Consider the following 72089-nt stretch of genomic DNA (forward strand, 5'->3'; position numbering starts at 1 on the left):
GTCAAACAGGAATGGCATGGGGCTGGTATCTGGGCTGTGTCCAGTCTTGGCTGGGCCACACACACATTGTGTCATGGCCAGGGCCACACACACAATGCCTCAATGTGGACTCCACTGCAGATCCAAATCTGCAGCTGCTGGAAATTATCTGCCAGTGGCCCTCCTCCCAACAAGCTCTCTTAAAGGGTTATCTTAATTGGGAACCTGATGTTTGATGTATCTGCCCACAGAAGTGAGAAGCCAGACATCTGGATGTCAGACCAGTGGCCAAACTCCAATGGGACAGAAACTTGGAGAGCTGAATTAGTTCCCCATTGGCTCTGAGGAAGAGTTCAAGCCATGGGTGAGGCCTTCCTTGGGCCATTTTTTTTGGGAGTAAGTTCTATACCAGCGGTATCTCCTGATCTCCTTTGGCCCTGTCAGAATTCTTACCCCCATAGGTTGAGCTGTATGCAGAACAAGATTTTCCTGTCTGCCCTAAGCAGCTGTGGCTCAGGACCAAACCTGGTGGTTTTGGAAACTCAAGGAAGTATTTTTCTCTGGGCTCAAAGGGAAGTAAATTCAAGCCAATAATAGGGCTGGCTTATTGCGGTCAAATCTGACCATTCTAAACACTTGATCTTGGACTTCACTTTAATTTTTCTACTAATTGCGTTAAATATCCTCTCTGATAGGCTTGTCTTCAAACACTAGAGGTCTAATTTGTTCGATTGAGGAAGGAAACAAATGAAGGCTTAGAAGTTGAAAGCAAGTAAATCAACTAAATTCTCCCTAAGAAGAGGCTGATAAGAGGGACTGCCTGGGCAATGAGCTCTTAATATCGCTGTGTGGGACAATGGATTTTTCAAGAAGCCCATTTCAAGGAAGTTATAAATACAACCTTCCAGAGGCTAGAACAAAAGAAAAGCCAGAGTCTGTCATGAGGCAGCGAACAGGGAATGTAAAGCGGCCTAACCAGCCCGTGCATCAACAGGGTGTGCATGGGCTTCAGAGAGCAGGCACCCCTCTACTTAGAGGCAGCTGGAAGACTTTGGGCAAGGCAGTTGATGCCTGTGAGCCCCCATTTCCTTATTGATAAAACAAAATAAGAAAATACGTTTGTTTCTGGTGTATTTAGAGGAATTAAGAAGCAAAACAACATGGCATAGTTGGTAAGAGTGAATTCTGGAGTTAGAAGCCCCATCTCTCCCTGAGCAGTTCAACTTTGATGCAGCCACTGAACCTCTCTTAAGTGTCAGTTGCCGCTCTTCAAAATGGAGGTGTTGATCCCAGGGTTACAGAGTTGTTGTGATTATTAAGTCCAAAATGCACAGAGTATTGAGCACAGGGATGTATAGTGGTGCCACTTCCTGCCTTACACTTCAGTGAGCACCAGCTGTGGGCACGAGCATTTCTTCTCTGAGGGTTTTTTCTTGCCACCAGACCAGCTTTGCTGCCTGAGAGGTGGGCCAAACACTCCAAGGAATGAATGTCCCCCAAGGAACGGCCCTTAGCCAATGTCTGATGGTAACTGGTGTGGAAATATCCCTGTAACCTTCCCTCTGGAATAGGATAACTCAGGTGAGAGTCTCATGTTTCCCTAATGGCAACAAACCTCATAATGCACTTTTAATTGGCTGCCTTTTCCTCTCTGTCTCTCTTCCCTACTCCCCTACCATTTTTTCCTCCATCTCCCAAGTAAAGTACTTGCATTTGAATTCTTATCTCAGGGTCTGCTTCTGGGGGCATCTAAGATAGGCAGCCACACACACACACACACACACACACACACACACACAAACAACAAATCTAGCTGTGATTATTGTACAAAATGTGTTTTATAAAATACAAACCACTATATGTATAAATATTAGTACTAATAAAAATATTTGTCAAATTCTCAGTAGAAAAAGAAGGCATCCCACAACATCAACTCTAAGAGGTCCAGAAAGAACTTGAAAGTCCTCTTGTTCATTCATACCAGCAGGCTCCACTCTTGCCCATCTCAGTGCCCTGCAGCCCAGCACATTCATACTGTCTGCACCTTGGAACCTGCCCATAGTATATGAGTGAGTAGCTTTCTGAGGCAGACTAGGGCAGAGAAAGAGATGTCTCCACAACAACCTCTTCCCTTCTCAGATCTAATATCAAGTTTGGACCTAGCTATTCTAGAGAAAACAAGGGGGCCTGGCCACTCCACAAAAGGCTGACAGCTCCCAGGATGCCTGGAGCTGCCCGGGAGGCTGTTTGGATTTAAACTTCTGTCTCAGCAAGAGATATATTTCTTCCTCTACCCTCTTGAAATCTGCCAAATGTGCTTTGTAAAGCCCACCCTTAATAGGTCAGTGTGAAAACCAGCCTCTGCAGATTGACAAAATCCCAGGTTCTGAGGATGCCTTGCCGCTGCCTCCCCTGGAGCATCTGCCCAAACCAAGCCAGTCCCACTGAATCCCATTCCTGTCATGTCATGGAATGAATCCTGTTTTACATAGAAATGAAATATGGCCCAGAGGAGTTTTCTTTCAGGGTTCATTTTCAGTTCAGTTAGCATGTCTTGGCCTATGGGGAATCCCAAATGCCAAAACACCACTTCCAAACACGGTGGGCTGGCCTGTCTTCACATCCTGAGAGCACCTTCCACCAGGATGGCAAGATGGCTAATGGGGAGTGGGAAGGAGGTAGGACATCCTGAGCTACTTTTGACCATCGGGGGAACCTGTGATGGTAGAGATTCAATTTAGCATATTGGAATTTAATTTCTACATCTGATTTATAATCTAGAATTAACCTTCCCAAGGGCAGGGATATTTTTGTTTGTGTAAGGCTACATTCCCAGCGCCTGGAACAATGCCTGACATACAGCAAGCCCTCAATATTTTCTTGTTTTCTTTAAAAAAATTAAGCTATATTTTACATGTAATGAAATGGACAAAACTTCAGCGGGTGATGAGTTTTGGCAAATGTATATACCCATCTAATCCAAACCCAAATCAAGATATAGAACATTTCCATCACCTCAAAATATTTTCTAGTATCCCTTCCCAAGCAATCTTCTCGCTCCATCCTAGAGGCAACTGCCGTGTGGACTTTTATCACCTTAGGTTATCTTGGACTTCATATAGATGAAATCTTACAGTATGTACCTTTCACATATGACTTCTTTTGTTCAACTTAATATAGTTCAGATTCATCCATTTTGTTGCAGGTTTCAGTGATTCATTTCTTTTTAATGCTAAGCAGATTAAATTTATGAATACATGTATCCCAACTTGTTTATCTAGTCTCATGTTAATAGACAGTTGTTTCCAGATTTTGCTGATCATGATTAAAGCAGTTATGAATATTCTTGTACAAGTATAAGTGCTTTTGCATACGGATTCATATGTGTTTGTTTCTCTGGGTATCTAGGAATAGAATTGCTGGGTTGTAGGATAGGTGCCTATTTAACATGATGAAAAAGAGCCAAACAATTTTATAAAGGGATCGTACCAGCAATATATATTCTAACTAATATTTGGTGTTGTTAACCTTTTTAATTTCATTCTAGTGGATGTGAAGCAGAATCTCACTGTGGTTTTAATTGATATTTCTCTGATAACCAGTAATATCAAACATATCGTTATGGCATGCAGATAATTTGGATATCTTCTTCTGTGAAGTGTCTGTTCAACTCTGGCCAATTTTTGTGTTGGGTTGTTTGGTTGTTTATTATTTATATTAGAGACTTCTTTAAATATTCTCGTTGCAAATACTTCAACAGAAAATAAATAAGTAAGCCTCAGAATTGGAAGAAAGTCAGAGCACAAGTTTTTGATGTTGATGAAGTCCAGTTTATAAATTCTTTTTTTAAATGGTTAGTGCTTGTTGTGTCCTGTTTAAAAAATCTTCGCTTATCCCAAGCTCACGAAGATATTCTCCTATGTTTTTCTGAAGAGGCCATATAAGATTAGCCTTTACATTTAAATCTACAATCCAACTCAAAATTAATTTTTGTGCATGGTCTGAGGTAGCAGTTGAGGTACATTTTTGCTATACAGTTACCCAATTGTTCCAGCATCATTTGTAGAAAAGGCTTCTCTTTCCTTACGGAATCACCATGATGTCTTTAGAGAAGATCAACTGACCACATATGTATAGATGTATGTCTGGACTTTATTCTGTTCCATTGAACTATCTGCCTGCCCTTTTGTCAATACCGTCTTAATTACTATAGCTTTGTATTTACTCATGAAAGTAGTGTGTGTAAATGCTCCAACTTTGTAATTTTTTAATGATTGTTTTTACTATTCTATTTACTTTTTATTACGACCTAAATTTTAGTGTCAACTTGATAATTTCTACAAAAAAAAACCTACTGGGATTTTAATACTACATCAAATCTCTAGACTAAATTGGGGAGAAATGATAGTTGAACAATATTAAGTATTCTCATCCATGAATATGATGCATCTCTCCAATTCTTTATGTCTTCTTCATATGTTTCAGTGATGTTTTATAGCTGATAGTTTTCAGTACAGAGGTCTTGCACATCTTCTAATAAATTAATTCCTCAGCATTTTATGCTTTATAATGCTGTTATAAATATAAACTTTTATATTTAATGTTCTAGTTTTTATTCCTAATGTATAGAAATACAATCTATTTTTATATATTGGCTTTGTATCCTGTGACCTTGCTAAATTCACTTATTAGTTTGAATAGTTTTGGTAGATTCCTTTGAAATCAGATTATTTATGTCTGCAACCTCTGACAGTTCTACTTCTTCTTTCCAATTCTTTTGTCTCTTAGTTTTTTAATGGTTGCTTTTTTCCCTGGCTAAGATCTCCAATACAATGTTGAATGTAAGTGGTATATTTGAACAGATAATCTTGACTTGTTACTAATCTTAGAGGGGAAACATTCAATATTTTAGTTTTAATATATCATGTTAGCTGTTGTTATTTTGTAGATTGCCTTTATCAGATTGAGGAAGTTTCCTTTTATGCCTAATTTGTTAAGAGCTTTTATTTTCATCATGAATTAATGTTGGACTGTGGTCAAATGCTTTTTCTGCATCTATTGAGCCAATCGTATGTTTTCTCCTTGATTCTGTTAATATACGAACTTACTTTTATTGATTTTACTAATATTAAACCAACTTTGACTTCCTGGAACAATGCCCCACTTGGTCTTTATATATTATCCTCAATTGCTTGATTCTAATTGCAATATTGGTAAGAATTTTTGCATCTAGGTTTATGAGGAATATTAGTCTGTAATTTTCTTTCCTTTAGTGTCATTGCCAGCTTTTAGTATCATACTTATGCTGACCTTATACAATTAGTTGGGAAACATCTCCTTCTCCTCTCCATTCTGACAGTATATATAAGATTGATACTATTTCTTGCATAAATGTTGAATAGAGCTCACTAGTGAAGCCATGCAGTCTGGTTTGTGTGTGTGTGTGTGTGTTTGTGTGTGTGTGTATTTTTTAAATTATGAATTTAAATTCTGTAACAGATATGTATAGCTATTCAGATTTTATATTTTTTCTTGTGTTAGTTTTATCTTTCAATAAATTTGTCTATTTCATTTAAATTACCAAATTTGTTGGCATTAAAATTTGTTCATAAAATTTTCTTATTATTTTTTCAATGCCTATAGGAGCTGTAGTAATGTCCTCTCTCATTCTTAATATTGTTGAATTATTCTCTCTTTTTTTCTTGATCCATCTTGCTCTAAGCTCATCAATTTTGTTAATCTTTTTCAATGAAACAACTCTTGGCTTTGTGGATTTTGCCAATTGTTTGTATGCTTATTGTTTTATTGACTTGAACTGTTATATTTATATTTTTATATTCTATGTATTTTGGTATAATTTGCTCCTCTTTTCCTAGCTTTTTTGGTGAAAGTCTAGATCATTGATTTTATATCTCACTTGTTTTCTATTGTAAGCATTTAATGCTACAACTTTTTCCCTGAGGATTTCTATAGTTGCATCCCACTAATTTTGACATGTTGTTCTCTCATTTCCATGCAGTTCAAAATATTTTAAAATTTTTCTAATGATTTCCTCTTTGACCCTTAGGTTATTTACAAAGTGTGTTGCTAAATTTTCAAATAGTTGAGGATTTTCATAGATATATTTTTTGTTACTGATTTCTAATTTAATTATTGTGATGAGAGAGCATATATACAATCACTTGAAATGCATTGAGATTTGTTTTATGTTGCTAAACACATTGTTCCATGGACGCGTGAAAAGAATGCAAACTCTGTAATTGTAGGGGAAGTGATTTATAAATATGAATTAGATTACATTTGTTGGCTGAGTTATTGAAATCTATTATATGAGAAGTCAGCAAACTTTCTGTAAAGAGCTAGACAGTCAATATTTTCAGCTTTGCAGGCCACACACTCTCAATAGCAACTATTCATTTCTGTTCCTATAATATAAAACCAGCTATAAACAATACCTAAATAAATGAGGTAACCAGATTTGGCTATAGTTTTTAGATGGGTTTAGTTTTAAGACCCCAGTTCTATATTGCTGCTGATTTTCAATCTGCATATTCTTTCAATTAATGAGAGAGGACTGTTAAAATCTATGCTCATAATTGTGGACTTGTTTAGTTTTTAATTTAGTTGTATTGATTTTTAGTGTTATTCCTGTATTGCTTTTGGACTTGATGTTTATTTGGTCTGATATTAACAAAGTCAAATCAAAGTTCTTATAATTAGTGTTTGTATGGTATAGTTTTTCCATTCTTCTTTTTCAACTCTTTGTGGCTTTGTATTTAAAGTATATCTCTCATAAACAACATACAAGTGAATCTTTCTTTTTATTCAATCAAACAATCTCTGACTTTTAATTGAACCGTTTAATTCATTTATATTTTATTGATATGGTTAGGCTTAATTTGACCAATTTGTTGTTTCTTTCTACTTATCACTTCTTTCTTGACTCCTTTGTTTTCTAAAAAAATTTTTAAAAAATTTTAAAATGTATTTTAGTTTTAAAACATCATTTTATTTTACCTCACCTACAGGTTTTTAAGCTATATATCCTTATTTTATATTGTTATGGTTGCTGTGAGAAATACAATGTGTATCCTTAACCTAGTATATCTTGACTTAATATCATATCACTTCACATGTAATGGAAGACCATGTAACAATGCTAGTTTGGGTTCTCTGAAAAGCAGACACCAAGATGATATTAGATATGCAAAGATTTATTGCGGGAGAAATCTATGAAGGATACAAGGCGAAGGGGCAGGAGGAAGTGAAGACATCCTTCAGGCTGCAATGTAGGTTTGACACCTGTAACAGGAGGGAGGAAAGAAATAATTATGTAAGTTGAGTCTCAAATTGCTACAGAGTTCTAAGAAAGCCTAGATCAGGCTGAAGAGGTAGGTATTCCTGAACAAATGTTGCCTACTGGATATGTCTGGCATTGGGCCAAAATGGAGACCGCCTGTAGTACTCTCCATGATATCAGTCATTGGCTGGCAGCAGCCAGGGAAAGCATGGCATAGGCATGAAAACTATGGTAGATACAAAGGGGCAATAGCTAGAAATTGTCAGTCAGCTATGCTTCCCGCACCTGGCTCTCTTGAAGGAGTCTGAACAGCCTGCCTCCATGGCTGTCACATACTACCCTTTGTGCCACATAGATCTCCTTTCCGTATATGTTCAAGGAGCAACTCCTTCAGGGTTCCTATGGGCTTCTTTCCTTCAGAAAAATCTTAGAAGAGAGATATTAGTAGGATAATGACAGCCCCTGCTGCTGCAGTTGGTCATGAAGCTGCAGCTGATATATATCTTCTCCCTTCTTCACTATCCATTCTAAATTTTCATTATCTTCAGCTGTTTTGCAAATCTTGCTACTTTATTGGTTGGTGTGACCCAAAACTTCATCATCGAGGGGTTTGAGATGTCTCAAGCCAGGTTCACTGCATATATCCATTCACAGTGAAAACTGGACAAGAGAATACCAGGAGCTGCCTAAGTACATCAGCTGACTGTCACATGCATTTTTCTCAGCCCCCATTGTGTAAGAACAGCCCAACCTTTTACTGCTGATCAGGGTCAGCTGTCCCTTCCAAGATGGCAATTCCTCTTTTTTTCCTGCTGGACCTTGGACACCAAGTGATAAATGGACCCTAACAACAGGCATAGCTTGTAGTCAATGGGATATTTGCTCTGCATCCTGGCAAAAGTACACCCCCTGGGCCTCTGACTTTGCAGTGTTCAGAGTTGTGGGAATGAAAAATATGAAGTTCATCAATGGATCATCGAGTGTAATGTCAAGTAGAGCCACTCCTGCTTCCACCCCTTGATTCCCAGACACATGTATTCTTCCTGTTGGGAACAAGCACTACATAGAGGTCTCTGATTTAGTATATATACTGCATCTTAAGGAATGGCACCTTTCGTTACAGAGCGTTGGCTCTAAACTGATGCTTCAGTTCTGCTTTCAGCAGATCTCTCCCGTGTTCTATGAGACTGATTGTCAATGTATAGTGCAATATGTGATACAACGACACAACTCGTGGATTACATGATCAAGAACCCATTCCCACAAATCCTTTGCTATAAAGGGGGTCGCTTGGATAGCTGCATTGTATGGATTTTCATACCTGCATGTCAGGCATTCTGTAAGCCCTGAATCATGGGACTGGCTGAAGTTATGCAGACAGGTAAGGCAAATCCAAACCAGAATAGGTATCCCTGTGAGGAAAGCTACTAGCCCTTCTAAGATGGAGGGATCCTAAAGTGTTTAATTTGCCACTAGTGGCCAGTTGGTCTACTGTGCGAACGGCGCGATGTTGAAGGCTAAACATTGGTGGCTGCTGTCTGTTTGTACTTTCAGAAGGAGCAAGAGTTAAATTGGCCTTTGCAAGTGAGAGCTCATACTGTGTTTTCAGCTGTGCTGTCTGTAGGCCATTCCTGTGTTCTATGAGGCTGCCTGCACTGAATACTGTACACTGTATGGTGTAGTATATGATAGAACCAGTGGATTCTATGGTCAAGGGTCCATTCCCACAAATTTGTTGTGGTGAAATGGGTTCCCTGAACAGATGCCTCCATCTCTGCCACCACAGCAACTATATTTACAAGCCCATGATTCCAGTTCTGGGGTGGCTATGATGAGGGCTGGCTAATGTCAACTAACTGACTCATTTTGTTTACTTTATTATTCAATGATTCTTCTGTTGAATGCTTTCTGGTGGGTGTTAAAGTGTGATAGAAAAATCACACATTGTTCCCACTCCCATGTGTCCATCCACAAGCCTCTACCCCACACAGCCTTGTTTCTGATCTTCCAGTTTTTTCCTTCTGGATCTCTGACCGTCTAACCAGGTCATCAGACATTACCCAGGAATCTATAAATGAATTTTACATTGGGCTACTTCTCCTTACACTCAAAGTGAATGACCACAGGTTGCAGCTCCACGCCTGGGAATATATTCCTTTTCACTGAGTTTCAAGTCAGCCCTGAATATGGATGTAATGCAGCACCATCTGTTTCCAGCTTACTTCCTCTTACCAAGTCAACCTAGCTATACACCAGGTTCAGGCTTTTTCCTCCTGCCTCAGCTGATCATGTGACAGCCCCCTGCAGCCATAGGTGTGAGCTGGGAGATGGGTACTGGTGCGACCTTAGCGAGCGACATGGAAGTGTGGATAACCTACTCATGCAGTTAGTTTGTGCCCTCTAGTCCTACATAGGCTTAATCCTGTAACATTTCCATCTTACAACAGACCACTCCTGGTCTGGTCCAACTTGGTGATTTGACAGTTTTGATAGACCCCAGATCAGAATGGATAGTTCCAGGTGCAGGGCCATTGTGTTCCAAATAATCAAGCATTCTATCTCCGCCAGGGCCCAGTATCATGCCAAGAGCCATTTTTCCAGAGACATAATTCTCTGCTACACATGGCATGACCTTGCTCCAGAACTCCAAAGGCCCGTGCTGTGATCCACCCACACAGCCTTGCCAGAAATTTCACACTGCATCTCTTCCCACCACTGATACCGCCAACACCATAGCCTCTAACAGGTGTTATATGGCCTGAGGGGTACGTGTTATGGGTTGAATATTTGTGTCTCCTCACCTAGAATTCATATGTTGAAATCCTAAATCTCAATGTGATAATATTAGGAGATGGGGTCTTTGGAAGGTAATTAGGTCATGAGAGTAGTAGAGTCCTGATAAATGGGATGAGTGCCCTTATAAAAAAGAGAAACTGGAGCTTTCTCTCACTCTCTTCTCTCTGTTATGTAAGGATACAATGAGAAGAACAGTCATCTGCAAACTAAGAAGAGGCCCTTATCAGACACCAGATCTACTGGTGCTAAAGCTTGGATTTGCCAGCCTCTAGAACTTCGAGAATTAAATATGTGCCGCTTAAACCACCCAGTCTATGGTAATTTGTTATAGCAGCATGAACTGCCTAAGATAGCAGGGTTGCTTGCACCACAGCCTGGATCTGCTGCAGAGCTCTTTCCTACAGTGGGTGACATACAGAGGTGGCAGCCTCCTGTGTCACCAGGCACATAGGCCAGGACAATATTCCTGCGTGCAGAATGTGTTGTCTCTAGAACCTAAAAAAGTGGTCTGCCAGGCACTGTGCTTCCTTCTTAGTGGTAAGGGATGAAAGATGCAATCATTTTTCTTTTACTTTGGTGGAGATGTCTTAGCACATCTCAGACCACCACACCCCTAAAAACTTTACTAAAGTAGCGGGTTCTTGAATCATCATAGAGTTTTTCTCCCAATGTCTGGAGCCCATGAGTCTTAAATGGACTTCAATATAGTACCTCCTGTTGCTCATTTGTCTCAATCAGTATGATGTAATGGGATAATGTGATGTTTTACAAGATATTCAGACAGTCTAGATCTCTTTGGAATGTATTATGACAGAGGGCAGGAAAATTAACAGCCCTAGGGCAAAACTATAAATGAATATTCATTGTCTGTTCCAAATAAACATGAACTATTTCTAAACTTCTTTTCTGATCAGAAAAGAAAAGAACACATTCACAAAAACATTAGCCTTATACCATGTGTCTGAGGCCTTATTTATCAATCTGCTCTAGCAAGGGCACCCAAGTATAGTACAGCAACTACAATTAAGGTGCCTATTTATTTGAGCTTGCAGTAGTCTGCTTTCATTTTCCAAGATTAATCTGGTTTCTGCAGGGCCCAGACTAATTAATGGATATATAATAAAGATTGCCACCTCTGCATATTTTAAAGCTTCAATGGTAGCATTATTCTTTGCCATCTCCTTGTGAAATGTGATAGATATTTTTAAATTTACTATTTTGGCCAGGAGAGGCAATTTCAGAAGTTTCCATTTGGCCCCACAATGACAGCTCTTATCTCATAGGCTGAGGATCCAATGCCAGATATATTGATACCAATTATGCACACAGGAATTGGGGAAGATGACGACTGAGTGGGTCCACAAACTCAGTTGACCCATTGTAAGCAATATTTTTGTCAGGATTTCATATATTACCTGGCTCCTGCTAGCCCCTACTCTACTAGGTGGGCCATGATGAAATGGTGTCTTTAGGTATCAACAGCTACTCCAACCCTGTATCTAATTGTATTTGAAATGCCTGGGTAGTCCTCTTTCCCCAGTGTACATTCACCTAAGTAAGTGACTGCAGGTCCCTTTGACCAAGGAATAGAGAAATTATTAATTTTGTGCTTACTGGAGATTTCCTTCTGGGGACCTTGTTCTTGACTTTTATTGGGATAACTGCACTCAAGCTTCTGCTCCTCCATTCCTGCCTTCTTTTTTTTTTTTTTAGATGGAGTCTTGCTTTATCACCAGGCTGGAGTGCAGTGGCGCGATCTCGGCTCACTGCAACCTCCGCCTCCCAGGTTCAAGCGATTCCCCTGCCTCAGCCTCCTGAGTAGCTGGGACTACAGGCATGTGCCACCATGCCTGGCTAATTTTTTTGTATTTTAGTAGAGACAGGGTTTCACCATGTTGGCCAGGATGGTCTCAATCTCCTGACCTCGTGATCCACGTGGGTGGGCACGGTGGCTCACCCCTATAATCCCAGCACTTTGGGAGGCCTGCCTTGCCTTTTTCTTGTTGTTAATGTTAAGTACCACCCTATGGTAGCTTGCCCTAAGATACCCCATATTCTATTCACCGTGTCCATAACTCCCTACAGATCAAGACCTCTTTACTGTCTTTCCAACCTTGCCAGTTAATATAATTAACTGTGGCCCCCTGGCTTCTGGGAGTTAAGTGTCACAATTGGCCTCTCTAACTTTGGGGTTCTGTTGATTATGATGGATGTTAAGGAGCCAATTCAGTGACTATGTTTCCTATCATCATCCTGGCCTACACAGGAGAGACCACTGAATGTCTCAGCAATGCATGTCTCACTAGTGTCTTCATAATGGCCTTGGTAAATGGGCCTGTGCTGTAAATGGGACAATTTACAGATGATATAGAAATTGAACAAATAAATACAAGATACTATAAATAATTTTTAACTAATACACTAGAAAACATAAATGAAACTTTAAAATCATAGAAAAATACAACATATCCAAAATGCACACAATAAAATATGACACCTGAAATGTCCTCTAACTATAAATAAATATAACATTAAATCATAGACAGAAATATTTGCACAAAGAAAACCACAAGCCTGGGTGACTTTAAAACTTAGGCCTGGCCGGGCACAGTGGCTCATGCCTGTAATCCCAGCACTTTGGGAGGCTGAGGCGGGCGGATCACGAGGTCAGGAGATCGAGACCATCCTGGCTAACACAGTGAAACCCCGTCTCTTCTAAAAATACAAAAAATTAGCCCGGCGCGGCAATGGGCACCTGTAGTCCCAGCTACTTGGGAGGCTGAGGTAGGAGAAAGGCGTGAACCCTGGAGGCAGAGCTTGCAGTGAGCCGAGATAGAGATAGCACCACTGCAGTCTGGCCTGGGCGAAAGAGTGAGACTCTGTCTCAAAAAAAAAAAAAAAAAAAAAAAATTAGGCCTACAAAAATTCAAAGAATATATGATTCTAAACTTACACAAACACTTTTTGACAATTATAAAAGAGAAAGAAAAGACAAGGACCACTAAGAGGAAAAAAGTTGTGCTTCCCAGGCCATCTGAAGAATGTAGGATCCAAGCCTCCAGAGCAGGACCAATTCTTGGAGGACCAAGTAGATACTCTGGTCTTGAGCTCTTCATAAACTTGTGCTTGGACCATCCCTCAAAGGTACTTCTAATTGGCTGCCTTCTCATTCTTTTCTGACACAAACTTCTCTTGGTGCTTCTTATTGGCCATGTCTTGGAATTCTTGCCAAAATTTACTCGGAGGTGCAGGATAACTAGAAGAAGCTGTAGCTTAAGCCTCAAGAACCTGCCAGAGTACTGGGAGGAGTCACAGTCTAAATCCCTAGGACTCACAAACTATGTTTTGTGAATGTCCAGCAGATGTATACTTATGTATGAAGCATGAAGAAAACCTCCAAGAGCTTGTCCAACAATTCCCGAGTAGAAAAAAATGTTTCCTGTTTATAGACCCACAGAAAAGTATGGGAATAGCATATGAAGGCTATATCCGGAAAAGCATATCTAAGACTTTAGTTCTAAGAATGGCAGAACAAAAAGATTGTTCCATAGAACAGTGAATTTGAGCCTTCTCGTGTGGGGTTTCCCTATCCCCTACAGCTCTGCAGGGAAACCCTGCAGCTTTATTTGCAACAATTGGCAGGTTTGGTTCAGGATTAGTGGAAAACTGCTAGAAATTTAAGGGGGACATTTTGGAGGCAAAAGAGTCATGGAAGAGCTGAAATAATAAACTATCTACACACCCTCATTCTGACTGCTAAACTACACCATTACAAGTGTGCAGAGGAGGAAAGTGAAAGTCCAAATTTTCTTGAGGTCAGAAGGTGGAAGTCTTACTGACTTGATGTGTCTGAACACACCCTCAGCACTAATTGCTGGCTGACCACTAAACTATGCAAGCACAGGAGAGAGCCCCAAGGGGCCAGGTGTTTTTTAAAAGCCAATCTGAGCAGAGACATCAGCAACTTCACGCCATAAAGGAGACAGATTTTGAAGCTTTAGTCCAGAAAATTAAATTGCCCATTAAAACAAACAAACAAGAAAACAATTAACCCCCCAAGACCCCAAATCCAGAATTGCTATTGTGTATTACCTACAATACCCAGGTTTTAACCAAAAATTACTAGACAGGCAAAGAATAGGAAAGTGTTACTCATACTCAGGAATAAAGGAAGTCAATAGAAACTGATTCTAAGCAGGCACAGATGTTGAATTTTAGCATACAAAGATATGAAAGTAGCTACTATAAATATATTCAACAAATTAAAATAAATTATATCTTTAAAATAAAGGAAAATATACTAATAATGAGTGAACACATAGGGACCCTAACAGATACATGAAAACTATAAAAATGAATCAAATGGAAATTCTAAAACTGAAAGATACACTAACTAAAATAAAGAAAATTTACTAAATGGCCTCAATAGCAGATTTGAGATAGCAGAGGAAAGAATCAGTGACCTTGAACATAGAACACAGAGAAGAAAGATGGAAGAAAAATGAAGAGACTGAGAGATCTATTGGGAAATATGAACCATTTTATCATATGTCTAAATGGAGTTCCAGAAGAACAGAGAGAAAGAAGCAGGAAAGTATATGAAGAAATAATAAAACAAAATTTCCCAAGCTTGGTGAAAACATTAACTTCCAGGTCCAAGATGCTCAATGTATCCCAGTAGTATAGACACAAAGAAAACCATATCTAGATGCATCATATTCAAATTACTGAAAGCTAATGAGAAAAATCTTCAAAGCAACAAGAAAAATGACCATTTCATATAGGGGAACAATGATGCAATTAATGGCTGGCTTCTTGCCATACAAAATGGACGTCAAAATATGTTGCACAAACATTTTCAAAGTGCATAAAGAAAAAATACTGTAAACTAAGAATTTTATAGTCAATAAAGTTATTCCTCAAAATGAAAGCAAAATAAGAAAATTTCAAGATAAACAAAATGTGAGGAAATCAATCCTGGCAGACATGCGCTATGAGAAATGTTGAAGGAGGTCCTTCAGGCTGAAGGGAAAACATATATGACAATAATATTACAAAGAAGAGGAATGTAATGAAGCTATATTGGGGCAAACATATTATCTCTTATTGAAAATAAGTCTACTTAAAGTAGACTATAATAAAATAAAGACACATATATTAATCCCCAGAATAATCACCAAAAATAATTCAAAGAAATATAGCTAAAAGTTAATAGAGGAGTTAAAATAGTACAATAAAAGATATTTATGTAGTGCAAAGTAAGAAATAAAGCAGTTATGGAAGAAAAATGAGAGATTAGACAAATATAAAATAGCAAAAAGTCATAAACAAACCCAAACATATCAATTATTACACTAAATGTGACTGCACTAAATACTTTAATCAAAAGACATAGATTGATATACTGTATTTTTTAAAAAAGATCCAACTGTAATTGTCCACAATTTTTCAGAGTGATAATAATATTGTAAAACTCATGGTGATAGCTGCATAAGGCATACATTTTTCCAAAACACATCAAACTGTACACTTAAAAAAAGGTAGATGTTTTCTTCATTGTCTTCTGGCAAAAAAAGGTGGATGTTAGCTTTATATAGATTATACTTCTATAAAGCTGTAAAAAAAAACAATAAAAAGAGGACATATTCCAAATCATTCTATGAATCCAGAATATCCATCATAACATATTCAGATAAGAATAAAAAGGCAGATAGCAGGCCATTCTCACTTAAAAAGTAGATGCAAGAATCCTAAACAAAATATTAACAAAATGAATTCAGCGATGTGTAAAGACAGATGAAACGTCAAGATCAAATTGGGTATATCCCAAGAATGTAAGGCTGGTTGAACCTTTAAAATTTAGTAAGTACAATCTATCATAGTCATAAATTATAAGAGTAAACACATGGTCGACAGAAGAGACGCAGAAAGAGCATTTGATAAAATATATCATTCTTTCGGATTTAACAAAAATATAACTCTTATGAAACTTAGAATAAAAAGAAATTTCCTTAACATGATAAGTGAAAGAAAAGTAACAGTAAACAACATACTTAATGGTAAAAATGCTTGAGATCAGGAAACATCCAAAAAATCTGCTTTTACTACTCCTTTTCAACATCTTAAATGTGATGAACAACAGTTTCAGTCAGACAAGAGGAATAAGCTTTAGTGATCTATTAAACAGAATCGTGACTATGATAAATAATAATGCATTGTGTGTTTCAAAATTGCTAAAAGAGATTTTAAATGTTTTCACCACAAAAAGTGATAAGTATGTAGCGATGGATTTGTTAATTGTCCTGATTTAATCAATCCACATTGTAAACATATCAAAACATCACATTGTACCTCATAAGTACATATAATTGTTATTTGTCAATTAAAAATAAAAATTTAAAAATATAAATGTACAAAGTATAATCCATAAAGGAGAAGATTGATAAAACAATATATGAAAATTGACAATTTTTTTTTCTAAAAAACACTATAAAGACAATGAAGACAAGCCACAAATTGTGACAAGATATTTGCAACTAATATAAACAAAGATTTAGTATTTAGAATGTATACAAAATTCCTACAAATTAATAATACAGAGATTGCCAATTCAATAAAATGGGAAAAATTATGAAAAATTTCACAAAAAAATACTAAGGCTGATAAACAACGAAAAAATTATCAAACTTTTGTATTCACAGAAGTGAAAATTAAAACTACAGTGAGATACCATTTCACAACTTCCAGTTTGACAAAACTTTAAAGATCAGACAATGTTAAGTATTGTTGTTATGAAACAAAAACTTTCATGCTATTAGTAGGAGTATGAGTTATCACAAACACTTTGGGAAACAATTGGCAGTACCTTACAGAACTGAACATATGCATACCCTATGATTCAGCAATTTCTCTATAATATATGCGTTCATAGAGTCATCTCTTGATATATGCAGGGGATTGGTTCCAGGACACCAGAATATCCCAAAATGCACACATATTCAAGTCCTGTAGTTGGCCCTGCAGAACCCACGTATAGGAAAATTTGGCTTTTCATAAACATGGGTTTTGCATCCAGCAAATACTGTATTTTTGATCCATATTTGGTTGAAAAAAACTCGAATATATGTACACAATAATAAACAAGTCTTTCACACTCAGAAGTTCTCTCAGTGGACCCACACAGTTCAAACCCATGTTGTTCAAGCGTCAACTGTATATATACGTACATATATTATATATAATATATGTATATATAATATATGTATATACATACATATGTTCATTCTTGAATATATACACATTTACTTGTGCAAATGTACACAGTTCAAATGCTCATCAACAGTACAACAGATATAAAAATTGAGGTTTGTCCATACAACGGAATAATAAATGGCTGTTAAATTAAGTGAGCGATATCTGTGCATATTCATGTGGTTGTATCTCAAAAATATACTGAGTGAAGGAGATAAATCATGTGGATTTCATTTCAAAAAATGAAAAACTGGAAAAATTGAACAAGTTAATGTGTAGGGGCTATATATTAATAGGTAGTAAAGTGATAAAGAAAATCAAGGGAACAACTAACACAAAATTCAGGACACTGGTTATCTCTGGTGGGAAGGGAAGGGCATGATAGAGAGAGGGAGTCTAGGAGCCCCTAAGTTCCAGGAAGTGTTCTCTTTCTCATGTTTGAGTGGTGGGTACATCCCAAATTAATTTTTAAATTAAACTGTACATATTTGTTTTATACATTCTTTTGATGTGGGGTAATGAGACCTTTCATACACCCTTGGTGGAAATGTAAAATCATATGTCTCTTTGGGAAAACAGTTTGATAGTTTGTTAAAATGTTAAGCATCACATTAAACCTACCATATGATGCAGCCATTTACTCTTAGATATATGCCACAGAGAAATGAAGGCATGAATCCATACAAACACTTGGAAACAAACATTCAAAGCAGCTTTCTTTGGAATAAGCAGTAACAACTGGAAACAATCCAAATGCCCCCACGCCTCCTCCACCAACAGGCAAATGGATAAACAAATTACATCCATACATTGAGATGCTACTCATCAACAAAATGCAATGGAGCATTGGTAACACATTATACTCAGCATATTTTGAACAAATCTTATATTTTGAATAAATCTCAAGACAATCATGCTGAGTAAAGGAAGCCAGATTAAAAAAAGAACATATTGTATAATTCCATTTATATAAAATTCTAGAAAATGCAAACTAATCAACAGAGACAGAAAGCAGTTCTGTGGTTGCCTATAGGGAATTAGTGGGATGGATTATCCAGGGGCAGGAGAGAACTTTTCGGGGTGAAGGACTTCTTTATTATCCTGATTGTGGTGGTGGTTTCATCACTGTGCACATATATTCAATTGTACCCTTCAAATATGTGCAATTTATGTATGCTAATTATATGTTAATAAAGTGATACACAGAATATATTATATATATATAAAAGTTCAGACAATGGGAAATTTTACAAAGAAAAATGAAATAGGACATATGATAGAGACTCTCAGAATATGCTGCCTTAGAGCCTTAGATAGGATGGTCAGGGAAGGCCTCTCTGAGCAGGTGGCTCAGTGTAATAGCTGTGGCCAGATGGCCTTCCAAAAAAGCTGTAACAATTCATATTTCTACCAGTTACGAATGAGGGTACATTTTACTCCCATTTCCCTACCAGGGGCAAGGACATGTGTCTATTGTTTTGCTGTTCTGGTGAGAGATGTCCTTTCTCAATACCTTCTGTTAACCTTGTTATTTACATCAGTCCAAGCTATGAATCTATTTATTATTAATCCAGAGAGACACTCTTCCAGATCTAAACACTCAATCTCTCAAAGGAGCCAAGCCGTGGTATGCATACCCTACAGGGCATCCATTTCTCCACACACCTCTCTGTGCTGGCCCGTCAGTGTTCTCCATGTCCTCTGTTATCAGGGCCAACAGCCTTTGTCTCTTTCCATTCAGCCGACCTTACAGCAAGGCAGTCAGGGCTTCCAGAAGGTTCTAAGTGGGTGAGTGAAAGACGGTTGGTTCCTTCTCTCCAATCCTTTGACAGGAGATTTACCTCATCTTTACACAGAAAGAAAAAATATTAAAGAGGGTAGGAAACCGGCTAGTTTAATTTAGGAAGCACCTCAAGTAATTAAGCATTGAAATGTTGCTTCCCTGGTGCAATATTCTCCAGCACATTTTCTTTGATTCAGAGCTAATAAAAATCAACAACAATGTGTTTGGGGGAAGGGCAGAGGATGATGAGTGATGAGGGAAAAGGGGATGTAAATGGGTCGGGAGAGAAGGATGCCAGTTATTTTAGCCTACAAAAAGGATGCATTGTAAGCGACCAATTTCCATGATGGATAAAGATGTGCATGTCATTGTATACAGCCCTGATACTAGGAGACAATTGTGGACCCTCCTCCAGCTGGCCCACTGGAAGGATCTGACTATTTTGGCTCACATGATCCAATTCCAAGGGAGGGCTCTTATTTCACCTCTTCCCTGCTTCCTTATGCTGAGGAAAGCAGGATTACCGTGGCAATGGAAACAAAATGTTAGAAGGAAGTTGGCTCTGAAAAATATTATAGAATAATTGGTTATTCTACCACTGCTTTCTGCCAAACCACTGTCTTCCCTTGAGAGTCCAGAGTTCTGAATTTAAGAAACAAAATAAATCTTTTTGTTGCTCAGACACCTCTAAATTCATTGGTATCTTTGAGATCCAACACTCTCAGTGAACATATATTGTGTCTGCTGTCTGGTAGACATTCAGAGCCAGCGCTAAGTCCTGTGGCCCTTTTATAGTGCTATCAATTTGTCATCTGTCCTTGTTTTAAAGACCAGCACATTTTTGCCATGGCCTCATCTCACGATAATGAAGTCTTTGGAAAATTAGCAATCTCAGGCATTTAAACTTGTATGTGCACTGTGAGGCAAGGTGTGGGACAATGACTCCAGCTGCTAAAAGGGGATGTGCAATGATTATACTTACTCAGTAGACTTTATTTTTCGCACTGCCTAGGCTGCCCCTGGTGATAAGCTAGCCATTTAAGAAGACATTTGAACTCTGCAATTCCCGGTGTGTTTCTTAGGTCTTTGTCTGTACTGTGTCCTCATCGGAAACATGCTTCTCTTTGTTCAAGCACTCATCCGTTAGCCAAAGATATATTTTTCCTTTGACATTTATAGTCTCCCCTTCACATATTGAGCATTTTAGGCATTTAGGTTACAAGATATAATACAAATAGTCCTTATGATGGAGAATCTGAGAGTTTAATGGAGAAGATTGGGAGATACACACACACACACACACACACACACACACATGCAATGGCTAAGAATATAGGCTTTGGCATCATGTGACTTGGGTTGTAATCCCATCTCTGGCACTTATGGCCTTGACTAAGTCATTTAATCTTTCTAAGCTTCAAACTCTAATTTATAAGATGGAGATTCATTCATCTAACAAATATTTGTTGAGGGCCCACTTTGTGCCCAGCACAGGCCTGGTACTAGGAATCTAACTTTGGACCAGCCAGACAAAAATCCCTCCCAAGTGCAGCTAGCATTCAGATATTAACAGACAGATTGAAAGTTAAACAACAGAGACATAATATGCCAGGTAGTGATAAGTGCAATGAAGAAAAATAAAGCAGGGTGAGGGGATAGTAAATGGAGGAAGATGCTGTTTTTGGTAGGTCAGAGAAAGCTCTCTGAAGAGGTAGCACTGGACAGAGATTTGAGTACGTTGACAGAGGGTCGCTGTGACAATCTGGGAGAAGAGCATTCTAAGGCAGGCCCTGAGATGAGAGAGCACACCTGTCATAGTCAACCAGTAGCAAAGTGGCCAGGGAGCTCATGGTCACCAAAAAAAAAAAAAATTGGGCATTTGGAAAGAGGTGAGAAATGTGAACAACAGAAATGGATCAAAGGTTAGGTTAAGCTAGTAGAGGAGACTTCTAGTGTGCAAATGTGCCAAAAATTGCCCTCACTCTCCCCTTAGCAGCCTGGTCTCCCTCTTACTCCCACAACTACAGGTCCTGATAGTACTGGAATGAAAATTTTTGTGATAAACCTTGGAGGCTTGCAAATCTTTTAGATTGATGTCCAGAAAGAAAAGAAGATATAAGTAACAGAGAGAAGCTGAACTCCAGAGCAAAAGACCAACCTGAACCTGAAACCTTTCCCACAATACTCTTTAAGTTTTCCTACTCTGTGAAATAGCTACTTACACTGCCTGAAATTCTACTAAAGATACATATGTATCACTATATGCCCTTTCTCAAAAGAAGAAAAGAAAACTCTCAAAATGTGACTAGAAGTGTTACCTAGTCATTTGCACATGAGTATAAATTAGTGTGTTCATCTTTCTTTCTAACATCTAGCTGACATCATTTTCTCTAGAAGAAAGAGTATTTCAGTTAAGGGTAAAAGATAATAAGTAACTCTTTATGTTTTTTCATGTATTTTGTTCTACTTTATATTCCTGCTGCTTCTGAAAAAAATTTGAGGCAGCAAATATTTTTAAATTTTGAAGATTTGTGGAATAAGATGGACTGATTCCACTCTTTCTTCTACCACTTCTGCCTCCTCCACACAAAGTAGTGATGCTATCTATAGCTGAAGGTATAGTTGGAACATGTTTGGAGGTTTGGAGACATTGAATTAAAGTGATCCCTGAGAACATAGAAAGTAAATTGTTTCCCACTAGTTATACTACAAAATCCGCACATGTTGGATAAGAGCAATACTACATCAACTTAAAACAAGCCAACAAACAAACAAATAAAAAAAACCCAGAATGGCTCCCAGGCTACCAATTTTGGCTCTGATCTGATTGAAGACATCATCATAATTAAAGCAACAATGTATCTGGCAAAAAATAATAATAATAAATAAGAAAAGCCAGAAAGCCCAGAAAAGAGAATGTGAAAGAAGCAACTCCCAAGCCTTGATTATGCAGAATGCCAGAAGAGAGACTAGTAGGGTCTAAAGTTGTCCTGTCTAGTCCTGTGACAGTTGATCCCTGATCTAAGTGAGGCTCAACACAGTTTTCTGATTGCACTCCAGCTTCCCTTGCAGATTTGCTTCCAGGGAGGAAATGCACTGGTAGCAACATGCTTGATAGCCAGCAATTTTTTTAACTGCCATTCTGGTTGGCACATCTAGCTGGTATGAGTCTGTTTAACCTGAGTCAGACCCTGAACTCTGATCACTTCTGACTCTAAGGCCACAAGAGGCTGTGTGCACATGACCTGATTATTATGAACTGTGGCCCAGGACTAGAACTGTATTAATAAAGAGAGGGAGAAAAATCTTCCTCCTCCAATTTCTCCTCCTGTCCTCCCCTACTGTCCCCCACTAGTCCCCTCTTCTGCACCCACACATATTCTGTTCCTAGATCCCTCATTTGTGTTACAATTCAGCTTCATTATAGATAAAGTGGCTTCTGGGGATATCGTGAGACCTTCTCTCCACTGTTATTTCTCTGAGAAAAAAAAAAAAACATTGTTAATTCCAATGTCTGATTTTCAAATAAATTTTGGACCATGACCCAGTTACAATGTGGGGACATTTTGTTCCTGTAAATTGGTCTTTCTAGCCAGTGTCTGGGAGCTGGCTGGGAAATGTACTTAGTAAATCACTCCCAGTGGTTTGGGAAAGGACAGAGAAGGTTCTAGAAGAGATGAGTCAGGCAAGGGGGTGGGCAGCACAGAGGGGAAAGGAACAAAGAGCCAAGCAATATTCTGAAAACAGAATTTGTACCCAGCCAGAAATAACTGTCTGATCAGGCCTAGCTAAAGGCTTTCTGAAATGACAAAGCAAATATTAACAGAGAATTCTTTAAGAGCCTCTCTCAGTGAACACAACATTTTTTTGGTGATAAGCCAGGTGGGTTTATGAATAATACACTTTGCCAAGCAATCTTGATAAGATCTCATTCTCCCCTCCAGGGCTGGAGAGTTGAGAACTGAAGCTTTTGTATCTCAACAAGAATATAGCACCTGACACAGGGACCCATCTCCCTGTACTCACCAAACAGCTTGAGATGAACATGATGCCCGTCACAAGGATGCTAAAAAGCCCAAAGGACATTCTTTAAAAAACCGAAGGAAAATGATCAGCTTCCTTTCAACCCCCTACATGGAAATGGTGGACTTGGGCAAGAATAGCTCAATACTTAGCCAGCTGCTTCTTACCTAACTGGTGTGTGAGTGAATGTGAGTTTCTGTTTGGCAGGTGCAGGGATCTCGGATGAACCAGAAACTGTCAAAAGAGAAAAACTCGTACAATGTTGTTGCGGCAATCCTTCTATCTTAAAATTAAGCATGTGGTTCCTTTACAAAGGGATTATAACAGCAGCTTTGTCAGAGTGCCATGATTATACATATTGAGAACTACATTCATTCATCCATTCATTTAACAAACATTTATTGGCTGTACTGTGTTCCAGGATGCAACAGGCCTAGGAGAGGCAACAGAAGGTACACAGTTGCAACCTTGTAGGAAAGAAGGAGAGTACCCAGGAGACTTTGAAAGTACAGAGGATGGACATAGAAGGGGAGTGAAAACAGAGATTGTCCCAGCCAAGTTCAGTCCCAATTGGTCAATCATTTACAGCGTAGAAAAGAGTGGTACCTCCAAAAAGGGGTGGGGCAGAAAGGCTGGATCTGATACTGTCTGGGAAAAGCAACCGAACACTCAAAAAACTGAACCCAAACAAGCCACAGCAAGTAAATACACACACAGGATGACCATCTTGCAATATGCACATTGTGGAGGAGAGGAGAGCAATGTAGGACTCTGACAGGAAGGCAGGCCGGAATGTGACCCAGAGTGACAGAAGCCAGAGCTTTCACAGGGAGAACAGAGATTAGCCTGACAGGGTCAGAATCCCCAGCTATTTTGACAGTGCTTGTCAATATTTATTTGTTCAAAGTGTCCCCTCCACTTGAGAGAGTTGATACAGTTTCCCAAATCTGACAACTAAGAAGCTGGCAGGGTAGTCCCGGAACAGCAGTGACTATTTTCAGCATGGGGTTAGGGGAAGCACTCCAGCTCTGAGGTCAGAGTTGAGTTTCTAGCAAAGCTCTGCCACTCCTTGGTCCTCAGTGTCCTCATCCGTACAATGGGGAGAATAATAGAATTGCTTCAAAGCAAGGATTAAATAAGATAGATTCTGTACCAAGCTTATCACATCGTGAATAGCCAGCATGTGTTAGCCATTATCATTGCCAGCAGTAAAGAGAACTATTAAAATTTGTTGTCTGGGGAGACAGCAGTGCCCTGGTGTCACAGCCACATGGTTTTTAGGCAAAACAGAAATCAGCCAGGAAAGGGGAATTCTGCATCCCCCTCCTCTGTGGCTCCTCATCTGCCGAAGCCCCTTCCCCTGGGACCACACTAATTTAGCAAGAAATGTGACTGTTGAGCCCAGGATCCTACCTGCCCATTCCCCAGATCCATGCACACACTTGCAGATAGACTTCAGGGCTGCTGTAATAGAGACTAAGGTAAGGAAGGAAGAAACAGAAAGCAACCCTCCAGTATGAGGGAAAGGAAAAATGCTGAGATTTGGTGAAAAGAAAAAAAACCCACCTCTACAGATCGAACACACCGTCATAGAACAAGAGCCAGGATACAGAAAGGCTTCCTGAAGTCACTGAGGGGAGGGAAACTGAGGCTTATTAATGTAATGGGACTTCAGTTAAATGAAGGGCCACCAGCTTGTTGGGTGACAGGCACTGAGGACCTGTGTCCTGGCAAGGCTTCATCCACAGTTCCTGCAAAGAGCAAGAGCAACAGGCCAGGAACTGTCCAGAATGTAGAATTAGGAATGGCCAGAGATCTGGTGAAGAGAGATGCAGAGGATCTGGAAAGTGCTCTGGGGTTGCCAGCCAAAGATGCAAAGAGGACAGGGAGAGTGGGTGGCAAAAGGCATGGCTCAGTTATCTCCCTGCGGGGGGCAAGGGCAGGAGGGGACACAGGCAGTGAGCACATCAGCTCTGACTCACAGGAACGGTAAAAAGGATCCACACTAATTAGTTTGGGGATTTTCTTCTGAATTAATTTATTTGATAAGGATTTCTCTGAGAGTCTGGAAATTAATCTGCTGTGGTCTGAATGTTTGTGTTCCCCGAAAATTTATGTGTTGGAATCTCAACCCCCAAGGTGATGGTATTAGGAGGTGGGGCCATTGGGAGGTGATTAGATCAACAGGCCTTCATGAGTGGGATTAGTGCTCCTATAAAAGAGGCCCCAGAGAGCTGCCCTGCCCCTTCCCCCATGTGAGAATACAGCGAAAAGGCACCATCTATGAACCAGAAAGCAGGCCTTCACCAGATGCTGAATCTGCTGGCCCCTTGATCTTGGACTTCCCAGACTCTAGAACTGTGAGAAATAAATTTCTGTTGTTATAAGCTAATAAGTTTATGGCATTTTGTTATAGCTGCCCAAATGAACTCAGACACACATATTGGAATTGAGATGTAAGAACTAACTCAGACAAAGCATCTCAGTCCACTGTCATGTGTAACGGCTCCCAGTCCCTACCCCATTCTAGGGAATAGAGGACATCACCTTCAGCCCAATGCCAAGACCTGCCCAAGCAGAGCCACTCTCAGGTACTTCATGGCTGGAAAGAAGGAATGTGGTATTTGGATTCACAAGGCCTTATCAGGCATATCCAAGGGTTAGGAACAAGAACTTTTGGGCTCTCCTCTTGCATCTTCTAATAATCTGAAGACTCCATTAGAGTCAAGGTGACCAGCCAAAACATCTGGAAGAAGATGCCCAGAGATGATAGCAGAATTACAAAAAGAAAATAAATATGTGCTACAAATGGTCCCTAATTGAAGTTTTTAATCATGTCCCTCAAATTCCTAGTTTCTTCCTTAACCAAAGGGTATGAATCAAGTTAAGCATCTTGACATAGAGATTCTTAGCATAGAAACCTCCTTATGAGCATACAATGGTCAAAGAGAAACCTGGCATAACCCTCATCCCTGCATCCACCCCACATTCTAGCTTTAGGCTATTTCTTTCTTTTCTTTTCTGTTTTTGACTCTTGATCTTTTCACAGTTTATTCTTCTTGTACTTTTTTATTGACATATAATAGTTGTACATATTTTGGGGGTACATGTGATATCTGGATCCCTGTGTACAATGTGTCATGGTCAAATCTGCATAACTGGATGCCCATCACCTCAAACATGTATCTTTTCTTTGTGTTGGAAACATGATAATTCTTCTTTCCTAGTTATTTTGAAATATACGGTAAATTATCTTTAACTATAATTTCCTTACTATACTACTGTATACTAAGCTATTTTTAAAGCCAGGACTCTCCAGACTTGGGAACATTTTCAAATAGAAAACAGTGGATGTGGCCGGGTGCGGTGGCTCATGCCTGTAATCTCAGCACTTTGGGAGGCCGAGGCGGGTGGATCATGAGGTCAGGAGTTCAAGACCAGTCTGGCCAATATGGTGAAACCCAGTCTCTACTAAAAATACAAAAATTAGCCAGGCATGGTGGTGGGCACTTGTAGTCCCAGCTACTCGGGAGTCTAAGGCAGGAGAATCACTTGAACCCTGGAGGCGGAGGTTGCAGTGAGCCGAGATCACACCGTTGCACTCCAGCCTGGGTGACAGAGCAAGACTCTGTCTCAAAAAAAAAAGGAAAGAAAGAAAGAAAATACTGGATGTACTGTACTGCATTCTCCTAGAACCTATCCCAGACACTTGACCTTTGCTGGGACCCCATAGTCATTCATCCTGGGGGAGGCATGAAAGTGCTAGGATGGGTCTCAAACAGTGAATCTAGATGCTTGATAGATGCCAACTACAATTCAGTATAGGACTTTTCTTTTTCTTTTCTTTTCTTTCTTCTTCTTCTTCTCTTTTTTTTTTTTTTTTTTTTTTTTCAAGATGGAGTTTTGCTCTTGTTATCTAGGCTGGAGTGCAATGTCATGGTCTCAGCTCACTGCAACTTCCACCTCCTGGATTCAAGTGATTCTCATGCCTCAGCCTCCCGAGTAGCTGGGATTACAGGCATGCGCCACCAAGCCTGGCTAATTTTTGTATTTTTAGTAGAGACAGGGTTTCACCATGTTGGTCAGGCTGGTCTCGAACTCCTGACCTCAGGTGATCCACCCGCCTCAGCCTCCCAAAGTGCTGGGATTACAGGTGTGAGCCACCACGCCCAGCCTGGCATAGGATTTTTCTTCTCCTAACTCTCTGCTTATAAGCAAAGATGAAAAAGAGCCCCAGATTAGTCAGTGAGCCCTCATCTCTTGTCAAATTCTCTTCATAGTTGTTCACAGATACTCTCCCCATTTTCATATTTGTACAGCTTGTTACCATGGGAACATCTTGGTCCCCTCCCATCCACATGCATCCTGCCCAGAGGATGTGTAGGCGTGATACAATGGTTGCTGAACTTAATGAACACAATCTGGTACATAGGCATACTTGGGCCCTTTGGAATTCCAAGGCACCAGTGGATGACACAAGCAGAGGAAGCAGTAAGGTGCATCTGGAAGGTAAGACCTTCCTAATCTTGCTTTTACATCTACATTAAGGTTTTCAGAAATGGTAGAGCATTGATTCTACGTTCAGAACTGACATGTTCCTTGGAAAGATCTCTTCCCTCTCATAATTCATAAAGTAGAAGCTACATTCTGAAACCTGAAAGAAGCTATTTCTAAAAGCAGAATCTTTGCGATAGGGAATTTAAGAACTTCTGATGATTTTAAATGAGTAAGATGCTGCAATATTATCTTAGAAGAATGCATTATCAGAAAATATTCTGAGCCAAGAACACTTTGCAGAATTCCCCAATAGATGAGACATGTCAGACACCCATAGACTGAGAGCAATAAAGTGTAAATAATTTAGACCTCCTTGATATTATCCTGCCTGCTCATAACGTGTCTTTAATAATTAATTCAGCTCAACCTTCAAAAAAAATTATCCCTATGTAACTTAAATCACATCCTCTGTTTTGCCTGTTGACAATAGGAGATCATTTCCCATTCGGGACTTGTCCTTCCCAAGTGAGGTGCATTTATTTACGCATGAGACATCTTCCTGCTGTTGTTGGTTTTCACGAATGTATTCTGCACATGCTCAGTGAACATCATGATTCTGATCAGATTCTCTTCCAGGTACTCACCATTGTCTGGAACTGTTTTAGTGTTTTATATCTACTGACATAATTTCCACAGTAACCCTATGACTTTTCTATTTTACAAATGAAGAAAATGGTTCAATAATTTAAATAAAATGCTCCCATCACACCTGTCTACCCCCAGCACTGACAGATCATTGCCTGGAACAGTCACATGGGAACAAGGCTGTATATAACTCATATCACAGTGTATAAAGGGTTCATATTGTGTAGAAAACATGTCTTATTTTAAAAGAAGCTGGTACCTTTAAATATCTGATTATTGAGTCCTACTAAATCATTCACACATAGAAAGCCTTGAGGGGTGGGGAAAGGGAAGTGACAAGGTATTTGAAAATAGATAAGGTATAGTGACATCAAATAATTCAACATAAAAGGCAGAGGGACACCAGTGGCAGGAGATTTAGAGGTGGAGAGAAGGGAAGTGGAGCATGCTTATGTTTTGTCAAATGCAGTTATCTGTAGAAATGGAAATTATTCCAAGAACGTCAGAGAGAAGAAGCTGCTATAGATGGAAGGGACAGAGCTGAGCAGAAATCCTTCAACCCAAAAAAGAATCAGATTGGGTAAATTCATGACACTGTGACTCCAAGTAACTTATCCACAGCCGGGTGGCATCTGCATGGTATTTATGTCCTGAAACTTTGCCTCTTAAAGATGGCTGAGAAGGCCAAAACAGAGGCATCACAAATTAAGGAACCACATAGTATACCCTTTTATTGTATATTTTATTTTCTGTTTCAGTTGCAGATGCTATTAATTTGTGGGTCTTTTCTTTTCTTTAGAGACAGGGTCTCACTCTGTTGCCCAGGCTGGAGTGCAGTGGTGCAGTCATGGCTCACACTGCAGCCTCAACCTTCTGGACTCAAATGATCCTCTCACCTCAGCCTCCCAGGGTAGCTGGGACTACAGGCATGTGCCACAATGCCTGGCTAATTTTTTATTTTTTGTAGAGACAGGGTCTCACTATGTTACCCACGCTGGTGTCAAACTCCTGGGCTCAAGTGATCCTCCCACCTCAGCCACCGAAAGTGCTGGGATTACAGAGTGAGCCATTGTGCTTGGGCTGTGCTTTTTTTCTAAATTGAAGTATAAAATAAAAAAAATAGTGCAATGTGTAAAGTACAGGAATCTTGTGTGTCTAGCTTAATAAACTTTTACATACACATGCACACACACACACACATGTTAATGTAACCAACATCTAGATCATGATACAAAACATTTCTACCATCCCAGAAAGCTCCCAGGCAATATCCACCAGCCTCCTCCAAAAGTAAAGACTATTCTTACTTCTAATACCCTAAGTTAGTTTTGTCTGTCCTTGGTAAATAATATAAATAAAATTGGACTGTATGTGCTTTTGGTTCTGGCTTTTTTCACTCAACATAATGTCTGTAAGATTTACCTACACTATCATGTATTTCAGTAGTTTGCTCTTTTAAATGGAAGTTTCATATTCCATTGTATAACCAGATGCATAATTTATTTATTTATTCTCCTGTTGATGGACATTTGCTTTGCTTCCAGCTTAGGACTATTATGAATAAAGTTGCTATGAAAATTAAGATGTAGGTTTTAAATGAATGAATGCACTCATTTCTTTTTCATATATACCTAAGGGTGACATATCTGAGTGACAGGGTAGGTATATGTTTAATGTTAGTTAATGCAGCTGGTAGGCACTGCAACATGGCCCTCAGATTCTCCTGCAGGACATTCCCCCCAGCTGCAGGACTGCTGCCAGCTCCCAACCCTCTTTGGGAATTGCTTCAGCTGAAGAACTTGCTTCTCCTTCAGCTCATTTCTATAACCACGTGGGGTCCCTTATGACCAGATGACAAGAGAAGGAAAAAGTCTAAACTCAGTTCATAGATGAGTTGATTTGGATTTGAGTATAAGCCAAAAATGGCTGATGGTTCACACTGACAGGTGAACTTGAAGACAGTGGTGAGGGGGAATCCTCTTAATGAACAGATCTTTGGGCAGTGAATCTGGTCATCTACTTTATGTGACAAGAGAAGTAGCCAGAGGATCAAATACACAAAGATTTCATGAGCAGTGACAAATGGCTTAGTCAGCTGATCAAAGGTTTAGAAAGGAGAAAGATAGAAAGATCAGAAAAAAGAAGTCTTGGGTAGAGAAATGGACATATGGGAGGGAGCATGAATAGTGAAAATCTTAGTATTGCATGTTAACACCTACCAGAGAGCACTCACCATGGAAAAACAATAAAAAATCAAGAGAGACAAAAATGACTCAACCAGTTGACATCAGCCACCCCTATCATTGGCCATGCCAGAGCCAGCAAAATGGGCACAAGAATGGGGTAATCATAGTGGTGGGAATGGAGACTATATATGGTACCAACAGGATGCCTCCCACTTACAAAGGCTGATCCTGCTAATGCTGCTGTCAAATGTCCAACCTGCCAACAACAGAGGCCAGTGATAAGTCCCTTAATTAGGTCAACCAGTCACTTGGTAGCAGGTCAATTACATTGTACCCCTGCAAGTTAATGAATGAAATTAAGGGAGTGTTTCATTTTGACAGTAATAGATACATATTTGGATATGGATTTGTCTTTCTGCCCACAGAGTCTAAACCAACTCCATTACTCAAGGGTTTACAGAGTGAGCCACCACTTTAAAGCAAAGAGTCTGTGTGAGTGTCCACATCACTATGGGATCCACTAATTATATCAAATACCACATAACCCAGAAGCAGTCAGCCTGATAGAGATGGAATGACCTATTGGAGACACAGCAGAAGTGCCAATTTGGATGTGGTATCCTGCAAGGATGGAGCGTACACTCTAATCAATGACCTTTATATGGTGCTATGTTCCTAATAGATTGAATATATTGGTCCAGGAGCCAGGGGATAGAAGGGGGAAAGGCCTCACCTAACATGACTCCCAATGACATACTGAGAGATTTTGTGATTCTTATCCCTGCAACTCTGGGCTCTGTAGGTTTAGAAGTTCTACAGAACTTCTAAACAGAAACTTTGGGCTCTACAGAACCTTTGGTTCTGGCTTTTTTCGTTCAATGTAATGTCTGTAAGATTTATCTACATTATCATGTATATCATTATATAGTAGGGAACACAGTAAGAGTACCACTAAACAAGCCTGGAAATTTTAGGCTCATTCTGCCAAGAGACCAGCTGTCAAGAAAAGGAACCACTATACTGACAAGAATAATTGGCACAGATCATCAAGAGGAGGGCAGGAAGGAATCTCATTTACACCAGTGTAATCCATTTGGGTATCTCTTAATACTCCTATGCCCAGTTCTGGTGGCAAAAGGACATGTGCAGCAACCCTGGCCTGAGAAGGGAATGGTAACCAGGGACTTGGCTCTCTTGGAAATGAGGTTCTGGGTCATACCATCAAATAAGCCATTGATACCCCAGAGGAGCTTACTGGGGATGAAAGAAATCTAGATTGGGTAGCAGCAGATGGGGAGGATGAGCCTCATTCCCAGCTGAAATATCAAAGACTACAGTTTGTTCAAGAAGAAGTCCATCAGGATTTTGGAAGAGCTACACTCCAAGCCTCATGATGAAGTGAATCCAATTAGTACAGGGGTGGACCACGGTGGCACTGTGAGGTGTTACCCAGGTCTCCCTTCATAACTGAAGACTATTTCACCAGCTGTTGGGAGACAGCCCTCCATGGTCAGTCCTCTTCAAGAATCTCCTTGGCTGAGAAGAGGTGCCTCAGCGAAGGTCACACCTTCTTCCTTCTTCCCAGGCCAGCCCACATCCAATGACTGATCAGCACAGAAGTATAAAACAAGTCCCCTTGATCCAGATCAGAAAAACTCTGAATGGTCATTCCAGGGTTAGAGTTCCTTGTAAGGTCACCTGAAGTCTTTCCTGAGACTGCCTGTATATCAACTCTTCTCTCTACCCAATCCTCCTTTCTTCTTTTCTTTTTCCTTTCCTTTCCCAAGTGTTGGTCCCAAAAGTACTTCCCGATAAACTTCCTACATGGCAATCTTCATCACGGAACTTGCTTCCTGGAGAGTTCAACCTCCAGAGTTTTCCAAAGTGGCTGACCTAATTTACACTTCCATATACAATAGACAGAAACTCTAACTGTACTATATCCTCATCAAACTCTATATTGTATGTATTTTACAATTAAAATTAAAATTAAATTTAAATTTAAATTTTGCCATTCTGATGGGTATGCAGTGAAATTTAAATTTTGCCATTCTGACGGGTATGCAGTGAAATCTCATTGTGGTTTTAATTTGCATTTTCCTGATGACTGATGATGTTGAGCACCTATTCAAATGCTCAGTGGACATCTGAATATCCTCTTTTGCCCATTTGTATTGATTTGTTTGTCTTTTTCTTATTGATTTGTAGGAATTCTTTAAATATTTGGATGTAAGCTGTTTGTCAGATAAATGTATTGCAAAAGATTTTCCCAGCCTGTGGCTTGCCTTTTCAGTCTTTTAATCACAGCATGCTGTAGTGTTTTTTTAAAAAAAAACTTTTATTTTGGAATAATTATAGATTCACAGGACATTGCAAAAATAGTACAGAGAGGTCACCCAGTTTCCCCCAATGGTTACATCTTACATAACTACAGTACAATATCAAACCCAGGAAACTGGCATTGGTACAATGTGTGTATAGTTTTATGCCATTTTATCCCATGTGTATCACTGCAATTCAGACACAGAACTATCCCATCTCTGCAAGGATCTCCTTCATGCTATTCCTTTATAGTCTCACCCATCCCCTTCTCCAGCCCCCCATCATCTGTAACCCCTGGTTATCACTACTTTCTTCTCTATCTGTACAATTTAGTCATTTCAAGAATGTTACATAAATGGAATCATAAAGTGCACGATTTTTTGAAACTGGCTTTTTTTCCACTCAGCATAATGCCCTTGAGTTCCATCCAAGCCATTTTTACATGTAGAAAACTTACGTTACTTATACTACTTTGCATTACTTGATTATTTTTGTTCGATAAGGGAATAAACCAGTTTGTTTTGTTACTATAAATAGATTTTTGTCTTTCATGTAAACATACCAAGATAAGTCCCTGGGATTTAAATATTCAGCCCTAGGTGCCAGACACACTGTCCGCAGAGGAGGCCCACACACTACCCACATCTGGTGGGCCAGGGAAAGGGACACCATGAACTTACGTCCCACAAGTCACAATTATGGCTTCCATTATTGCCGGTGGTCCACAGGGGCCTCTGCATTCGTGTTACCAGTGTGGAAGAAGGAAATACAATAGAACCAAAACTGCTCTTTTTATGGTTCAAGGATAGTGAGGAAAACAGATGACTCATTTTGCTTTTAAGAATGATGAAACACACAGGTTTCAAAATGGGACATATTAAGAAGCTCATTTGTTACGATCACTTTCAGGAGAAATTGGAATATCCTTTCTGAATGCAAAAGTGTCCAGTCCATGCTGCTCACTTTATTGCGGGAGACAACATTCTCTGAAGTCTAATTTCCCTTTCCGACTTCCATTCCTCTGCAGCTTCCTCTCCCAGGGCACCATGTCCTCGCGCCTTCTCTAAGGTGTCTGCCATAAGTGCTAAATCTCAAGCAGTTCTGTGGCTGCGCATGCTAATCAATAGCCTGCAAAACATCTCTGCCTTTCACTTTGAAAGGGACACACTTGGTGGTGTTTTATTTCAATTGATTCTCTTTGTATTCAACTGCATATTATAATATCATAGAAGATATTGACAGAATATGACAGAAGGTCATCGATGCAAGAAGTGGCTGCTGCCTTTCCTTTCAGTTGGAGCAATGGTGGTGAGGGGGAGGAGGAACAAAGGGGCTTTCTAGGGTGCCTGGTAAGTGTGCAAGGAAGAGAATGTCTAGGATAGCTTGGGTAAGTGTGGGGCTACACTGGGAGATTGCACTTTGAGCAGTAATAACAAAGAGTGCCTGGTGGCCAAGCTTCATGGACAGTGGAGCTGGAGGGCCATTTATCAGTAATCATTTAGGTGTTACCTTGAAATTACATCCAGATTCTAACCCTTTTTTTTTTTTTTTACTCTCTCTACCACTTCCATCTTTCTCTCAGCCATCATCATCTCTTGCTGATGGGGTTACTGAAATGGCTTCCTGTTTCTACCATTGTGTGTCACCCTCCTACCCTCTCCCAAGAAGCCAGATCTTTTAGAAAATTATGTCACTCTTTTGATGAATATCCTTCAGTGGCTTCCTATCTCACTTAGAATAAAACCCCAAATACTTCCTCTGACCAAAAGCACCTATGTATTTCTCTGAGCCTCTTCTCACATTCTCCCTCTTGTTCCAGACATGCCAGCCTCCTTGCTGCTTCTTGGACATATCAAGACACTCCCACCCCATGGCCTTTGCCTTTCCCATCAAGCACTGTCCCTCTTTCAAAATGTTATAGATGTAAACTCATCAGTAAAGAGACGTGTTAGCAATGTGTGTCTCCAAAGGTACAATTTTTGAAAGTCACTATTCCTTTGTGCTTTTAAAAATGTTTCTAATTATTTTCAATGAATACCATGCATTCATTTTTGTAACTGGAAAATAAATATAAAATTAAAAATCAAGATCTTAAAAAGACAGTGTTGCCTATTTCAACATTGTTGATTAAACCCTTTTAAAAGGGCTATCACATAGGTGAAGTCTCCGCATGCAGCCCAGATAGTCGATCCACATTTGGGGCCCACAAAAAGCCCACAGGTCTTCTCCAGGTCCCATCCTCCCATCCCCTTTGCCTCATCCTCATTTCCCTCAGGAAACAATCACCACACCAGGATGGGGATAACTAATCTCTGGGTGAAGATTCTGACTCACCAAATTGAATTGCAATGAAATGCTTTTTAATATATAATCTAGGATGATGAGTAAATAGTTATTTTCCTCTTGTGAGGAACATTACCTGCCATTCTAAAAATTAATCTTATTTAAGAGATGCTTAAAATATGGAGCAATAGCACAGCGTTTCAGACCAAGCAGTTAACGAGTAATTAAATCCGTGTGAATTATGAATCTCAATTCTTTCAACGCTATTTTCCTTTAGAGCTATTAGTTACTCTCTTTTTTTGTTCCTCAGATGCTACAGAGATTTACATTCCGGCTTTTCAGAATTCTCTTTGTAAAATGGAGAAAATGCTATTGGCCAACTTGAATGTAATATATACAACAAAAAATTCTTTAGGTACAGTAGATAAAGCGCAGGATGGCATGGTTGAGAGGTTTCCATAAGGTTTGCTAGGCTAGCATGAGGAGCGTGCAAAAAAAAATTATTTCTACTTTTTTTGGAAGAAAAAAAATGGCAGTGTATCAGGCACCACAGCATTGCTAACAGCACTAGTTCCCACTTCATTTTTCAACTTCACATGTTCCCTTGAAGATAATTGGACAAAGCACTGTGGCATGAGGTAAGAGGTGGAGTATGGAGATCCATTCATCGTGGATTTTATTATGGATTTTATTCAAACCTTTTGTGTATGTCTTTGAGGCTCTTCAGAAATATTAAACTGAAATCTTGCTTTTAAATGTCAATGGTCTTTAAAAAAATGTCAATGGTCTTTATATCACTCTGCAGTTTCATCCGTTCCTTGGCGAGATCTGTAGAGTGGAACAGACTGTACGGCCTTTGTTCGGCTCCAGGCCCTATCCTGTGTTTGCACCTGTAACTCCCTCTGTGTTGCCCCGCCCAAGCCTCAGGAGCTTATGACATAAAGAAGGTGAAGCTTTTGTTGGAGTCAGCCTAACTGAGCTGTGCCATGCTTTGAAACAGGCTGGGCATTATCATGGGACAAGCTCTGCCATTTAAACAACTCCTTCAGACTGCTGCAAAATGTATTGATTTTGCTTAAGACGAACACCAAATATGGATGGTTTATCTCTTTTTCTTTAGGGAGTTGGACTTTTCAGCCACCTTGGGTAGCCCCAAACCTCTACCTTCCCTCTTCAGAAATGGTCTGTGCCCCCATTCTTCCTACCATAACACCTACCAACTCTACCATGGTGGCCTGTCGACAGTCCAGGGGCCATGTTCATCTTGTTCACTGTTGTAATCCAGAATCTGGTACAGAGTTTGGTGCACAAAGATGCTCAATACATATTTGTTGTATAAACAGAGGGGTGAATTGACAATCAAATGATGTCACGTCTCCTATGCAACTCCCAACAAACAAAGCCAACACTATGCTTTCTCCAACTCTCCCTCCATGTTGCTAGCAGCTCTATACTATGCTCATATATGATCCACTTGGAGGAGGAGGCTGGAACCTGCCAGACTGCCCACATCAGCTCCTCATCACTTCGGGTTTGGTCTCTGCATTTGCAAAAGCACAGATTCTGTCACTTTTGCCCTGGCCTTTGACCTTCGCATAGTAACTCATGATGATATAAAAACTAAAGCAAGGGCTCGGTAATGTGTAAGCAATATGCTAACCAACTAGTGACTCAACGTTTACTAGACATGTACCTCATGCACTGGTACTGGACATGTACCTCAGCACTGCTATATAAGCTGTCATGGTTGTTCCTTTTCGTTACCAGTGGTGGCTGCATGAGGATGGTGGTGTGCCCTTGGCTGGCATGAAGTAGGGTGCCCAAGAAGCTTCATATTCTACTCTTTGTTACTTGACTCTATTTACCGCTGGGCTCTAATACTACCATGTACTCCTGAATTTTTATTGCACCTGGATATCACTGCCTATCCTCCAGCATTCATTTTACAGCCAGGATTTCACTTTGAACATGATTTAAATGTGATGGACACCCCCACTGCCATCAGGGCAGCATAGTGGCATACACGAACTGCTAATGTCAACAACATCCTTTCTTTTTATGAGTGGCCCCTCAGACACTTGGTCATGACTTGGGGTAGTTCACAGATTATTTTGTCAGCCAAACAGTTTTCGGTTGGATACTTTGTGTTTAAAATTAATAATTAGTAATGGTTTTTATTTAGCACTGAGAAATATTTTCACTGGTTATATACAAAACAACCACATAATAATATCAATGATAATAACCACTATTATATAGCACTGACTTTGTGCCAGACATTGCTCCAAGTGTTTTACAACTTAACTCATTTCCTTCTCATTAGAGTCCTATGTGGTAGATATTATTATAATAATTGCCATTTACAAAGGAGCAAACTGAGACACAAAGAGGTAAATAACTTACCAAACACATCTAGTAAGAGGCAGTCAGAATGCAAACCCAGACAATCTTAGTCTGAGTCCAAGCTGTAAAACCCTATACTTCAACACTTACCTAAGACAGTAAGCAATTATTACACTGCCCCATTCTTAAATCTTAATGTCTCTAACCTATATATTCTCCCATTACTCATCTACATCTCTCCACTTTTTCAAACTTATTGATTAACATTAGTGATCACTAATATTTATGGAGCCCTCACTGTGTGTCAGGCAACGTGGCAAATATTTTACATACAATAGCTCATTTAATTCTCATAATGATTTCTTAAGATATACCAGTTGTATTGTCCCTCATTTTGCAGAAGAGGAAACTGAGGGCTGGCAAGGTGAAGTCACTGGTAAAGTAGCTGAGCTAGGATTCCAGCTCAAGTCTGTGCAGCCCAACCATTACTCTACACTGCCCTCTACACTGCCCCTCTTACCTGTGCAGAGCCTCATGAACCACACCTCAGCTCTGATTGCAGGCCACAGCTCCACAATCACCTGCCCTTGATCAACTCACTACTAGTTATCAATTTTTTTTTTTTGTAGCCTATTGATGTCTTTTTCCATTTGGATCTCCAGCTCCCATTCCCATTTATCACATCTAGTCTGGGACCTATTGTGAGGCAGGCCTATTTTTTATTTTTATTTCTTTTGCAATTCCTCCCTGGACAGTACAGGTAAAGTATACCTATCATGTGCTTTTGACTGACAGAGTCACCAGACCTGGTCACTTGGCACAGTCAAAGAAGCCGGCTCTTCAGGAATGCACCTTCACTAGAGCACCGTGGTTCTTTTCTTTTCTTTGTTAGCTTTTCCTCCTTTGGCTCATGGTCAGGCTTTACTGTCTGTCCTTTGCTACCTGCATTGCTCCACCCCATTGGGTCAGTGGGCTGGAGTTAAGAGCACTGGCCATCACCCCAGACCCAAAGACTTTACCAGAAGCACCTGGTGTTCTTCTCTCCACACTCCAGTCAAGCAAAGCAGCCGGAATTGCTCTTCTCCCAGGAGGAAATTCATGGAGGAAATTAGCTCTAGGCTCCAGGTATGCAGAACAGAAGAAAGCCAAGTCCCCGCTAGTAACTACAAAGCCCACCAATATACTCCTCAACCACATGGTAGTGGGGAGAGCATCCAAACAAGACCTTTCCAGCAGCAGCAGCAGCAGCAGCAGCAGCAGCAGCAGCAGCAGCAGCAGCAGGATTTCCAGACATCTATTATAAAACCAAGTTTCCCTTTAGGAAACTTCATACAGCAGATGCCCCAGACTAGACACATGGCTGAATTTTAAGTACTTCCATGTGAATGAGGTTGATTTCATTCCACTGATGGCACCACAACCATGCATGAAATGAAGCCATACACACACACACACACACACACAGAGTCAGCTCTCCGTATCCATGGATTCAACCAACAGCAGATTGAAAATACTTGGGAGGAAAAAGTTACAGTTGTATTGAATATGTACAGACATTTTTCTTTGTCGTTATTCCTGAATAATACAGCATAACAACTCTGTACACAGCATTTACCTTGTATTAGGTATTACAAGTAATCTAGAGATGATTTAAAGTATACAGGAGGATATGCATAGGTTATATGCAAATACTACACCTTTTTTTCCTTTCTTTTTTTTTTTATTATACTTTAAGTTCTAGGGTACATGTGCACAATATGCAGGTTTGTTACATATGTATACATGAGTCATGTTGGTGTGCCCATAGCGAGTTAATGCCCATTAACTCGTCATTTACATTAGGTATATCTCCTAATGCTATCCTTCCCCGCTCCTCTCACCCCATGACAGGCCCCGGTGTGTGAAGTTTCCCTTCCTGTGTCCAAGTGTTCTCATTGTTCAATTCCCACCTATGAGTGTGAACATGCAGTGTTTGGTTGCAAATACTACACCATTTTGTTTCAGGAACTTAAGCATCCGTGTATTTTGGCATCCATGGGAGGTCCTGGAACTAATCCCCAGTGGATACCAAGGGATGGCTGTATATGTCAAACTGCTTTTATACTGAACTTTTATTTCAACAGTCAGTAAGCCAAACTGATAACTTGCCAAGTCTCATACCCTTGTGCTTTTGTTTTGAGACACATCATCTCCCTGTAAATCAGCCTTTCAATTGAAGGATGGTTTAGATTCTCCTACACTGTTTATTTAGGGATATGCTTTTGCTATATTTTTATAACACTTTCAATCAGGATATTTTAATTTTTACTGACAAGCCATAAAAATATAATCACACTTCATGTCCTCATGATGTCTATCTGATAAAGATGTTGCTGTAGATTACGTGAGTCGCATTGGCTGATGCTCAGAGCCCTGTGCCTGTCATCAGACTGAGGGCCTGGTCTGTCTGAAGCATTTAGAAAAGGAATCATTACCCCAGAGTTGACCACTTATCTCAGCTTATAAAAATAAATATTTGCCCAATAATATGGCAGGTCTATGAGCTGAATTTAATACTGCAATGAAAAAGTCTATCACTGTGTGTGTGTGATTTGGAGAGAGAGAGAGAGAGTGTGTGTGTGTGTGTGTGTGTGTGTTAAGGTTGCCATGGGAGACCTTAGTGCTTCTGAACCTTTATAATTATGAACAATAATTAGATGTAATGCTTTATGGTGGTGAAGCACCTCGTGGGCTCCTGATAATTGTAAAGTGTTTGGCAATTAATTCACACTCCCTGAGATTCAGGTTGGTATAATTAACCCCATGAGGAGAAGCAGCCTCAGAGAAGGGGAGCCACATGGTTGGGAACCATCCTGCTTTGCGTTGGCACAGACAAAGGGAGGCCCTCCCAGCCTTCTGGGCCCTGCACCACCTCCACCCCAAGCCTCTGCATACTCCCCTCCTAGGCCCCAGGCACTTAGCTCAACTGGCTGAGAGTGCGTGCCCTGCCGGGAGGGGCACGCGGGATTGAGCCCAGGCGTCAGGCTTTCAGCTTTGCATTTCTCTGCGCGAGAACCTGCAGCCCTGCAGAGCTGTGCCTCTTGGTGGGGAGAGGAATTCAGAAAGCCACGTGGGGAAATGGAGGTTGGAAATACACTGCTTGGTTGTCATCAGCTAAACTTTCATGAAATTGATACTTTTGTCCTCTCTTCCCAAAGCAGCTGCAATCTGGGGTTAGTCTTCAGTCTGCCAGCTTTTCTAATTATTGTTCCATAACGGGAACAACAAACACACTCTTAGACACCTGTAAGAAAGCTGGGAAGGGGGTGGGTATACTTAATGAAAAGTGTTATTGAAATGATCTATGTCTATAGATAGTAATATATAGAGTAATGTATGTTATTGTATTATAATTTATATCTATTTATATAATATATAATGTTATATGTACACACATATTTTTTATATATATATATGTATGTATAAAATTGCAAGTCAACCCCTGAAATGAGTGGGTTGTATGCTTGGGCTCTGTCATGTCAATCAAAAACTAGATCTTCATTTTCTCCAAAGAAAAACAAAATTCTTGAAGAAAATTTTATCCAACACCACTTTTTGTTTCAACTTAAATTCTCATGGACTAATTCAAACATTTCATTTTCTTGGTTGCAGGCTATTACGGTCTGAACGCTGACGTATCCCATGAGCGAATGTGTTGGATCACTGCCACTGACAAACTGCAGGCCATTTCTCATGTCCCTGCCCAGATTACCCGCCCCCAGCTCTGAGAGGGCGTGGTGATGAATCACAGCGTGGAGTCCAGACCTGAGGGTGATAGATAGGTACAGACGGTCCTGGGACCACCTTCCTCAGTGCTATGCTGAGCAGAAAGACGGCACGGGTGTTTTCCTATGACACAGCTGTCTGATAAATACCCACCCCCAGCAAAGTTAATACCTGGATTATAATACTTGGACAGCCAAGACAGAGAGGGAGGGGCAGGCTACGTAAGCCATGTCTTTCGCTTTACTCCAAGAAAGAATCTGGATAGCACAAGGCCTCCAGCATATTTTGACTGACTGTTTTGTACCAGAAAAGCTAATTTGCTATGATTAGTTGCACTACATTTGTTAGATAGTTACTCTATGTTTATTTGGAAGGCAGATCAGAGTATCTTTTGGTGATTTTTCTTTATGAGCTGAAGAAACTCTCTAAATTTTCTTTAAAAAAAAAAAAAAAGCAACCATGAATAAAACTTCGTGGGTCCTGGGAAATAGAAATGTTTATGCACCATGAAAAGACAAAAGGGGCCTGCACCATTTACAAGCAGCCCCAGCAGAAATGCAGAGGGAGAGGAGGGAGCCGGAGGGCCCAGGGAAGCCAGGTATAGGACTGAGGCCTGGGGGAGACTGAGCCAATGGTGAGAGGGGAGATGCAAGCTGGAGGAGCCTGAGCTAAATGCCCAGATCAGACAGGAAGAAATAGAGAGGTCTTTCAGAAAGTTCTCAGAATGGCAGACAGGAATAAAGGGAGAACTGGAGGCTTCATGGAGTAGCACTGTAGAGAGAGGGAAACCCTGGGGCTGAACACAGAGAAGTATGACTTCAGAAAAGCACAATCCTGGTGGGAAGAGACCCTAATCTCTTGCTCTCATCTTTCTTTCTTTCTTTCTTTCTTTCTTTCTTTCTTTCTTTCTTTCTTTCCTTCCTTCCTTCCTTCCTTCCTTCCTTTCTCCTTCCTTCTTCTCTACTTTTCTCCCTCCCTCCCTTTCAATCGCACTCATACACACACACACACAAATGTCTAATACATATCTTTCTTTCTTTCATGAAATTCTATGTGCTATGCAATATAGACCCTCTCTGGCCAACTATAAATCATCAGTAAAGTCTACATTTTTCACGAATGCCTGTAGTGTGAGTTTTCTTTTTAAGGGATACGAGAAAATCCTAAATCCTGCTTTGGGAGTGGCATGAGAGAAATCTAGGCATGTACATCCTCTTTTGATTCCTGTAGTCACAAAACAAGGTCAGAGTAATTGATAGGGGAGCAAAAGGAAGATAGAAGTTTGAAACCCTGATTCCACATTCCTTTACACCTGCTTAGCAGCTCTGACCTCTGTCCTTCCCATTCTGCAGTGCAATGCTCCCCCCACCTAACTCCCCACCTCCCCACCTCCCCTCTCCCAAGGGAAGTGAACCCAGGTGGTCATTGTCAGGGCAGTTCCCAGGACTCCGGAAAACCACAGCCTCATCACGTGAGCCTAGGCTGCCTCAGACCCAGGTGAAGTCTGTTTCACCTGGTCGCCACTTATCAGCAAGCTCTCCCATGCTTCTGAGAGGACCTGCTAGGCCTGACCTTTCTAATTCTGCACAAACTCGTTAGGGCTGGGCTCAGGTGGGAGCAGAAAGTAGGAGAGCTGTTCCAGGTGCAAGGCCATCTGAGAACCGAGAACAGAGGACAAGATGCCCTGAAACTCCATCGCAGGGTGTGCAGAGGCAGTTGTCAAAGGAGGCAGCACCTTCTTCATATTCTTAACACATCTTTGCAAGACTCGAGACTTCGCAATTTACTCATGGTGCTGATCAAAAGACGGTTTTTTAAAAGAGATTAAAAAAGAAAAGCAAAGAAAAGCCAAGTGTTCACGCATGCAGTCTTCCTAATTAACACGGCAGGCTTTGAGCGAGAGAGAAAGCACATCAGAATTTTTGGAAGCAGCTGTTCTCCCAGCAGTAGTCTCTTCTCGGGGAAGCTACAGGTTGATGCTCTCAGAGGCTGTGAATTCAGAGGCTTCTCACCACTTCAAATGAAGGGCAGGCTGAGGGTTGGGGAAAGTACTCATTCTTAAAGCCAACCAAATAGGCAGCTGGAGCCACAGAACCTGGAATCCACGTGAGTCAAGAGTCACCCAAAGCCTGCAGTGATCGAGGGTTGACTATGTGCCTGGCTATGCTAAATTCATGACCTGCATCTTCTCATTTCATCCTAGCAACAACACCATGTGGTATTATTGGCCCCACCTGACCAATGAGCAAACATCACTGCCCACAACCACCCAGTGCAGAAGCAATGCAGAATGGGATTGAAGACAGGTTTGCCTGAATTAAAGCCCATGCATCATGCTCCCCACCTGTGTGCCAGACTGCCTTCTCCTAGCTTACCCTTCTTTTGCTGTTGGGCTATTTCCAGTGTCTAGCATTGTTGAGATTAAATTAAAGCATAATAATTACGAAAATGAATTTTTGTTATATTGATTCTCCTTCAGGAAGCCGTCACTAACCCCAGATCCCTCCTCTGTGCTCATGGCTCACATATTCTTGACCCCTATGGTGGCTCACATCACATTGCTTGTAATTATTTATTCTTACTGGCCTTTCCTGCAACACTGTGAACTCCTTTGGCGAGAGCAGTGTGTGAGTGGGGGGCAACTTTGTATTTATTCCCAGCACTGTGTCTGATTTGTAATAGATATTTGTTGAGTGAGTGACCTAAAACATTTCATAAATAAAATAGACAACAAAATAACAATGGAGTGGCTTCATGCAATGGAGAGCACACTACATGTGGAATCAGAAATCCTGCCCTCCACTCCAGCTGCCTTACTTATTATCCCTGTGCTTTGGAACAAATCATTTAGCCTATCTGGGCTTCCATTGCCTTGTCTACAATCGAGAGAGTTGGACTTGAGCTCCTCAAGGTCATACCCAATGCTGGCATTCTATGAGTCCAGGCTGAGCCAGAATCCATTCAACTCCTTCTTGAAGCCACCTGCTTCAAGGTACACTGCTCCATGCTCAGCAGTAATGCCCCTCCACAGACCCAGAGTTTAAGGATTTATTTCCTGGGCTGGCCAGCCCCACAGCTGTGCCCACAGAAAGGCCTTTTGGCCCATTCTCTGCCCCTGTACCAACATGTCTGCCACATCCTTTTGGCTTCATCCTCACTCCAGCCTCTTTCTAATTCAGCTTGCTGCCTAATGACCCACTCATCTCTTCTATCTCTCCCATTTTTTCCCGCCCTTGTGGGCAGGATCCACGGAGGAGCTGAGACTCCTCTAATTAGAATGTTAGTCTCTAGCAAAAAAAGAAAATTTCAGGCAAATATCCCTGATGAACATCAATGCAAAAATCCTCAATAAAATACTGGCAAACTGAATCCAGCAGCACATAAAAAAGCTTATCCACCACAATCAAGTCGGCTTAATCCCTGGGATGCAAGGCTGGTTCAACATACACAAATCAATAAACGTCATCCATTACATAAACAGAACCAATGACAAAAACCACATGATTATCTCAATAGATGCAGAAAAGGCCTTCAACAAAATTCAACACCCCTTCATGCTAAAAACTCTCAATAAACTAGGTATCAATGGAATGTATCTCAAAATAATAAGAGCTATTTATGACAAGCCCATAACCAATATCATACTGAATGGGCAAAAACTGGAAGCCCTGGCACAAGACAAGGACACCCTCTCTCACCACTCCTATTCAACATAGTATTGGAAGTTCTGGCCAGGGCAATCAGGCAAGAGAAAGAAATAAAGTGTATTCAAATAGGGAAAGAGGAAGTCAAATGGTCTCTGTTTGCAGATGACAGGATCGTATATTTAGAAAACCCCATCATCTCAGCCCCAAATCTCCTTAAGCTGATAAGCAACTTCAGCAAAGTCTCAGGATACAAAATCAATGTGCAAAAATCACAAGCATTTCTACACCAATAACAGACAAACAGAGAGCCAAATCATGAGTCAACTCCCATTCACAATTGCTACAAAAAGAATAAAATACCTAGGAATCCAACTTACAAAGAATGTGAAGGACCTCTTCAAGGAGAACTACAAACCACTGCTCAAGGAAATAAGAGAAGACACAAACAAATGGAAACACATTCCATGCTCATGGATAGGAAGAATCAATGTCATGAAAATGGTCACACTGCCCAAAGTAATTTATAGATTCAATGCTATCCCCATCGAGCTACAACTGACTTTCTTCACAGAATTGGAAAAAACTTCTTTAAACTTCATACAGAACTAAAAAATAGCCTGCATAGCCAAGACAATCCTAAGCAAAAAGAACAATGCTGGAGGCATGATGCTACCTGACTTCAAACTATACTACAGGGATACAGTAACCAAAACAGCATGGTACTGGTACCAAAACAGAGATATAGACCAATGGAACAGAACAGAGGCCTCAGAAATAACACCACACATCTACAACCATCTGATCTTTGACAAACCTGACACAAACCAGCAATGGGGAATAGATTCCCTATTTAATAAGTGGTGTTGGGAAAATTGGCTAGCCATATGCAGAAAATTGAAACTGGACCCCTTCCTTACACCTTATACAAAAATCAACTCAAGATGGTTTAAAGACTTAAATGTAAGATCTAAAACGATAAAAATCCTAGAAGAAAACCTAGGCAATACCATTCAGGACATAAGCATGCGCAAAGACTTCAGGTCTAAAACACCAAAAGCAATTGCAACAAAAGCCAAAATTGACAATTGGGATCTAATTTAACTAAAGAGCTTCTGCACAGCAAAAGAAACTATCATCAGAGTGAACAGGCAACCTACAGAATGGGAGAAAATTTTTGCAATCTATCCATCTGACAACGGGCTAGTATCCAGAATCTACAAAAAACTTAAACAAATTTACAAAAAAAAAAAACCAACCCCATCAAAAAGTAGGCAAAGGATATGAACAGACACTTCTCGAAAGAAGACATTTATGCAGCCAACAAACATATGAGAAAATGCTCATCATCACTGGTCATTAGAGAAATGCAAATCAAAACCACAATGAGATACCATCTCACACCCAGTTAGAATGGCGATCATTAAAAAGTCAGGGAACAACAGATGCTGGAGAGGATGTGGAGAAACAGGAATGCTTTTACACTGTTGGTGGGTGTGTAAATTAATTCAACCATTGTGGAAGACTGTGTGATGATTCCTCAAGGATCTAGAACTATACCATTTGACCCAGCAATCCCATTACTGGATATATAACCTAAGGATTATAAATCATTCTACTATAAAGACACATGCACACGTATGTTTATTGTGGCACTGTTCACAATAGCAAAGACTTGGAACCAACCCAAATGTCCATCAGTGATAGACTGGATAAAGAAAATTTGGCACATATACACCATGGAATACTATGCAGCCATAAAAAAGAATCAGTTCATGTCCTTTGCAGGGACATGGATGAAACTGGAAACCATCATTCTCAGCAAACTAACACAGGAACAGAAAACCAAGCACCGCATGTTCTCACTCATAAGTGGGAGTTGAACAATGAGAATATATGGGCGTAGGGAGGAGAACATCACACACCAGGGCCTGCTGGGGGGTGGGGGGCTAGGGGAAAGATAGCATTAGGAGAAATACCTAATGTAGGTGATGGGTTGATGGGTCAGCAAACCGCCATGGCATGTGTATGCCTATGTAACAAAATTTCACATTCAGCATATGTACCCCAGAACTTAAAGTACAATAAAAAACATTTAAAAAAAGAATGTTAGTCTCTGTCCTAAAATGATTCCCTACACCCATAGCATATGGAGAGACATCCATGAAGGGTTAATTTTTAATTTGCTATTGTGAGATGTTGTTAATATATTTGAACAAATAGATTGGAGGACATGCTGCAATATAAGTATTACTAATTAACACCATTCCACCATGCACACTATTAATTGGGCACTGCCGATGATCCCTGAGTCCACTCCCTCCATCTAGTGGCCTTAATAAGAGAGTTCCAGAGCATTGTGTGAATTAGATTTCAGGGCCCCTCCATCACTGCCTGGTGCAGCCAGGCAGGCAGCTGTAAGGGCAAGATACAGAGTGTGCTTCAGACAGAGAAGTGCCCTCGCTGCTTCGTGTTGTGTGTGAATCCCTCTAGGACAGAAATGTTTTGCAGTGAGGTGATGGCAGAGACACGACAATTGAGTCAGCAATAATTCTAGAATTCTGGTTTCTAAACCTGGCTTACTTGGGAGAAAATGATTTAAATTTGTCTTTGAAATGAAAAAAAGAAAGCAACTCTGAGGCTTCTTTGCAAAGGACTTTGTACAGTATTGCAGGAACAAGAGAAAACTATAGGAACTGGAAATATGCAACCTGGAGAAGAAGAGGCCTAGGCAGAGGATGCCAGGACCTCACATCTGTGAGGGTTGACATGAGGAGAAGGCAGTTGTCTGCGCCCACCCCCTAGCCCCGAGGGCAGAGCAGAAGGAGAGGCAGGGAGTTTGGAAGAGTTCAGCTCTATGTGAGAAAGCACCTTCTAATGATTAGAGCTCTGGAGTAGTGCACTTTCTGTTCCTGTAAATGTGTGAGTCTGGATGGCCACATAGCAGTGCTGTCCCAAATGGGCTCCAATAATACATATGGGGCCTGATCAGGTGAACATTAAGGTTCCCCGCATCCCTGACGTCTGACCAGAGTGCTCAACTTCATGACTGTGAAAGCTCAATACTGAGCTGACAAGAGGGTGGGGTATCAGAGTCTATCTTGGGCCTGGAAGTCTTTTCACTTGTTTGTTTAATTATTTTCACATCTTTACTGTTGGTGGCAGATATTTCCGTTGGTGGATTCCACAGTAATTCCCAACCTCCTTCTCCCTTGCTGTCTGCCATTATAGAGTTCGGAAGAGTTGAATTCTTGCTTTTCCAGCCTCCCTTGCAGCTACCTGTGACCATGTGATCAGATGTGGTCCATGAACATAAATGGAAGTCTCCAGAAGAGAGAGGAAGCTTGTGAGGCCCATAGCACTCAGGTCCCAACAGAAACAGAGGGCACACTCAAACTAGGCTAATTCAAGGGAATAGTTTCTTGAATTAGCAGAGGTAAGGAGACTGAAACTGCCATTGCAAAATTGTAACTGAGACAGTGAAAAAGATCTGACCTAACCAACTCCATCTTGCTTCTAACCTCCAAGCTGTTCTTGTTAATTCCTGGGTGTAGGCTGAACTAACTTTGGGAGAAACTTAGTTTATAGTTTAAAACAAAGACAATAATAGCCCTCTTCCCTCCCAAAAAAAACCTCCTTCTTGCCTGGGGACTAGACAACCTTTGTAGGACTAACAAATTAGCCACAAGATTAGAAATTATGGTTTAGGAGTCATGTAGCTGGAGGCTACAAGATTCTGACCCTCCTAAAACTGATCCTAAGATCAGTGCTGAAGACATTTTGCAGACCCGCACTTGATGGATCAGCTGGCACCACCCAGACTGATAAATTGGCTCATCTGATCTTGTGATCCCCAGCCAGGAACTGACTCAGTGCTAGAGGACAGCTTCAGTTTCCTATGATTTCATCTCCTACCTAACCAATCAGCCCTCATGACTCAATGGCTTCCCCCCACCCACAAAGTTGTCCTTAAAATCTCTGATCCCCGAATGCTTGGGGAGACTGATTTGAGTAATAATAAAATTCTGGTCTTCCACACAGCTGACTCTGCATGAATTACTCTTTCTCTATTGCAATTCCCCTGTTTTGAGAAATCAGCTCTGTCTAGGCAGCAGGCAAGGTGAACCCAACAAGCAGTTACAAGACCACAAAGATAGTGCGGTACCCAAGGCTAGTAACAGCAGAGCTGCTCCCATCCCTAGACCCAAAGGGCCCAGGGAAAGGAGCACACCCAGGAGAGAGCTGTGTCAGGAGGTCTACCTGGAGAGGAGCTGTGGCCTTTGCTTGAAAAGTACAGCCAACCCCAGGCAATTCCAGAGGGAGGGAACAAGGGAATACCTCACTCTCCTCCCTCCCTCATCTGCTGGGACTCCCCATTGTCCTATCCCAACCAAAACCTGGAAACAACCTTCATGTAGTTCAGCCTCCTGGGCAGAAGATAGGGTGTATTAGTCAGGGTTCTCCAGAGGGACAGAACTAATGGGATATATGTATATATGAAAAGGAGTTTATTAAGGAGAATTGACTCACAGAATCACAAGATGAAGTTCCAAGATAGGCTCTCCGCAAGCTGAAGAGCAAGGAAGCCAGTAGTGGCTCAGTCCGAGTCCCAAAGCCTCAAAAGTAAAGCTGACCATGCAGCCTTCAGTCTGGGGCCAAAGGCCTGAGAGCCCCTGGCAAAACCACTGGTGTACGTCCAAGAGTCCAAAGGCTGAAGAACCTGAAGTCTGATATTCAAGGGCAGGAAGCATCCAGCATGGGAAAAAGAAGAAAACCAGAAGACTCAGCAAACTGTCTTATTCTACCTTCTTCTGCCTGCTTTTTCTAGCTGCATTGACAGATGATTGGATTTGTGCCCACCCACATTGAGGATAGGTCTGCCTCTCCTAATCCACTGATTCAAATGTTAATCTCCTCTGGTAACACCTTCACAGACACATCCAGAAACAATACTTTGCATCCTTCAATCCAATCAAGTTGACACTTAATATTAATCATCACATAGGGTAAAGAAGAATGGGGAGAATACCTAGAGGGTAAATGAAAGATATCAAGCAAAGGGTCTAATTCTTCCTCAGATGCGATGCCTGGAAGTGTGGCAGCCATCTTGTGATCATGAGGGGACTCTCCTTAAGGGACCTATTAAGGAAGAATTTGCCGGAAATCTGCCCCTAAGAAATGTACTTTCCCTTTGCCCAGTCTTGCTATAGCATTAAGGCACTGATGTTGTTACCAGTTACTTGCCCCTGGTGCACAGGAAAACATGAAGCCAGGTATTGTAAAATTTGAGAAATAAAAATAAAATTCTAAGCCCTGCAACTGACTGAATGGACCCTCTCTTGGTTAAGGGGATCCCAGAGAAATCTTAAAACTGAGTTCTCAGTCATAGCAGGATGGGAGATCGGACACGCCTCGTTATGCCCCTCCCTCGCTAACCACCACTAGGGCTTTCTTCCCTAAGGACTTAACGGGCACCAGTGCTTGTGAAAGACTTGCTCCACCACTGGTATCAACCAACTGCCTGACACAGCAATTTCAGTTTTAACACAATAAAACTTTCTTTTGCAGTTTTGACACAACAGCTGACCAGCATTCTTTTTTAAGAGACTACCAACAATGCAGTGGTTCTGGCCAGTCTATGGAGAATGCTCAGTGAGGGTTTTGTGTCCTCTTCTTCACCTTTTGATGTCAGTGGGCTGAAGTCTCCACCCTGGGATTATGCTAATGCCACCATTTTTGTACATGGGACCCATGAAGAGGCATGAAGCTCAATTGCTCATGCTCATGTTGCTCCTCTCATAAATATTCATGGATCCTTCTGTAGCTTATTGAATATGTATATTTGGCCACCTCCTTCAGCATAAATCTCTGTCTTATTCTTACCACCCTCAAAGTGCAGGTTTCTGGCTTCTGGCCGGAGGCTACACTTCCCAGCCATGCAGAATGCTCACCCTGCAGGCTGCAATCCTTTATGAGAAATAAAGCTCTCCTTTCTACCTGTGTGAATCTTGTCATTCTTAAGCTGAACAACTTTAAAACTTCATATTTTCCTGTTGCCTCAACATCCCCACAAACAGACTGTGAGCACCTGCTCAGGTAACCAGGTGCACCAGTGCAATAAGAGTGGCCTCCGCCACAAGTTTCCCCTCCTACCCTTCCCTGGCTGTGTTCTAGTAACACTTAAAGGCACCCACAAAAGCCCCTGGTGCCTCTTCCTCCCCAGCAAAGGCCTTTGCCCATGGTTCCTTCTCTTTCTCCACTCCCCACGGTTCCGTTGGTGCTCCCTCCCCTGTGACCTCACTCACTGTGCAGTGGCTCTTTCTCTTTAGGACCTGAGAGTATAATAAACTTTTTCCCCTCACCTCTCCTGTGTCCCCTCTCCTTGTGGCCACACTGACTGACCATCACCTAAAAGAACACAAACCAAGCCTAATCTCCAGACAGTCCAGAGAGGTCTGGAGGATATAACCATTCCCTCAGGCAGGGCCGATGTCCATTCGGATGTCTGTTCTGACTGACCAGTGTCCATGCTCTATGGCTACTGATGAGGTTTCCTATGATTCTGCTGGTAAGGAAGTCTCAGAGGACCTCAGGGATCCTCTCCCTGGTTGGGTGGAATCGTTGACCATGGGACAGTTCTGTGGGGATTGGAAGGCCAGAGGCCTGGCCCTTCTGGTGAGAGAATCCCTCTGGGTCTCCAGCCATGCATAGCCATCTGCCTATACTTAAGTTAATCATTTCTGTCCTTGGCTCACAGGAATACAGTTGCCCTTGATCCCTTTCTGCTCTTCACTGTACAACTACACTATGTGTGAGAAACAGTCCTCCCCTTAATTGGCTTAAAATCTGGGGGAATAAATAAGCATGCATTCAGGGAAGAATTAGAGGACACCCGAACGTTAAACTTTGTGGAAATAGCCATAAGTGCCATAACCACTGAAGGTAGGCATTGGTCAGTAGGGGCGGGCAGCCCAGAGTTAAAAGTCCAGCTCAGCTGCAGGGCAGGTCTGCTCTGCCCCTCACTGGGGCCTGCTGCATATTAACTGTAACCATGCACAGTTACTTAATCTCTCTCTGCCTCACTTTCCTTCTCTGTAAAATATAAATAAGAATACTTGCCTTTCTGGGCTGTTCTTAAGACTACAAATAAATTACTATATAGTGATACATTCTGATAGTGTTTATTATACACCAGGTACTATTATAATACATAGATTAACTCTACAAGGTAGGCACCATTCTCTTCCCCAATATATAATGCAGGAAATTGAGTCATTGAAATGTTAAGTAACTTGCCCAAGGTCAATAGCTAGTTTGTGACAGAAAGAGAATTCGAACCCAGGCAACCTGTCTAGAAGCAGTCATCTTAACTACTGCATCACACTGGCTGATACAATAGGTGCTTAGTAATCTGTCACTGTTCCTACTATAGCCACCATTGCCACCATCACTAGTGTGAACTAGACTATCTGGTGATATTTTCATCAAGAGGTGTGTCTGGGTTTAGAGGCCAGAGTGTTTTGTTAGTTACATGAAAAGAAAGAGAGGATATTCAAAATGAGAGTACAGCAAAAGCAAAAGCAGGAGCAACCCTGGCCCCTGCAAGGGGTGGAGCAGACCTGTCTTGTTGAAAGGAAGCATGGGCTCAGGAGTAATAAAAACGGACCCAGATAGGTAGGGCTGGGGGCAGACCTTGGAAGCACCTGAGAACTCTGCAGAAGAGTCTGAAGTCAGTTACTGCCATGGGATGTCAGGCCAGTGGTTGGGTGGGGCAATGTGTTATCAGGATAGGAGCAGTGCTTTAGGAAATGCACTCAGCCGCAGAGAGCTCAGTCTTGGCAAGGAGGCTGCCAAGGATGCAGCTGATAACGATGAGGTCGCAAGGGAAGAGTCCATGAAATTAGAGAAGAAGGGCAAATGTGAGTGTCATTGTGAGGGCCAAAACTTGGTGAAAGAGATAGAGGGGTGCAGGAAAGGGAATAAGGAAGGAATAGATGAACCCAGCCTCAGGTTTACCAAAAACCCTTCCAAGGAGCAACTGTATCATTCCTCAACTTTCCCTTCGTCAGGTGATTTCACTTTGTCCTGGCACAGGGCAGCAAACATTTGCAGAGCATTTACAATACGCCAGTCCTGAACGTGATGGGCATCTCAGAAGACTGTGCTCCATGGGCCTGAGGCCCCTTGACACCACAGTGGAGGGTTCTTTCCTTTCCTTCTCTTGAAGAGCAGATGGAAACAATACACTACGACTCTGACTCTCTGAGGCCCTTCCAGGAGATGGGCTGAGGATCTGCAGCGTCAGAGGAAGCTGTATTGTCTGAAAAGCTTTTGTAAACAATCCTTTTGTTTAGAAATCACCATAGCTTGCTCCTTTGATATGAGGTGCATGCCCACGCATATTTTTAAAGGAAAGATGAGAGGAAAGCTTATCCACTGATGTCCGAATAAGGTGAAAGATGACTGAGAGTAGATATCACCACAGCTCTTCATTTCTGCTCTTGGTGAAACAAGAAATGGGTTGGAACATTCCCTATCCTAGAATTCGATTGCAGGGTCAATTCTTAAAAACTTAGAGCTCCTTTACACACCAGTTTTTGCAAACCCCTCTGAAGATTGTCACTATTACCCAGTGACACACCAGCCCTGGAATTTTGAGACTACTCAAAGGGTTGAAAGATCCTACCTTTAGGCAGAGGGCGGAAGCAAGGTCGGAAATGCTTGGCATTAAAAAAAGGGAATAAAGCGCAAGTGAAACTCTTTGTCAGGGCTCAGCCTCTTGGTATCCTCTAACTTTCATGTCCCTGTGCCATATCTCCCATGGGTGGTACTTCCCTCCTGGGAGTGGGAGGGACTAGGGAAGCTCCTTATAACCCGGCAGCAGGTTCCAGAGTCACCTGGGCCAAAGGTGGCAAGGGAACCTGCACCGATGGAGACACACTGCTCAATCCAGCAGAACCCCCATGCAGCCAGCTGCACCCCTCTGAACAGCCAAGTTCCCAGGCAAGGAGAGAATAGATGAGTCTGACAAGATTTGTTTTGTCAGAAAGCAAGTTTTATTTTTACCCTCAAGCCTGTGATCTTCTAGGTGTCGGCAAATTGGGGGATTATTTTTACCCAGATGTAGAAATAGTTATTCCACTTTGGTTTCCTCCCTGCATTTTCCACGCGGTGTTAGCTTTGCTGTTCAAAGCCACCTGACCTTTGTAGAGACTGAACTGAGATGGAATTGTGCTCACGCCACTGTCAAGCTACATTAACCTGGTCATGTTTTGTTTTGTTTTCTTTTTGTGAACCTCAATCTTCTTATCTGTAAAATGCATAGGGTTGGACCAGATGGTCTCTAGGGCACGAAAGAATAAAAAAGCAAAGGTTCCCTAAAATTCATCTATGTTAATGCAATCTATTTTGTCTTTTCTCCTCCCAATTTATAAAAAAGGCAACATCTTATTTCTGTATATCAGAGAACATTTTGCACACATTTTGGAATTTTATCATCTTTACCAAACAGAAGGAATGAATAATGGCGGGAAAAAAAAAACTAGAAGAGCACAAGAAACCAAAATGTCCAGTTTTCAGAGACTGAAACGTCTAGCAATTAGTTTCAAAGACCCAGCTTTGCAAACATCCTGGCTCGATTATGTCCCTGACACCTGGTTGCTGGAGCGCTTCCCTGCTGCTAGAAGCACCGCTGGAAGCACTAACTCTAAGGATCTGCCTCCCCAGTGTTTTGACAACTTCAGAGTTAAGAGCAAATAAGTTGAGCAGCAGAGGACATGACAAGGCCTTGTTGGGCCTTCCAAAGGACACAAAATGTTACAGTACAAGATTTCTGCCTTCTTGACCAAGACATATAGAACAGCAGCAGGATAAAAGAATTTGCAGTAAGTACTGACTTTGTGAAACAATCACCAGCCCTCTAGGAGTTCAGAGGAGGATGGCCAGGAAGGCTGGAATAGGTGCAGCACAGGGAATACTGACAAAGCTACACTAACCATCCCCAAACTCCAGACGTCAAGAAAGAAAGAATACGTTACCTCTGAGCAACCAATCTGGTTGCCCCACAGTTTACTCATACCTTGCTTCCATTAAGATTCGCTGAGATGAGACTGTAAGTACAGATTTTGTTTCTGGGCTCTCAATTCTGTTCTGTTGATCTATCTGCTGACCCTGATGTGAGTACCACACTGTTTTGATCATTGTAGCTTTTTAGTAAGTTTTGAAATTGAGAAGAGAAGGTCTTCCAATTCTGTTATTCTTTTTTCAAAGTTGTTTTAATTATTCTGGGTCTTCTGCTTTTCCATATAAGTTCAGCCTCATTGCTGTGAAAAGTGGGGCCAGGAGCTGGAATTATTATTTTTTTTGAAACAGGGTCTTGCTCTGTCATGCAGGCTGGAGTGCAGTGGCACAATCTAGCCTCACTGCAACTTTTGCCTCCCAGGTTCAATAAATTTTCATGCCTCAGCTTCCCCAGTAGCTGGGATTACAGGTGTCCACCACCATGCCCAGCTAATTTTTGCATTTTTAATAGAGATGGGGTTTCACCATGTTGGCCAGGCTGGTCTCGAACTCCTGACCTCAATTGATGCGTCTACCTCAGCCTCCCAAAGTGCTGGGATTACAGGCTTGAGCCACTACTCCTGGCCTGGGGCTGGAATTTTTACAGGAATTAAAGATGAATCTGGGAAGACTTGGCACCTTAACAATATTGAGCCTCCTAATTCATAAAGATGGGACATGTCCTTCTTATTTAGATCTTCTCTAATTGCCCTTAGCAATGTTTCATAATTTTCAGTGTACAAGTCTTATACTTCTTTTGTTAAATTTATTCCTAATCATTTTGCTATTTTTAATGCTACTGAGAATGGAATTTTTAAGTTTATTTTTGGATTGTTCATTGGTCATGTACAGAAATACAGCTGATTTTTGTATCCTGTAACATTGCTTAATTTGCTTATTAATTCTAATTGTGTGTGTGTATGTTCCTTAGGATTTTTATCTAATCATTCTTACTTTAAGCACAATCATACGTCTATAAATCCAGTTTGCTAGCTCACAATAGACTAGAAGCTATACATTAAGGAAACGAGCAGCCCAAGAAACAGATGCACTGGTATTCCCAAGAGTTTTCATATAGTCTAGAGTAAATGAAACAGGGGAAAACATAGAAAAAAACCCCACAAGAACCTCAGAGAGTCAGTCTGAGATCGTTTAGGTAGGGGTAGGAAATGCCACACCTCTTCAAAACCACTGAGGACACCATGGCATTAGCAGTCCGTGATAATTAGCTGCCCAAAAAGAAAAAAAATTAAATTAGTTTCAATGGTTGCTATTTGAGAAAATTAAATATATATGTCTGTCCACCTAAAATAGAAATATTTTTGAAGTTTTAACATTCGATAGAATACATTTCTTTTCCTATCGCAGGTTGTTTCAGTTCTTTATTTTTCCTTGTGGATATGCTGTGTTAACGGTCATATGAGTGTGGTATGCTTGATCACAGATGGATTTTGTAATAAGCATCAATGTGACTCTTACAGGACACTACAACGTGGGACTTTGTTTCTTCCATATTTGGAAGATAAATTTATGTGTAGACATTTTTGTAAGATACGGTTAATAACTAAAATTTATTGAAATGGTCTTCTAATGACTTGTATTCAGATGCTTAAAAAGAGCATTGCTGCTACAACTATTTCTATTTTTAGAAAGGGTTTTTATGGACCAATGCCCCAGTTGTCAGCCAGAACTGTTTGTGTGTTCATTGTTTAAAATGTCACCTGTAAAATGGGCATTATTTATGTTTTCCTTTTTTTTTTTTTTTTTGCATTCCTGGTAATTATATGTGTTGTATAAAGAAAATCTGTACATTGAGTTATAACACTAGTATATTTAAACTTACAGGCTTATTTGTCATATAAACCACCATTTTAATGTACTGTAATTAACATGGTTATAATATGTACTATCCTTCCCTCCTCCCATCTCACAACTTTTTGTGTGTGTAATAAATCAATTTCGGTTTGCAATAAAACCTTGAAAAGTATTTACCAAAAAAAAAGAATACATTTTTCTTTTCAAGAAGTTTCATTTAAATGCTCTTTGAGGTATTACCATCTTCTCTTTTCCCCGAATCCAGGGTCGCCCAGGCTGCCACCAGGGCAATCAGGCATTTTCCCAATGGTTTCTGGTAAACTCTGTCTTGGAACTCTCTCAAGTTAAGTTGCCTTAGAAAATCATCTGCTGGCATTGAAGAATTTGCTAAGTCTGGGTGGAGTTCTGACGCTGCTTGTCTGTATTCTCAGGATAACAGCCTGAAAGCCTGGCCCAGGGAGAACGTTATGCATAGGAAATTAATACTGTGGAATCGTCTCTCCAGTCAGAGGAGAGGAAGCGCAGGCTGGAGCCATTTAAAGTGAGTTAAGTGCTCACATAGCAGTGGCACTGCCCCTGGGGCAACACAACTATCCCAAAGGCTGTCTCTGCCTTCTAGTCTCCCATCAGCTCAGATAGAACAGATGGGTAGGGCCTGGGGGATGAGGAGGACTGGAGTGTGCAAGAAGCAAACGCAAGCCAGTCCTTTGCAGAGCTCCTCAGAGATTGCCTGGGGTGGGGACAGCAGGAGGGCCAGCTGTCCCACAGCTCCCAGGGACACTTCAGCTGTGTGCCAGAGGCAGGTGGTAGTCGAAGGAATCCTTCTGTTTCCTTTAGTGACATGCAGGGCACGAATAGGGTGCTGCTCTCTGTCACTCTGTATTGCAGTCCTCTGAGTGGGAGGGAAATGAGAGGCAGAGAGAGAGAGTGAAGATGAGCAACAAAGATGCCGTGTCACTGCTGATCTAGGCATGCCTCTCAGCTCCTGCTGATCTGGAGGTCCTGGGAAGATGCTCATGACTCCTCCCCTCTCCTCACTGAGTCTGACCTCTATCTCCCAGGCCCGTTCTTACTCTGAATTCCCCTTCTGCCTCCCCAGAAAATTCACTTTCCTTCAATCATATTCCACCCCTGAGATCTTTGTTACGAGTATATGGGGTGTGGGGAGAGACACCCTGGCTACTCACAGACATCCCTATAGCAAATAGCCACAGCAAATACCAGGCGGTGGCTCACAGCAACCCATGTGATTCTGTGATACTTGCAAGGAGCCACTCTGCCTGCCCGGTGGCTCTCCGGCGGCTGCTGAGTCAGGTTCAAGAAGATCAAACATTAGCTGACTCTGAACCTGCAGGCTCTGGCGCCCAACCCAGGGGCTTTGGAACTGCATGCTGCTTTGCCTCTTAGCCAGGCAGGAAGTAAGTCCAGCAGGAGGGGAACGCCTCTGTCTGGGCTAGCCACCCTTCTCACAGCTCTCAACATGGGCCCTGGCAGCCCCAGCCACACCTTTCCCCTGCAAGCCAAGCCCACATGCACACTCATCCCAGGGCACTGGCTGAGCACCTGCTTATGGACAGCCTGCCTGATGATAGCAAACAAGATGAGGAGAGAGCAGGTGGGGATGCCGGTGGCAAGAGAGGAAGCAGGGACATCACAACTAGAAAGAGGGATGGAGTAGATTCCCACCTAGAAGGCCCTAGAGAAAACTGGAAGCTAAAAACAGTTAGGCTTGCAAATAAGAAACCAACCTGACAGGTACAGAGGCTTCCTGAGCTATGAAATTATAATCACAGTCCTTGGCTTTCAGGAGCACAAAATGAGTGGCCTGGTGAAAGTACAAAATATTTATTCCATACGTTTGAGAGTGGCTGGTCAATCAGGGACCTAAGGCAGTGGGGCCAGGCTGGCTGGGGGCAGGGTAGATGAAGCTCTAGCCTTGGGCATCTGTGGGAGAGCTAAATATGGGGACTTCAAACAGAAGCACAGCTTGTCCCCGGCCAAGCAGCCAATCAAAGTTCCCCAAACAGCAGCTGTTTCGGTAACAATGCAGGAACTCTTCATGCTTCCAGCATTGTGAAGGACTGAGTTGTTCTACATGAGCGAGATCACCCTTTAAATGGCAAAACTTTTTTATTTTAATAACTTTAAATATCTCCCTCAAATGAACACCTGTGGCTCTTACCACCAGAAAATAAAAGGAAAGAAAGAAAAAGACGATCATGAGGCCTGTGATTCCCCAAAACTCATTTATGCAATCTGTGAACTCGCACTGAGTTCTCCATATGTGCTAGGCACCAGCGTGGGTATAACAATGCCTCAGGCATGAACTCTGCTCTCCAAGAGCTTGCGGGGTGGTAGAGAATGTAAGCTGTGGCCACAAAAACCACAGAACAAGATAGATGGTGGCATCTTGCAGGATGTCTCTTATAGGCAAGATCTGAGCCAAATGCTATGGCCACACATCGATTAGCATACATATATGTATCTCCTAGCTCTGCCCGCTGAGAGGGCCTGGACACAGTGACAGTCTCATAGCCACAAGCATGCCCAGTGGACCATTCTTGGTTTCTAAATATCATAAGCCCAATGGCCATTTTTGGTTTCTAAATATCTTTCTCTGATAAAAGGACCCAAGGCTGTTTGGAGCAATGGCCGGTTCTAGGGTGGAGGAAAAAAGGATGGAGGCATGGCAGAAGAATAAAGGAGCCAGACTGAAGAAGCTCTCACTAGCCAAAGACACAACAATTTGTGCTTCATAACTAAATAGTGATAATATTAGATTATAACCCTAAAGAATAAATATCTGGGAGTCTATTCTGATATAAATGATTACATAAATAAATAAATGGGAGACAAGGGACAAATCTTTCTACAGAAGAATTCCAACAAGTAAACGTAGAAGCAATGAATGAAATAGAAAATCATCATTAAAACACCTCAGTAATAACTGCTGCTGGCAGGAACCCTAGATAAATGATCAAATAAGTGGGTGAAATTTTAAGAGGGAAACAGCTTCAAAGTATTTCTTTCAAAATTTACTAATTGCTCTAGTGGCTGTAATATATAACAAATTCTTTGATACCCTGCTCTCTAGGAGGTGGTGCTTCACTCTCCTGCTCTTGGGTGTGATCTAGACAAAGAGACTCACTTTTAACAAGTTATTTGTGGAAGGAGACGTATAGTAACTTTACCATGGAGAAATCTGGCAAATATTACCTTAACAAAGTGATCAAGGTTAACGTCGCCATGTTAAGTCACATTGATATCCACTATCCACTGATGAGATGAGAAAGGCACTTCACCCTGTGGTATTCTTCCCCCAAATCCATAACCTTAGTCCATGAATGAGAACATGTCAGATCAACCCAAACTGGGGGACATTCTACAAAATATCTAACTCCTACTATTCAAAGGTATCAAAGTCATGAAAGTCAAAGAAAGACTGAGGAACTGTCATCATTTGGGGGAGACTAAGAAGACACAATGACTAGATATAATGTGGTACCCTAGACCAAGACCTGGGACAGAAAAAGGACATTAATGGGAAAACTAAGGAAATCTAAATTAAGTCTATAGTTTAGTTAATGGTTTTGTATCAACGTTAATTTCTTGATTTTGATTAATGTACCATGGTTATATAAGATGTTAGCATAAATGGAAGCTAGGTAATGGTATAACATGAACTCTCTGTATTATCTTTGCAACTATTTTGTGAATCTAAAGTTATTTCAAAATAAAAAGTTTTTTTTAAAAAATGCTCTTACTAGAGGCTCTCAGTTCTAGGCAAGATGGAATATGCTTTCTACAGTTTTATCTCTCCTGCTGGTTACAATAAAACCTTGAACAAAATAGAAAATACAGCCACTTGAAGATTCTAAAAAATAAAAGTAAATCATAATAGTTGAAATAGGAAGGCAAATCAAAACTTGAAGGACTACCAGGACAGCCGTGGTGAGTTTCCTGGTTTCTTTTTCCTTCCTTTGTCTACTAGGTTTGACCCAAGGACAAGCCAAATCAAGAAAATGTGCCATGCCATGAAAAGCCCAACCCTGAGGAAAGCCTGTCTTTCTGGCCAGAGGATTGGGAAAAGCAGCCCCTGTAAGCTGGAGACTGTAAGGAGAATCCAGGGTTTGTTTTGTTTTGTTTTCTCTTTTTTCTCTCAAAGCCCTTCCTGGAAGCCAGTCCCTGCCCCATAGTAGCACAATTGCCAAATGTGGCGGTGTGGTGGGCATCTGAAGTTCTGAGAGAAGAGTCACCCCTCCAGACATAGGAGCTGAGGAGAGGCGCCCCAGTCGTGCAAAGTGTAGGGGGACTTCCTATTATTTCTCTCTCACTTATTTCCTGCTTCAATGAATATAATTCAGAGGCAAACTCCATCTTTCTAGTGAGAGGGCTCCAAAAAGGAGACTCCAGATGCTGGAAAGTGTGAGAAAAATCATTCAGAGGAGAGAGCAGAAATAGGAGATCCCCCATTTTTTGTAAGCTGTCACAAATCCTGAGCTCACAGACAATTGTGCATATGTAGAACACACCCCAAGAAGTATAGCAAAGGCTCTGAGAACTAAGCCTCAATGGCTTCCCCCAAAAGCACAGCTTTTAAAACTGTATGGACATTGGTACCACCCACCAACAGAAGGTGAGACAGAACTCACAGTCTAAGCCTGACTGGTGTAATTTCCTGCCAAAACACAACCTCTACATTATCCAGAGGAGAATCTCAGGGCCCAGAGATTCACAACAAAGTATAACAGGGCCCAGAGTCTCACAACACAATATAAACTGTCTTGGATATCATCGAAAATAGTCAACCTGCCAAGAACCAGAAAAATCTAATTCTCGAGTCAATTAACCAATGACAACTTCGAGATGACCCAGATATTGGAATTACCGATAAAGACCTTGAAACATCTATTATGACCATTCTTCATGAGGAGAAAGGGAGCACTCTTGAATTGAATGGAAAGTTCTCAGAAGAGAAACAGAAATCATAACAAGAGAACCAAATGGAATTTTAGAATAAGAAATACAATATCTGAAATAAAAAATTCACCAGATAGACTCAAAGTTGGAGTCCGTCTTCAAAAAAGTCGACATGACCGAAAAAAGAGTCCATTAACTGAAACTAATTAGAAACGATACAATCTGAAGGACAGGGAGAAAGTAGGTTGAAGAAATGACCAGAGACTCAGGACCTGTGGGGTGGGACAATATGAAAAGTTTAACATGCATGTGACTGGAGTCCCTAAAAAAGAGGAGACACAAATTGGTGCAGAAAAAAATATATATTTGAAGAAATAATTACAGAAATTTCCCAAATTCAGTGAAAGACATAAATTTGCCAATAATAAGAAGCTCAGGGAACCACAAACAAGACAAATGCAAATAAAACCATCAGAAGAAAACTGTGAAAACCAAAGGCTGAAGAAATATCAAAACCAGCCAGAGAAAATGACACATTGCATATAGATTAACAATTTAATTGACCGTGTATTTTTTTTCAAGCTAGAAAGAAAAGAACTGTCAACTCATAATTCTGTATCCCATGAAATCAAGACGTTCTCAGACGGAAGAAAACTAACAAATTTCATTACCAATAAACCTACTTTAGGCCAGGTGCAGTGGCTTATGCCTGTAATCCCGACACTTTCGGAGGCCGAGGCGGGTGGATCACTTGAAGCCAGCAGTTCGAGACCAGCCTGGCCAACATGGCGAAACCCTGTCTCTATTAAAAATACAAAAATTAGCTGGTCGTGGAGGTGCACACCTGTAGTCCCAGCTACTTGGGAGGCTGAGGTGGGAAAATCACCTGAACTGGGAGGCAGAGGCTGCAGTAAGCTGAGATCACACCACTGCACCCAGCCTGGGCAACAGAGCAAGATTCTGTCTAAAAAAAAAAATACTTAAAAAGAAAGTTACAGGAAGTACTTCAGATTGAAGGGAAATTACCCCAGAGGGAGAGTCAGAACTTCAGGAATGAAGAAAGAGCAACAGAAATTGTAAACATCTGTGTAAATATAATAAACCATTTTGGCCTCTAGAAATATGTATGACTATTGGAAGCCAAAATTAAAACATTGTTGGAAGGGAGAGTTTTCAATGCATATAGGTGTAATATATATGGCAATTATAACATAAAGGGAGGAGGAGGGTGTGGAACATACATGGTTTAAGATTTCTACATTCTACTCGAAGTGGTAAAATGCGAAATTTAAATAGAATGTGAGAAGTTAGGTAGGTATATATAATGGATACATAACACCTAGAGCAACTACAAAAATAAATACAAGATGATACCAGTATGAGCCTGGCTGCCTGCCCCTTCCCAGGTCTGGACTAAACACCCCCCATCTGAGACTATTCACCCGTTGCTCACCCAAACCTTTCCTCTGGGGCTCAGCTGGAACCCCCTCCTATTGTCAAATTTTCTAATTCCCCCCAAAGCTGCGGAGACAGAGGGGACTCAGCTCAGTCACATCCAGGATGCTACAAGGCAAGGAGAAGTTGAGGAAATCCAGACCCTTTCAGTCCATCCTCCAAGGGGAAAATTGCTGCTTGCCCAAGAGCCCACAGCAAGCCACTGTTAGAACAGTGGCCTGGAAGCAGATATTCCAGTACCACACGCCATCATGAAACTGGAGATTGGGGCTCCCTCCCCAGCTCCTCTGCCCCACGTGGGAGCAAGTGCTTGTGTCCAACTGTCCTCCAGGACTACTAGTAATGAACGCATACGTAGACGTTCTATGTGCCAGGCACTATTTTAATTGATTCTATTTCTGTCTATCTATTTACTCATCCATCCATCCATCCGTCCATCCTTCCATCCACACTAAGCCTCAAATTGCCCCAATTGAGATAGGCACTATTTTTCTCTATCGTTTATGGATGGAGAAAATCAAGCATTGGGAGGTTAAGAAACTTGCCCCAGATGACAGAGCTAATAAGTGTTGGCCCTGGAATTTGCATGCAGGTCTGGCTCTGGCGTCTGAGTTCCTAACTACAGTTAGCAACACAAAGCACAGCTCTCTAAGACATTCCGTGGTCTGGAGGCTCCCCCTGACCCACACCCCCAGGATCATTTCTGTTCAGGTGGAATTTGGTGAAAAGGCATATAGAGGGCGGCTTTGAAGGAAGGAACTGGAGGGTAGGAGCTGGTAAGAGGCCTCACGCTGCTGACAGGCTGGTGGAGGGAGGCGCTTGGGTACCGTTGCTAGGCAACTGCCTCAGGCCTGTGGTCCTCTCAGCGCTGGAGCCTTCCTCTTGGGCTCCTCCGTTCTTCCCTAACAATGGCTGAGGACACCAGCACTTCCTCCCTTCTAGCTTGCTCCCTCTGAGTCACTGCCATTCCCAGTCACATGGTGTAAGCAGCTTGGCTTTGCCCCAAGACCCTGGTGGGGGCAGATAAGGAGCCTCCCGTCATGCTTGAGTCCAGCCTCACTCTCTGGAAAAGTCTGGCCTCCTGCGGCAGCCAAGCATGGCAGGCCTCTGCCAACAGAGGTTAAGCCAAGCATCCTCAGACCATGTCCCAGCTCCAGTTCAATCTGACCTGCGTGCAGAGATTAGCAGCCAGCTAGTGGAGTGAAAAGGGATCTCCTCAACTTGCTTCCCTTTTGCCTTCCTCAAAGGTATTTGCTTTGTCATTTCTGTCCAAAGATCAACAAACAAAGTGTTGCTGCTGGTGACACATCACAAATTTGACCCTTGGACTTACCAGGAAGTCCAAAAGGAGGCCAATTAATCTCATTACTCTCCTATACTCCCTGTCTGCTTTAAATGTGATTCATTGAAGGTGAAAGGCTATTTTCACAGCCAACTATAAAAAGCCAAAAAAAAATGAAATCACTGTGACCCAGCAAAGAGGGTCGGACACTGGAAAGCATCCAGCATTCAGAGGACAGGGGCATCTCCCTTCTCTGCCAACAAGGCCACCAGCATTGGCATGAGTCACAGTTCAGTCCCCTCCATGGCAGCCTCCCTTGGCACATTCTTCCTCCCCTAGTGACATAACAGAGGCCCCTCCTTCCCCCCACACTGCCCCATTCAGCTCACAGATCATTTAGCCACCTTCTAAAACACTGAATTGTACCACTTTCAGTAACAGCCTTGCTGGATACCTTTCATGGGCCAGATTCTTGACTTTCATAACTTATGTAAGTGATAGCCAGTGTCATGCTTGAAATCATTCTTTAATAACTTAACATCATTAGGAAACATGCCAATTTTTTTTTTTGTACAGGAAGAGCTAAGAAGAGGAGGCCAGGAAACAGCTCCTACCTTAAGTGCATCTAATGACAAATGACTCAAATACCACTTTGCAAAAGTAAAGGTGCTAGGCTGAGTCTTTGTAACAACTGGACCCAGAAGGGCACTGAGAAACACACAGCTGCTTTCTGTTGAAGACTAAAAGCATCCTTCAGCTACTCTAACATTTTCTCCCAGGCATTTCCAAAAGTGGGGTTCCAATGCTAAGGTCACTGGGGAATACTAAGTATCAAGTCCACTTCCTACTTGTTTCTCTTGAGCACACTCTAGAGTAGAACCCAGAGCTCTCCTTTAGTTCTTCCTGTGGTTCTTTCCCCCAAAGGAAGGGGGAAGATACACAGGTTGAGGAGGCAGAGGACAGGGCACACGAAGCTTTCAGAACTGTAGAAGTCTCCTATGTGATCCTGGAGAAAGCTGTGCATCTAACATACTGTCCTTTTTCCAGAAACCAGCAAGTATCTGTCTGCCCCTCCCCTAGCCTGGGTTCCCAGATTTGGACACCTGCCCCAAGAGAGATGGGGTCATCTTCAGCATCCAGCCTATGAAGTCCCCAGAGGGAGGGAGCCAGTAGCTCATTACCATTTCATCCTTTTGGTAAAACACCTAGAAGGGCTAGTTTGTCTTGTGAATAAAACATAGAGTTCTTTCTTACTTATCTCAGGACCCCAATTCACTTTGCCAAAAGAAAAAAACATTAAGCTGAAAGCCGAGTCATGCAAGAAACTGCCTTTCCTTTTGTTCCTAAGCAGAGAGCTACAGTTAAAGGTTAAATATCTCCACAGGTGATAACTCTATGTTCACCTTACCTTATATAAGGTGCCAATTTACTGAGCATGAGATGAATACATAGTTGACTGTTCCCCTACCTGCTCCTTTGTCTTACAACATGTGGATTAGCATACCCTCCCTCTTTCCCCTCCAGTCTAGTTTTCTGCTTTTAATATTGAAGCCCCCAAATTCATCTTTGGAGACAGGCACAGACCACAGACTGTTTCTGTGATTTCTGTGTTCTCTTCTTCTGGGTATGTCCTTACTCTTGGCAAAATACACTTCTAAATTGATTGAGACCTGTGTTAGACAATTTTTGGTTTACAAGCCCTGCTTACTCACCCCTCAAGAAGATATCTTGTTGGGCTGGGCTCGGTGGCTCACGCCTGTAATCCCAGCACTTTGGGAGGCCGAGGCAGGTGGATCACGAGGTCAGGAGTTCAAGACTAGCCTGGCCAAGATGATGAAACTCCGTCTCTACTAAAAATACAAAAATTAGCCAGGCATGGTGGTGGGCACCTATAATCCCAGCTACTCAGAAGGCTGAGGCAGAGAACTGCTTGAATCTGGGAGGTGGAGGTTGCAGTGAGCCAAGATTGCACCACTGCACTGTAGCCTGGGCAACAGAGCAAGACTCTGTCTCAAAAAAAAAAAAAAAAAGAAGAAGCAGATATATTGTTGGGTTTAGTCATCTGTGGCTCTGAGTGCTCACACTGGGTACCTTTCCAACGGGGCTACATAAAAGGGATCTGAACAACTACTGTTCTCAGGAAGAAAAGTGGGAAGTTCTTTAACTTCTAATCCCAGTAGCACTCCTTCTCCCACTCCTTCTATCACATACATGGACAGACACACAGACATAGCATGTATGCACAATTATGGATATAACAACTCCATTTGCTTTCCTAAGAAGGGCAAAAATCTTCTTCAATTCATCATCAGACTCTACTCTATCCTCACCTTACATTCTTCAAAGCCATAAATAAGGTATGAAGGAGTGAATAAACTCAAGAGGAAAAAAGGCCTTTTATGTGATGGGATTCAGGACATGCCACCCCAAAATATGACCAGAATATGCCACCCTCAAATATGCTTCTTTGGCATAAGGATTATTTGAAGTGGTTCTTTTGACAAACTGCAGATACAGCAGTAGCTCTGAAAAGTTGTCTTTTTGTAAGAGAAATTTACATTTACAAAAGAAATTCCCATTTTTAAGGGTGCCTCCGTCTCTGCACCAGGAGGAGAAAGATTACTAAATTATCAGAGACTCTTCATCAGTGGAGAAGGCATCCACTTAAATCTGCATAGAAAATCTTACCCTTGGTTTCTGGTGCTTTTCCTGGCCATTGCATCTTAATGGGGCCTTTTCCTATACACTCCTTTTTTTGTTTCAGAGAAACAAAATATTTAAGCCTAAAGTCTAATTTGAGATCTACAGGAGGTGTGTGTGTTATTAAACATTTGTTTGCTTTTCTCTTGTTAATCTGTCTTTTATTAGAGGGAGTCCCAGCTAAAAACTCACGGAGAATGGAGGAGAACGTTGTTTTTCCTTCCCACACATGTCTCACACTCACGGCAGAAAGCAAGGAAGAAGGGAAGGGAAAAATAACACTGGAGTAAGTGCTGTTGGAGAACCTTGTTCACAAGTTTCAAGAAGCCTGTCAGGCCCTGGAATTAACCTGTTCCCAAAAGAGATTGGTTGAACTATGTCCCCAGATAAACCCTCAGATTCCCGAATCTCCATATATCACATCCTCAACCGGTAGTGGTGTTTGATCATCTTCTCCAGATATACAAAAGAATCACAGGAGATCTGGCAAGAAGCTGCAACATTTCCTACTATGTCTGGTTTTCTTCTTGGTGTTGATGATGAGGCTTAAGAGATGATATAAGGAGAAGGAGAATTTCTTTTTGGAGATTAATAAAAATAATATTGAACCATTGCTGCATAACAAGCTGTCTTAACATTTAGTGGGTTTGTTACTGGAAAGGGGTTCCAATCCAGACCCCATGAGAAGGTCCTTGGATCTCATGCAAGAAAGAATTTGGGGCGAGTCCACAGAGTAAAGTGAAAACAAGTTCATTAAGAAAGTAAGGGAGTAAAAGAATGGCTACTGAAAGAACAGAGCCACCCCAAGGGCTGCTGGTTGGCTATTTTTATGGTTATTTCTTGATCATATGCTAAACAAGAGGTGGATTATTCAAGAGTTTTCCAGGAAAGGGGCAGGCAATTCCCAGAACTGAGGGTTCCTTCCCTTTTTAGACCACATAAGGTAACTTCCAGACATTGCGATGGCATTTGTAAACTGTCATGGCCCTGGTGGGAGTGTCTTTTCACATGCTAATGCAATATAATTAGTGTATAATGAGCACTGAGGATGACCAGAGGTCGCTTTTGTGGTCATCTTGGTTTTGGCAGGTTTTGGCCAGCTTCTTTTTTTTTCTTTAAAATTAAACTTTATTTATCAAAGCACCGTTAGAACAGTGAAAAGTCACAGCATGGGAGAAGATATTGGCAATATATATTTTTATTTCAATAGTTTGGGGGAAACAGATGGTTTTTGGCTACATAAATAAGTTCTTTAGTGGTGATTTCTGATCGAGATTGTGGTGCACCCATCACCTAAACAGTGTACACTGTACACTCATCCCCCTACCATCCTTCCCCGCAAGTCCTCAACATCCATTATATCATTCTTGTGCCTTTGCGTCCTCATAGCTTAGCTCCCACTTAAAAGTGAGAACATATGATGTCTGGTTTTCCATTCATGGGTTACTTCACTTAGAATAATGATCTCCCATTCCATCCAGGTAGCTGCAAATGCCATTATTTTGTTCCTTTTAATGGATGAGTAGTATTCCATAATATATGTATGTGTATGTGTATGATATATATGTCACATTTTCTTTAGCTACTTGTTGGTTGATGGGCATTTAGACTGGTTCCATATTTTTGCAGTTGCGAATTGTGCTGCTATAAACATGTGTGTGCAAGTGTCTTTTTCATATAAAAACTTCCTTTCTTCTGGGTAGATACCCAGTAGTGGGATTGCTGGATCAAATGGTAGTTCTACTTTTAGTTCTTTAAGGAATTCCACATTGTTTTCCATAGTGGTTGTACTCGTTTACATTCCTACAAGCAGTGTAAAAGTGTTCCCTTTTCACTACATCCATGCCAACATCTATTATTTTTGATTTTTTAATTATGGTCATTCTTGCATGAGTAAGGTGGTATTTCATTGTGGTTTTGATTTGCATTTTTCTGATAATTAGTGATGCTGAGCATTTTTTCATATGTTTGTTGGCTATTTGTACATCTTCTTTTGAGAATTGTCTATTCATGTCCTTAGGCTAATTTTTTATGGTATTATTTGTTTTTTTCTTGCTAATTTGTTTGAGTTCCTTGTAGATTCTGGATATTAGTCCTTTGTTGGATGCATAGTTTGTGAAGATATTCCTTCCACTCTGTAGGTTTTCTGTTTACTCTGCTGATTATTTCTTTTACAGTGCAGAAGATTTTTAGCTTAATTAGGTCCCATCATTTATCTTTGCTTCTGTTGCATTTGCTTTTGGGTTCTTGGTCATGACCTCTTTTGTCCTGCTTCTTTACTGCATCCTGTTTTATTAGCAGGGTCTTTGTGACCTGTATCTTGTGTTGACCTCCTATCTCATCCTGTGACTAAGAATGCCTAACCTCCTGGGAACCAGGAGGTCTCAGCCTCATTTTACCGAGCCCCTGTTCAAGATGGAGTTGCTCTGGTTTGAATACCTCTGACAGTTTAAAATGACATTGATCATTTGTTTTGCTCATTCATCTGCAATTTGAACAGGGTTCAGTGCAGCCAGCTCACTTCTCTCCAGCCGGCATCAGCTGGGGTAGCTTGCCTGAAACTGGAGGTTCCACTTATAGATGGCTCATTCATACGGCTGGCAAGTTAGGGTTGTCTGTCAGTTTCTCTTCAAATGGGCCTCTCCACAGTGTGGCTTGGGCTTCCTCACAGCATGGAGGCAGGGTTTCAAGTGTGAGCATCCCAAGATATGCAGGAAAAAGATGTATCATTTTTCATGACCTAGCCCCAGAAGTCACAAAATATCACTTGCCCCATAGCCACTTGTCTATCTACATCCAAATAAAGAGAACATAGACTGCCTACCTCTATTGGAGGGAAGGAGAGTTACAGTCACATTGTAAAAAGAGTATATTGATTGGGGAGATGCTGTGGTAGCCATTTGGGGGAAAATACAACCTGCCACAAACATTAGCTATAACTAATATATGCTGAGTCCTTACTCTCTTCTGACTCTAGCCTGAAGTGTTTAATATGTGTTCTGATTCTAACTTCCACCAGAAGCCTATAAGGTAGATCATAGCATTATCCCATTTTACACATAAGGAAACTGAGGCTGAGAGGGAGGTTGATTATTTATCAGCTTGAAAATGGTAGAGCTGGACTTCGAATCCTGATCCACTTGGACCAAGTGGCAGAGCTCACAATTACCATACTACATGCCTCTCAGCAGTGATGGGTGGTCCTGATTTGGGATGTATTAACGTGAAACAATGGAACTGGAACAGAACTGAGGACAGGAGCCAAATTTTGGCTCCAGCTCTACTACTCATAATTAGAGATGTCATTTATTATATGCATCCTCTCACATATTCCTTGACATTATGCTTTGCAGGACTTATTATAGGATGCCCATTGAACAGGTCAGATAATTCAGGCTCCAAGAGGTGAAGTAACTCGTCCAAAATCAAAAATATGTCCAAGTCACACAGATGTTAAGTAAGTGAACTGAGATTTAAAACCAGGTCTGTCTTACTCCAAGACTCTTAATCACCTCAATCCATGGCCTGGGTCCCTGGACAAGCCACTCCACTCCCTGAGCCTCAAACACTTCACCTGTAAAAAGGGAAGGAACCATGATTTCTAAGGTCCTCTTTGTTCCAATGACTCTACTGGATGGCCCTGGGCACTGGACACTGAGGCCTCTGGTGTTAAATCCCCTTAAAACATGGTTTCTCAACATCAGCACTATGAATATTTTGGGCTAGATTTTGGGATAAGATTTTGTTGTGGGTGCTGTCCTGCGCATTGTAGGAATTATAGCAGCATCCTCAGCCTCTACCCACTGGGTGCCAGTGGCATTCCTTCCCCTCAGTTGTGACCACCAAAGTGTCTCCAGGCATTTCTTAATTTCCCTTGTGGGGAAATCTTGCTCCACCCCTTTGTCTCTTGCCTATTGAAAACCTCTGCCTTAAGTAGTTCAATTAGAAGTCTTTACAGAGGTCCTGGTGGTCAGTGCCACCTTCCTCAGAAGTCCCTGTCTCTTTACTGGTAATATCACCAGCTGAGAGGATCAGGGAGGGATCTGGATGGTATGACAAACCCATATTTTTCCTCTTGTTGAGCTATTCCTTTGCTTTGGACTCTGATCAACAACTCAGAAATTGATGGGACACAGATGTCAACAAATAGCCAAATGCTAGACCAAATGTAGGGAAGCAGGCTCTTTTCCCCTCCCCTCTCCCTGCCTCTCTCCCTCCCTCCTACCCTGACTCTCTCTGTTCTCTCTCTTTCACTCCTAACTCTGTTTTCTGTGTGTGTGTGTGTGTGTGTGTGTGTGTGTTTGCATCTCTCTCTCTCTCTCTTCTTCCCTCTCTGTCTCTCCACCTCTCTCTCTCACCAGACATTGGCAGGGCAAAGGAGATCACTGTTGCCAGGAGATTGTTTGCATTCCCGGGTCTTTCTGGCAAGGCCTTCCTCTGAGTGGAGTCGAGGTAAGCCAGCCACCCATCTCCCAGTACCAGGCAGCCTGGCACCAAGGGTCTAAGCTAAAAATGGATCCTTCTAAGCTTTGCCTCCAATAGGTACTTGAGCCTGTGGAGGGGCTGACTCCTTTACAGACACTCCTTTCTCCAAATGAATTGTCATCTCTTCTAGGATTCTACAGGGTATTCAGAGCAGTGGTTTTTTAAAAACAAACTTAAAGAAAAATCAAGAGATTTGCTTGCCTCTGGTCATTTGGCACCTCTTTCTCCATAGCCCTTAAAGATAACCAACAACCCTTGTAACTCCAGTGCCAATTTGGGGTGCTCTGTAATGTAATTCTTCTGGTCTTAAAAGCCGCACTCACTGTGCAAATAGATCTTTCCCAAGCCCCACCTTCATCTTTGGATTACATTTTCCTTAAGAAATGTTTATTCTATAAATTTGCAGCTTGGAGATCCTTCTCCCTGATGGAGTAGGGAAGTAAAACAGGAAATGAGCAGTGCTGCTTGTCTTGCTGTCTGTCAACATTACATCATCTGCTCCTGGCCTTTATTTCTTCATTGCTCTTAATCCCTGTGTAGCTTCCTAAGAGCCCTT

The 72089-nt window shown here is 41.4% G+C and overlaps 1 long non-coding RNA gene across 1 annotated transcript; it reads right to left on the reverse strand.

Moving 5' to 3' along the window:
* Positions 1 to 7198: 7198 nt before the first annotated feature.
* Positions 7199 to 49436, reverse strand: LOC129144136 (uncharacterized). The gene is made up of 3 exons (XR_008548312.1): positions 49348 to 49436; positions 18992 to 19172; positions 7199 to 7281 (listed from the first exon to the last, which is right to left on the reverse strand). It is a non-coding gene; the product is annotated as an uncharacterized LOC129144136 (long non-coding RNA).
* Between the last annotated feature and the right edge of the window lie 22653 nt (positions 49437 to 72089).

Source organism: Pan troglodytes, chromosome 4, assembly GCF_028858775.2.
Source record: "Pan troglodytes isolate AG18354 chromosome 4, NHGRI_mPanTro3-v2.0_pri, whole genome shotgun sequence".
NCBI lineage: Eukaryota > Metazoa > Chordata > Mammalia > Primates > Hominidae > Pan > Pan troglodytes.